This window comes from Crinia signifera, chromosome 6 (genome assembly GCF_055691185.1).
Source record: "Crinia signifera chromosome 6, ASM5569118v1, whole genome shotgun sequence".
NCBI classification, from domain to species: domain Eukaryota; kingdom Metazoa; phylum Chordata; class Amphibia; order Anura; family Myobatrachidae; genus Crinia; species Crinia signifera.
In genome coordinates this window covers 107,730,925-107,803,013 of record NC_139222.1, presented here as the reverse complement: position 1 = coordinate 107,803,013, position 72,089 = coordinate 107,730,925, and the positions used below count along the sequence as shown (strand labels likewise).

The 72,089-nt window shown below is 46.9% G+C and overlaps 1 protein-coding gene and 1 long non-coding RNA gene across 2 annotated transcripts; both read left to right on the top strand.

The window, feature by feature from the left end:
* The first annotated feature begins 40,847 nt into the window (after positions 1-40,847).
* LOC146007964 (uncharacterized) lies at positions 40,848-49,269 on the top strand. Its single transcript, XR_014444435.1, has 2 exons — positions 40,848-41,010; positions 44,459-49,269. It is a non-coding gene; the product is annotated as an uncharacterized LOC146007964 (long non-coding RNA).
* Positions 49,270-50,656: 1,387 nt separating this feature from the next.
* On the top strand, positions 50,657-64,010 carry LOC146007963 (uncharacterized). Its single transcript, XM_083146780.1, has 2 exons — positions 50,657-62,185; positions 63,098-64,010. The coding sequence occupies exons 1-2, from the start codon at positions 61,766-61,768 to the stop codon at positions 63,482-63,484; spliced, it is 807 nt and encodes a 268-aa protein (XP_083002906.1). The 5' UTR covers positions 50,657-61,765; the 3' UTR covers positions 63,485-64,010.
* The last annotated feature ends 8,079 nt before the right edge of the window (positions 64,011-72,089 follow it).

Sequence of the window (72,089 nt, the reverse complement as noted above, 5' to 3'; positions counted from 1 at the left end):
ATAATAGAAGGAGCACCTACTTGATTTTGGAGCCTCCTTTTTATGAGATTATTTTTTAGGCACCATGTAGGTTTCTAGGCACCATAAGATGCTAAAATTTAGGAACCCCCCCACAAGTGACCCCATTTTGCAAACTACACCCCTCAGGGAATTCATCTAGGGGTATAGTGTACATTTCAAACCCCCAGGGGTTTCACCAATTGTGGTACAACTGGGCAGTGAAAATGAAAAATTAAATTTTTTACACAAAAATGCAGTTCTGGCTCAAAATTGTTCATTTTCAGAAGGTATGAAGGAGAAAAAGCACCCCAAAATCTGTGCCCCAATTTCTCCCGAGTACGGCAATGCCTCACATGTGACCAAAAAATACCATTTGGGTGCATGGCAGGACTCAGAAGGGAAGGAGTTATTTTTGGATTTTGCAGCTCAGATTCTGGTGGAATGTTGGTGGGTGCTATGTTGCATTAGCAAGACCCCCCAAGCACCAATACAGTGGAACCCCCCCACAAGTGACCCCATTTTGCAAACTACACCCCTCAGGGAATTCATCTAGGGGTATAGTGTACATTTCAAACCCCCAGGGGTTTCACCAATTTTGATACAACTGGGCAGTGAAAATGAAAAATTACATTTTTTTACACAAAAATGCAGTTCTGGCTCAAAATTTTTCATTTTCAGAAGGTATGAAGGAGAAAAAGCACCCCAAAATCTGTGCCCCAATTTCTCCCGAATATGGCAATGCCTCATATGTGACCAAAAAATACCAGTTGGGTGCATGGCAGGACTCAGAAGGGAAGGAGTGATTTTTGGTGGTGGAATGTTGGTGGGTGCTATGTCGCATTAGCAAGACACCCAAAGCACCAATACAGTGGAACCCCCCCACAAGTGACCCCATTTTGCAAACTACACCCCTCAGGGAATTCATCTAGGGGTATAGTGTACATTTCAAACCCCCAGGGGTTTCACCAATTTTGATACAACTGGGCAGTGAAAATGAAAAATTACATTTTTTTACACAAAAATGCAGTTCTGGCTCAAAATTTTTCATTTTCAGAAGGTATGAAGGAGAAAAAGCACCCCAAAATCTGTGCCCCAATTTCTCCCGAGTACGGCAATGCCTCACGTGTGACCAAAAAATACCATTTGGGTGCATGGCAGGACTCAGAAGGGAAGGAGTGATTTTTGGATTTTGAAGCTCAGATTCTGGTGGAATTTTGGTGGGTGCTATGTCGCATTAGCAAGACCCCCCAAGCACCAATACAGTGGAACCCCCCCACAAGTGACCCCATTTTGCAAACTACACCCCTCAGGGAATTCATCTAGGGGTATAGTGTACATTTCAAACCCCCAGGGGTTTCACCAATTTTGATACAACTGGGCAGTGAAAATGAAAAATTACATTTTTTTACACAAAAATGCAGTTCTGGCTCAAAATTTTTCATTTTCAGAAGGTATGAAGGAGAAAAAGCACCCCAAAATCTGTGCCCCAATTTCTCCCGAGTACGGCAATGCCTCACATGTGACCAAAAAATACCATTTGGGTGCATGGCAGGACTCAGAAGGGAAGGAGTGATTTTTGGATTTTGCAGCTCAGATTCTGGTGGAATTTTGGTGGGTGCTATGTCGCATTAGCAAGACCCCCCAAGCACCAATACAGTGGAACCCCCCCACAAGTGACCCCATTTTGCAAACTACACCCCTCAGGGAATTCATCTAGGGGTATAGTGTACATTTCAAACCCCCAGGGGTTTCACCAATTTTGATACAACTGGGCTGTGCAAATGAAAAATTACATTTTTTACACAAAAATGCAGTTCTGGCTCAAAATTTTTCATTTTCACAAGGAATGAAGGAGACAAAGCACCCCAAAATCTGTGCCCCAATTTCTCCCGAGTACGGCAATGCCTCACATGTGACCAAAAAATACCATTTGGGTGCATGGCAGGACTCAGAAGGGAAGGAGTGATTTTTGGATTTTGCAGCTCAGATTCTGGTGGAATTTTGGTGGGTGCTATGTCGCATTAGCAAGACCCCCCAAGCACCAATACAGTGGAACCCCCCCACAAGTGACCCCATTTTGCAAACTACACCCCTCAGGGAATTCATCTAGGGGTATAGTGTACATTTCAAACCCCCAGGGGTTTCACCAATTTTGATACAACTGGGCAGTGAAAATGAAAAATTTCATTTTTTTACACAAAAATGCAGTTCTGGCTCAAAATTTTTCATTTTCATAAGGTATGAAGGAGAAAAAGCACCCCAAAATCTGTGCCCCAATTTCTCCCGAGTATGGCAATGCCTCATATGTGACCAAAAAATACCAGTTGGGTGCATGGCAGGACTCAGAAGGGAAGGAGTGATTTTTGGTGGTGGAATGTTGGTGGGTGCTATGTCGCATTAGCAAGACCCCCAAAGCACCAATACAGTGGAACCCCCCACAAGTGACCCCATTTTGCAAACTACACCCCTCAGGGAATTCATCTAGGGGTATAGTGTACATTTCAAACCCCCAGGGGTTTCACCAATTTTGATACAACTGGGCAGTGAAAATGAAAAATTACATTTTTTTACACAAAAATGCAGTTCTGGCTCAAAATTTTTCATTTTCATAAGGTATGAAGGAGAAAAAGCACCCCAAAATCTGTGCCCCAATTTCTCCCGAGTATGGCAATGCCTCATATGTGACCAAAAAATACCAGTTGGGTGCATGGCAGGACTCAGAAGGGAAGGAGTGATTTTTGGTGGTGTAATGTTGGTGGGTGCTATGTCGCATTAGCAAGACCCCCAAAGCACCAATACAGTGGAACCCCCCCACAAATGACCCCATTTTGCAAACTACACCCCTCAGGGAATTCATCTAGGGGTATAGTGTACATTTCAAACCCCCAGGGGTTTCACCAATTTTGATACAAGTGGGCAGTGAAAATGAAAAATTACATTTTTTTACACAAAAATGCAGTTCTGGCTCAAAATTTTTCATTTTCAGAAGGTATGAAGGAGACAAAGCACCCCAAAATCTGTGCCCCAATTTCTCCCGAGTACAGAAATGCCTCATGTGTGACCAAAAAGTGGCAGGACTCAGAAGGGAAGGAGTGATATTTGGATTTTGCAGCACAAATTCTGGTGGAATGATGGTGGGTGCTATGTCGCATTAGCAAGACCCCCAAAGCACCAATACAGTGGAACCCCCCACAAGTGACCCCATTTTGCAAACTACACCCCTCAGGGAATTCATCTAGGGGTATAGTGTACATTTCAAACCCCCAGGGGTTTCACCAATTTTGATACAAGTGGGCAGTGAAAATGAAAAATTACATTTTTTTACACAAAAATGCAGTTCTGGCTCAAAATTTTTCATTTTCAGAAGGTATGAAGGAGAAAAAGCACCCCAAAATCTGTGCCCCAATTTCTCCCGAGTACGGCAATGCCTCACATGTGACCAAAAAATACCAGTTGGGTGCATGGCAGGACTCAGAAGGGAAGGAGTGATTTTTGGATTTTGCGGCTCAGATTCTGGTGGAATGAATGGTGGGTGCTATGTGGCATTAGCAAGACCCCCGAAGCACGGTGAAATGATGAACCTAATAATCCATAGATGTGTGGTATATGTTAAAACACTCCTTTATACATAGGCCGGGTTTGTCGGGGCAAGTGTCACACTGGAAAATAGTTTGCTTTCTTATTCCCTTTTTATAGCAAACTTTGCACCTTTTTTGTGTCCTGCCCTTTTTTCCAGTGGAGGGGATTTCATCAGGAAAATGCTGCCCTGGTACAATACGGGGGCCAGTACTAGAAGTACTGGGGCCCTCTGCCTGCTGGTTCCCAAATATTAGGCCCTTTATGACTTCCTCTTGAAAGTGCATAAATGTCCCCCTCTGGCCGGTAGAACGGAATAGCACGTAAGCGTTATACAGTGCCATCTGGATGATATACACGGCCAGCTTCTTGTACCAGATTTTTGTTTTCCGCAGGGCACTGTACGGCTTCAGTACCTGATCTGAAAGATCCACTCCGCCCATGTACCTATTGTAATCCAGGATACAATTAGGTTTTGAGGTGTGGGTACTGGTACCTCGTACAGGGACGGAGGTGGTACTGTCTCCGTGAATTGTTGCCAGTATAAGGACATCCCTCTTGTCCTTATATTTGACCAACAACATATTTTCGGTGCATATTCCCCTGCTTTCACCCCTTCTCATTACTTGGGCAATGTGCGTTTTTGGGAGGCCTCTTTGGTTCTTGCGCACAGTACCGCAAGCTGCTGTACCTCTTGAACCAAGGGCCTTAAACAGGGGGATGCTAGTGTAAAAGTTATCCACATAGAGGTGATAACCTTTATCCAGGAAGGGGTGCACTAAATCCCAGACAATTTTCCCACTAACACCTACGAGGGAGGGGGGGCATTCTGGCGGTTCAATTCTTGAATCCTTCCCTTCATATACCCTAAACCTGTGAGTGTACCCTGAGGTGCTTTCACACAGCTTATACATTTTTATGCCATACCTTGCCCTCTTACTGGGAAGGTACTGGCGGAATTTAACCCTTCCTTTAAAATGTATAAGGGACTCGTCTATGCAAATGAATTTATCTGGGATGTACATGTCTTCAAATTTGGCACTGAAATGATCAATGACCGGCCTGACTTTGAATAGCCGGTCAAAGGTGGGATCATCTCTGGGTGGGCACTGTGCATTATCGTTGTAATGCAAAAATTTAAGGATCGTCTCAAATCGAGCCCGGGGCATGGCCATACGGTAAAATGGGGTGCTGTACAGAACATCTGTACTCCAATATTGCCTAATTTCTGGCTTTTTTACTATGCCCATATGAAACACCAGACCCCAAAACGTCATCATCTCTACTGCATCTACAGGGGTCCACCTAGCAAATGATGATGTGGGGTTTTGAGCAATAAACTGCTGGGCATATAAATTAGTTTGGTCCACCATTAAATTTATAAAATCATCAGAGAAAAATAATTTGAAAAAGTCAATTTCTCTGAGACCTGTGGAATCAAATTGGATTCCTGGCATGGCCAAAAACTCAGGAACCTGGGGCTCAAAATTGTCTGGTGGTGGGGTCCATACGAGATCAATTATTGGGGGGGGGTCTCAGCTGCTCTACGGGGGCGTCTTTGAGGGGGTCCCTCATCACCAGAGGAGGAAGAGGTGCTTAAGACGAATCCTTCAAATTCCCCGCTTGCCTCACTGGCTGTGTCAGAGTCAGAGGCAAGCATGGCATATGCCTCCTCCACTGAATACATTCTTCTGGATGACTGGGATGACATTTGGGATGACATATGGGATGACATTTGGGATGCCATTTTTATTTTTGTGTTACTGGTAGTGAAATGTTTCAACACGTGTATAGTGTAGGGGGGGGTACAAACTTTATTTCAACCCGGGGGGTATGTAGTGTGTAGTGTGTATGTAGTGCAGAAAAAAAAATACTTTATACAAAAAAAAAAAAATTGAAGGGGTTAAAAAAAAAAATTGAAGGGGTTAAATAAAAAAAAATTGAAGGGGTTAAAAAAAAAAAAAAAAAGGTCCTGCGCCAAAAATTTAGCACAGATGTTGGTCAGTAACGTCCGTCACTGAACAGCGCTCAAAGGCAACAGGAATTTGATCAAAAAAAAAAAAAAATAGATCAACCCTGTGCCGAAAAAGCTGATCAGTGATGTACGTCACTGATCAGCGCACAGTGGCCACAGGACACCCACAAAATCACAGTGTGTGTAAAAAAAAAATTAAAAAAAGACCCCACAGCACCCACAAAAAAAAAAAGGTGATCAGTGATGCGACACTGATTACCAGTGAGGGGCAGCAGGTGCACAACCTTTGGTGCAACTGACAGTGCAACTGGCAGCAACTGACAGGTATATATAAAAAAAAAAAACCTCTGCACCCCCAAAAAGTTGCTGATCACCTCAGATATAGTGATCAGCACAAAAGGCGGGGGCAGCAGACACAAAATTTAGCACTCTCTATCACTCTCTGTCACTATCTCTCTCTATCTCTCTATCTCTCACTATCTATCACTCTATGACACTGCAGCAGCAGCAGTGACAGGTATATATATATATAAAAAAAAACCTGCGCCCCCAAAAAGTTGCTGATCAGTTAATTTATACTGATCAGCACAAAAGGGGGGGCAGCAGTCAGTTATATAAAAAATATATAGCACAATCTGTCACTATCTCTATCTCTCTCTCTCTCTCTATCTTTCTCTATCTCTCTCTATCTCTCTATCTATAACTATCACACTGCAGCAGCACAAAATATAGCACTCTCTGTCACTAGGCCTCTCTATCTCTCTCTATCTCTCTCTCTCTATCTCTCTCTATCTCTCTCTCTCTATCTCTCTATCTATAACTATATCACACTGCAGCAGCACAAAATATAGCACTCTCTGACACTATCTCTCTCTATCTCTATCTCTCTATCTCTCTCTATCTAACGCTATTACACTGCAGCAGCACAAGTTCACAACACAGTAAGTCACAAGTAACAGGATCCAGGAAGCATCCAGCACACTACAAGCAGGATCCAGGAAGCATCCAGCACACTACAAGCAGTGATCAGGCAAGGTATTTGCAAGGATCAGGTAAGTATTTGGCAAGGTTCAGGTCAGTATACTGCGGCAGCTAGGCACGGTGACCGCACTGCACGCAATTCCAGACCGGAATGGCGTCTGCAGTGCAGTCACCGTTGGTTTAAATCCCCCTCCTTGGCTGTGATTGGTCCGTCGGTCCGACGGACCAATCACGGCCTTTGGGGGCGGGCGGGGTGAGGTGGGGTGACACCAGTGTCACCCTTACACCCCGCGGTGATTGGTGCTGTACTTTACAGCACCAATCACCTCCGATCCCGTGTCACCGGCGAACGTTATTCGCCGGTGACACAGGAAAACGCTGTGAATGGCTGTTCACACTGAACAGCCAATCACAGCGATCGCCGACGGGGGGGCGGCATCGCAGCCCCCCCTGGGCATGCACGGACATGTCTGCTGTCAGGGACAGCAGACATGTTGAAACTGTCACCGCGTCTATAGACGCGGTGACAGTTACAAGCCATGACGTACATTTACGCCATGTGTCGGGAAGCACTTCCCGACCATGACGTAAATGTACGTCAATTGTCGGGAAGGGGTTAAACTACTCCATGTCTATGCAGCCACTGCGTTGTTCTTCTTTAGGACATGAAAGTGGCCTTACTAGGTTATAAGATATAAAATAAAACACACATACACAGGAGGATTCGGTTTCTGATAAAACTAGTAACAGACAGTTTTAATAATTATTATGGATAGGCCTTTGTTAGGCTGAGAAAAATCATTTGTTGTTTTGCTAAAGATGATGCCGGATAAGCCTTGATAAAGATCAATCATTATACCAAAACATCTGATTTGGTCATAGAATGTGACACTATTATGGAATATATATCCTGTTTTAAGTTTAACTGCCTGAAGAATTCATGGATGCCCTGTTAAACAACATATATAGCTCCAGGGGCGGATTGGCCCACCGGGAAACCGGGCCGTTTCCCGCTGAGCCGGCACCTTTTATGTCAGAATGGGCCGCCTATCCTACCTAACTGGGCTGCCGCGGCGTCTCCGTGCTGGGCTGCGGCACTGTGCCCTAAATGAAGATGGCTGCATGTGCTTCCCTCCGGCTCCCTCCTCCCTGCTGCTGCGGCTGCGGCTGCAATGAGCTGCAGCCAGGGGGAGCACCTCTCAGACTGATGACGTCAGCCTGAGAGGGGAGAGAGACGAGGAGCAGCAGGCAGCAGTGCTGTGGCCGGGCTTCAGCTTCCAGAATTATGTGAGTCACACTGTGGGGACACTGGTTGGCAACCTTGTTAGGGAATGGGGTCGGGGGTAAGGGGAGAGAGAGACTCACTCCTGTCACTGTGTGAGGGACATGGGGAATAAATCTCCCTGCATGTGCCAGTTTTACAGTGTAGGATGTGCTGAAGGGGATTCTGTGTATGTGACATTCCTGCACATGAGGGGGAAGGGGGTCTGTGACTGACTGCTGTCTGCATTAGGGCAGACAGACTCACTCTCACAACTCAGATCCCCCTCCAACTCAGCTCCCCCATAGGCAGACATGTGACATTCAGGACCCCCCCCCATGTCTGTCTATAGGGGCTGTGCTGGAGGGGTATGTGACATGTCTGCCTAGGGGGGGAGGATGTGCTGGAGGGCCTGGGGCATGTGAATATGTGACAAGTCTGCCTATTTGTGGGAGGGACTGGGGGCTGTGCTGTCATTATGTGACATGTCTGCCTATGGGGGTGGGGGATGTACTCAGGCCTGGCAACAGGGAGGGTGAAAGGGTACAGCTGACCCGGGCCCCAGCGTTCTCAGGGGCCCCAAAGCATGGCTGCAGCGATGATGCACTCAGCCACCTACACAGCACCCTACTCAGCCGACCGCCCACTCAACCCTCCTGCCGCGCAAGTTCCTTCACCCACCACCCAACCACACTGTGGGCGTTACATGTATAGGTGTCATTACTACTGCGGGCATTATGTATATAAGTATTGTTACTACTGCGGGCATTATGTGTATAAGTATTGTTACTACTGTGGGCATTATGGGCATTATGGGCCTTATTCTAGTTCACTCTTTCTGACAAAATCCTTCTTAGATGGACAAAACCATGTGCACTGCAGGTGGGGCAGATGTAACTTGTGCGGTACTTGTGTATTTTGGCGGCGCCCATCGCATCGCATACCATAACGCATGCGATGGTATGCGATGCGACGCGATTTCGTTGGATAGTGTGCGATGGCATACAATTTTCAATTTGTATGCCATTGTACATGGCATACAATGCCATACGATGCGATGCGATGCAATGCGCTTAAACATTGTATAAGCACCCTAATGGGTGCTTATACAATGTTAAGCACCCTAATGGGTGCTTACAATGTTAAATGCACCCCCACGCCACCCCCCCACTATAAACGTGAACCCGAAACGTGGCGAGCGCAGCGAGCCCGCGAGGGGCGGCGGTACGCGTCCTACGAACTTTTCATACCCCCACTATCCACGTTGGCGTGGAGTTGAGAATAGAATAGTGTGGCGAGCGCAGCGAGGGGACGCGGATACCTGTGAAGCCCGCGAAGGGACGCGTTTACCTGTGAAGGTACCCGGTTCATGTTTATAGTGGGGGGGTGGCGTGGGGGTGCATTTAACATTGTAAGCACCCATTAGGGTGCTCAAAAGCACCCTTTAGGGTGCTTATACCATTTTTCATCGCATAGGGGGTCAAACTCGCGTCGCATCGCATGCCATCCGGTACATGGCATGCGATGCGACGCGTTCATCGTGCGATGCTGAAATCGGGCGCCGCCAAAATACACAAGTACCACTTGTGCAGAGAGAATTAGATTTGGGTGGGGTTTTACTTAAAAGTGAGATCTACAGTATATTGCAGTGTAAAAATAAAGCAGTCAGTATTTACCCTGCACAGAAACAAAATAACTCACCCAAATCTAATTATCATTGCACATTTTACATCTACCCCCCTGCAGTGCACATGGTTTTATCCATCTAAGAAGGATTTTGTCAGAAAGAGTGAACTAGAATAACCCCCTATGTGTATAAGTGTTGTTACTACTGTGGGCATTACGTGTGCAAGCGTTGTTACTACTGCTGCCGTTATGTGTATAAGTGTTGTTACTACTGTGGGCGTTACATGTATAAACGTCGATACTACTGTGGGCATTACATGTATAGGTGTCATTACTACTGCGGGCATTATGTGTATAAGTGTTGTTACTACCAGGGGCGTAACTATAGCACCGCAGCCCCCGCCACCGCGGGGGGGCGCTGTGCATGTGGGGGCGCCGGGGGCTGCGGTGCTATAGTTACCCCCCCCCCAATCCCCCGCAGACTTACGTATCTTGCTGGTCCCGGCGGCTCCGTTCTTCTGATGTGGACCACAACAAAATGGCCGCCCCCATATAGCAAACAGTTCTCTGAAACTGTCTGCTGTACGGGGGTGGCCATTTTGTGGTGGTCCTCAGCAGATGAACGGACGGAGCCGCCGGGACCAGCGCGATAGGTAAGACTGCGGGGGAGGGGGTTAGCATAGGCGACGGGGGGGTGCTCGACGGGGCGGCGGCGGGGGGTGGGTATGGGCGCCCCCCCCTAACGGCGGGGGGGCGCCCAAAATGTAGCTATGCCACTGGTTACTACTGTGGGGATTACGTGTACAAGCGTTGTTACTACTGCTGCCGTTATGTGTATAAGTATTGTTACTACTGTGGGCATTATGTGTATAAGTGTTGTTACTACTGCAGGCATGACGTTTACAAGCGTTTTTACTACTGCTGCCGTTATGTGTATAAGTATCGTTACTACTGCGGGCATTACGTGTACAAGCGTTGTTACTACTGCTGCCGTTATGTGTATAAGTATCGTTACTACAGTGGGCATTATGTGTATAAGCGTTGTCACCAATGTTCCCTCTACTTTTACGAAGGCTGTGTGCGGCAAAAGATTTTGGCTGTGCAACTTTGGAAGGAAATTTAAATTTTTGTGCGTCACTTATATATAACTGGAAAATGACGTTCAGCATTTGTGTTAACTTTACTTCAAAATGATATTAAACATTTAATCATTCAAAACACAGCACACAATGTAGTTAATGGGTGAAAAACACATTCATTGAGTCCACAACTGCAAAAAGGGACCACTGCTGCTTTGTGCGCTCTGTTGTAATGTCTGTGCGCATTCTCGTCGAGTTGTGTGCACGCGCACGTGCGCACGGCTTAGAGGGAACACTGGTTGTCACTACTGCTGGAGTTATGTGTATAAGTATCGTTACTACTGCGGGCATTACATGTATAAGCCACGTAATATAAGCGTTGGTTGCATTACCATGCAACCAACGCCACTCTGCGTCTCCCCTCCCTGCATCCTCCACCACTCTGCAACTCCCCTCCCTGCATCCTCTGTCACACTGCGTTCCCCCTTCTACACTGCATCCTGTGCCCCCCCCCCCCATTAGGGCTGCTTCAAGATATTTCCCGGGCTGGTTTTAATTCCCAATCCGCCCCTGATGGGGGCCTTAAAGTTAATGATGAGGGTACCATTATAGAGAGTGTGACTCGCTGCACCTTGCATATTCTATATCTTTACATATCAGAATCAGAACCACTTTATTGGCCATGTATACTCTTGTATACTAGGATTTTTTTTGTGGATACAGTGCAGCTTCTAGCATGGTACAAGAGGGATAACAGGACATACATACATTGCATCAGTTGCGCATACAAATGACAAGTCAAATGTTATGATTTGTAACCACAGGAGAGTCCGCAGCTAATAGCCAAACACCTTCTTTTGTGGCCTCCACACGGGGAGAGTAACGTTCTGAGCGATGCTAGATTGCTAAAAATGCTCAGATTGCTCAGCGCATATCGGTGCACAGGGATGTGCCACTGAGCAATCTGTCAGGGCCAGTGTTCTCCGTGTTCCTGTCCCTGGTGATAGCAAAGCGCAGGGCCACACATCGCTATTGCTACACCCCTACACATGGAGCAATTTAGGGGCATTTTCTAAGCGATCTATTGACATTGCTTAGAAAATGCCCTGGGATCTCTTTGTGTGTAGGCCGTATTACAAGATATGTACAGTGTTATAATTACCACTCAGGTTGACACTGCTGTAGTGTTGTGTACGGTTTGATGTAATATATAATAAGCTGTGTATTACAGGTTGAGTATCCCTTATCCAAATATCCGTTATCCAAATTATTCCGAAAACCAAAGTCTCCAAAATTTACTTATTTTTTGTTGCTAAAAACCTACTGGGGACATCTATAACTGGCACTACTGGGGACATGATATGTAACTAGCACTACTGGGGACATGATATGTAACTAGCACTACTGGGGACATGATATGTAACTGGCACTACTGGGGACATCTATAACTGGCACTACTGGGGACATGATATGTAACTGGCACTACTGGGGACATGATATGTAACTAGCACTACTGGGGACATGATATGTAACTGGCACTAATGGGGACATGATATGTAACTGGCACTACTGGGGACATGATATGTAACTGGCACTACCGGGGACATGATATGTAACTGGCACTACTGGGGACATCTATAACTGGCACTACTGGGGACATGATATGTAACTAGCACTACTGGGGACATGATATGTATCTGGCACTAATGGGGACATGATATTTAACTGGCACTACTGGGGACATGATATGTAACTGACACTACTGGGGACATGATATGTAACTGGCACTACTGGGGACATGATATGTAACTGGCACTAATGGGGACATGATATGTAACTGGCACTACTGGGGACATGATATGTAACTGGCACTACCGGGGACATGATATGTAACTGGCGCTACTGGGGACATCTATAACTGGCACTACTGGGGACATGATATGTAACTAGCACTACTGGGGACATGATATGTAACTGGCACTAATGGGGACATGATATGTAACTGGCACTACTGGGGACATGATATGTAACTGACACTACTGGGGACCATGGCCGCCGAGAGGCAGGGGGGGCGGGTACATTTTACCTGGGCCCGGGCCTGTCAGGGGGCCCGAGTCCGGGGACACACAGACACATTCCTTTTTTTTTAAAATATTTTTAAGGCAGCGGTGTTGCGGGAACGCGGGGGGTGGGTGTTGGGCGGCAGATTGCCGGGCGCCGGGGAGAGCGGGTTAGGAGCGGCAGCCTGTGTCACTCTCGTCTCACTTACTGCACTGTGACTGCTACTGCCAGTGTCAGTGGTAGAGGTCAGGACGGCGTCCAGCGCTGCGGAGCGTATGTAGCTACAATCTCGCGAGATAATGCTTTCATTATCTTGTGAGTCTGTGTGAGTGGAGTGCAGCAGCTTGCCTGCCTTGCACAGAGTGACAGTACACATGCCGTGAGAGGGGAAAGTCAGGATGGGGACGGTGCAGTGGGGAGGCTGGAACCTCTCCGAGTCCTGCCCTGTAAGTTCATTTTTTTTCTGCCCTGCTTGGCTTATTAGTTAATTCTTCTCCCTATATATATATATATATATATATGTATATATATATATATGTATATATATATATGTATATATATATATATATATGTATATATATATATATATATATGTGTATATATATAGACTTTTGTAGAGATTGACGCGGCACTCCAGGCTTTAGTGAACAGCAAATTTCTTTATTCGAGTGAACAAGTAACGTTTCAATGCAACAGCATTATCATCAGACTCAAAGCACACTACACTTCTAATCATTTAAATACCCCCAGGTGTGTATTACGCTGGAGGAGTACTCACTCAGACCACCCCCCACGTAACAGCGTGTTAACACACGCCCACTCCTGTGTTGATCTGTGTTACCAGGGCAACCCCAGGTGAGCATGTTTTAACCCCTAAATCGTGCTGCAAAGGTGCAACCTATAAATATTACATATGAGTATTGTTTAACCAAACAATTGTATCAACAATACATAAACAGTGTATCAAAAATGTATAAAAAACATATAAAAAACATATAAAAAAATATATATAAAAATTATACACAACCATCACATGTTAGAGCCTACCAATGCAAAAATAGCAAGTGCTAAAATAGCAGGTGTAGTAGCATATGCAATATATGTATATATGGGTAGTATAAGCAGTGATTGTGCGCTACTAAGTGGTCCAATAAATAACCTAATTGTGGCTTGCTAGATCATATCATGACCCGGTCATAAGTCACAATGTGTAAAATACATGTGAGCTATCTATACACATAATATTACAGTATGGGAACCCTCCCTCGGGGCCCCGTGGGCAGAGGTACCAGCGATTCAGCAAAGGTGTACCATCATTTTAAATTAAAACATTAATGCCAGAATGCTCGTTTAGACCACGGGGTGCTATGGTGTCTAGTTTTGCTAACCAACGAGCCTCACATTTCAGTAATTGTAGATTTCTATTCCCCCCTCGGATCGAGGCCGGAATGTGATCTATCATGCGATATTTCAATGTGGACAGGCTGTGTGGAATTTGAGCAAAATTACGCGACACAGGTTGGTCGCTAGTCCCCTTCAAGAGGGCTTTGCGGATGGATGACCTATGTGCTGTCATCCGTTACTTGAAGGGTCGTTCAGTTTTCCCGATATACGACAGCCCGCAAGGGCAAATTATCTGATATATCGTGTATGGGGTGTTACAGGTCAATAAGAACCTAATCGGGATCGATCTCCCCGTGTGTGTGGTTGAACGAGGCTCCAGGGATTAAGAAGCTGCATGTAGTACACACACATCTTATGCAACCAACTCTATTGGATGGTCTACTCACACTGTGTGGTGATGCGTCAGATTTTACAAGCATGTCCCTAATACTCTTAAATCGCTTGTAACTGGGTAAAAGAGTGGTATGAGCCAATCCCAGATGGGGATCTGATTGTACCAGAGGCCAATGTTGTCATACTACATTAGTGGTAACTGGACTCTGATGGTTGTATGTCGACACCCAAGGTAGTCGATCTCCTAATTCACTCCTGTCTATTTGAGTATTGAGCAGTTGTTGGCGATCTATTGCCAGTACTTTTTGTTTAGTGGCTTCCAGTAATTCTGCTGGATAACCCCATTGGAGGAATTTAAGAATCATTTCTTCCATTTGGGATGCCGCTATCAATGGGTCGGATACTATTCTCCGCACCCTCAGCAACTGTGAGTATGGGAGGCTCCTGACCATGGGTCTCGGGTGACAACTGTGATATTCAAGGAGATTATTTTTATCAGATGGTTTAGAGTATAGACAGGTGGATATTTGGCCATCTTTTAATTTTATGAGTACATCTAGGTAATGTATTTCCTGAGTACTGTGACTGTAGGTGTATTTTATGGGATGGTCACTCTGATTTTGCAACTCAATAAGAGCTATGAGGTCCTCTGGGGGTCCCTGCCACAGTATCAACAAATCGTCGATGTAACGATTGTAGTGGATAATTCTATCTGCAATCGATGGTGTGGAAAAAAATGTTGCTTGTTCGATTTCGAACATAAAAATATTAGCATATGAGGGGGCTACCTATATGTATGTGTATATATATATATGTGTCTATATGTATGTATATATATATGTGTATGTATGTATGTATGTGTATATATATATACACACACACACACATACATACATATAAACACATTTTTATATATACATATATATGTGTATTTATTTTTATATATATATATATATATATATATATATATACACACTATATATACACACATACATATATGTATATGTAGAGATGCTTGTCCATGTAAATAAGACCCTGCCATGATTCCTCCAGCGCACAGTAGGAAGTTAGGGCACACTCAAATTTGTTCCAGTGCTACTGCCAGTATTGTTATTTAGGGGGTTAAGGCTTGGCGGTCACACAGCCCATGTCATCACCACGGCCGCCGCCTTGGCCATCGGAAGCCCGGGGAATCTTGAAGCCACGCCACCGCGCCACCTGAGATTATTGAGTCTGACTGCAGTGGTTCAGCCCTGTGTGGGCCTCCGCCCTCTGGCTGAGCAGCCGCTGCCATAGCAGGCCCTAGACTGAGTGAGGCTGACTGCGTCGAGGAGTCCCCCCGGTATCGTGTCCTGCAGCTGATGCTCTGAGTGAGAGTCTTGACTGGTCCTGCCTGGGTCCTGAGCCCTACACTACAAGAATGTTATCCCCCATGGCATCGAGCAAGAATTCCCTAGCAATTAACATGTAGGTAAGTGGCACTTACCTACCACATAACACGTAATTCCATTGTGTGGTATAATATGTAAATGGCATCATGGTGTGTGACATAACGTGTAGTGGGCATCACAGTGTGTGACAACGTGTAGTGGGCGTCACGGTGTGTGGCGTAGCGTGTAGTGGGCGTCATAGTGTGTGACGTAGTGTATAATGAGCATCACGGTGTGTGGCGTAACGTGTAATGGGTATCACAGTGTGTGACGTAACATGTAATGGGCATCACAGTGTGTGGCGTAACGTTTAGTGGGCATCACAGTGTGTGATGTAACTTGTGATGGGCATCTTGGTGTGTCATGTAACATGTAATGGGCATCACGGTGTGTGGCCTAACGTGTAATGGGCAACACGGTGTGTGACATAACATGTAATGGGCATCACGGCGTGTGTGATGTACTGTGTTATGGGCATCATGGTGTGTGATGTAAAGTGTAATGGGCATCACAGTTTGTTAAGTAACTTGTAATGGGCATCACTGTGTGTGTGTGCGCACAATGTGTAATGGGCATTACGGAATGTGATGTAATATATAATAGGTATTATGGTGTGTGGCATGTGTAATGGGCATTACGGTGTGTGGCATAATGTGTAATTGGCATTATGGCATGTGGTATAATATGTAATGGGTTTGTCACATAATAGGCATTACAGTGGAAATATTTGGTGCGCCTTTGGTGAGCACTTTCCCTGGTTTTAGTTTGTCTGACATTACACTTTTATTTTGGCTCCTAGATTTAAAAAAAATTGTCGAGTCCTGGCATGTGTAATGGGCATCACGTTGTGTGGCGTAACGTGTAATGGGCATTGTGGTGTGGCTTAACGTGTAATGGGCATCACGGTGTGTGGTATAACATTTAAGGTGTGCAAAATCAATAATAGAATGGAAGGAAAGGTTAAAAAACATGATAAGACAGGTCAAGGGGCGGGGCTAGGTGGATCAAGGGGTGGGGCTGAGGGCGTGTCAAGGGGCGGACCACTGTCCGGGAATCTCTCAACAAAAAGGTGGTAACCCTACACAACCCCCATGGGGGCCCTGGAAAGTTAATGTACCGGGGCCCAGGATTTCTCTTGGCAGCCCTGCTGGGGACATGATATGTTACTGGCACTACCGGGGACATGATATGTAACTGGCACTAAATACTGTATGTGCAAGAAAATGATTTGCTTGGTCTTCAAATTTAGGGCCTTATTCTAGTTCACTCTTTATGACAAAATCCTTCTTAGATGGACAAAACCATGTGAACTGCAGGTGGGGCAGATGTAACAGGTGCAGGGAGAATTAGATTTGGGTGAGTTATTTTGTTTCTGTGCAGAGTAAATACTGGCTGCTTTATTTTTACACTGCAATATAGATCTCTGGTTGGATGGAATAAAAACCTGGTACTGGATAGGAGCAAATGTAATTTGTAATGAAGTAATTTGTTTCTGTAGTTGGACCTATTTGATTTAAACGATTTCACTGAATGATATTGTCCATTCTCATGAGTTTGTAAGATAATTGCTTATTGTCATTTGCCCCCATACAGTACCGGATTTTCAATCCAACCAACTAGTTGGATGGTTGGAGAAAAGTTGGTCTGATGTGTGGCCAGCATAAGATTGCACACAAACTTTGTTTGATGTTTTAAGCCTTGTTTCATGCACAAATAAAATATTTGTGTGTATTTCATGTTTGATGTGTTTATACAAAATAAATGCAAGATAACGCAAGATACCTTATTCAAATATAAAAAATGTCCAAAATATTGAATAATCCGTTATCCAAAATTCTTCTGGTCCTGAGCATTTCGGATAAGGAATACTGAACCAGTATCGGCTGATGCATAAATGCCTCTACTATGCTGTCACTATTAACCCCTTCCTGACAGAGCCAGTTTTTGCGTTCCTGACAGAGCCCTTTTTTTCAAATCTGACATGTATCACTTAAGTGGGGATAACTTTTTTTTGCTTTTACTTATCCCAGTGATTTTGAGATAGTTTTTTCGTGACACATTGTACTTCAAATTAGTGGTAAATTTGGGTCGATACAGTCTGTGTTTTTTTGTGAAAAATACCAAAATGTCGTAAAAAAATGGAAAATTTAGCAATTTGCAAAATGTTAAATTTTCTGCTTGTGAGACAAATAATCATACCACTCAAAATAGTTAATAACTAACATAGACCATATGTCTACTTTATGTTTCCATCATTATTTCAACTTCCTTTTAATTTTTTTGGACACTAGGAGGCTTACAATATGAATAGCAAATTCTAAAATTTTCAAGAAAATTTCAAACACTGATTTTTTTAGGGACCAGTTCAGTTCTGATGTGACTTTGAGGGACTTGTATGTGAGACACCCCCATAAATGATACCATTTCAAAAACTGCACCCCTCACAGTATTCAAAACAGCATTTTGGAAGTTTGTTAACCCTTTAGGTGTTTCACAGGAATTAAAACAAAGTGTAGGTGAAATTTCAAAATTTCATTTTTTTTGCAGATTTGCAATTTTAATACATATTTCTAAGGAACACAGTACATTTTACTAGAGAAATGTGACTAAAAATTGATTCCCCCAATTCTTTTGTTTTCATAAATATCCTATATGTGGCCCTAGTGTGCACGTTGACCAAACCACAGGCTTCATAATAGAAGGAGCACCTACTTGATTTTGGAGCCTCCTTTTTATGAGATTATTTTTTAGGCACCATGTAGGTTTCTAGGCACCATAAGATGCTAAAATTTAGGAACCCCCCCACAAGTGACCCCATTTTGCAAACTACACCCCTCAGGGAATTCATCTAGGGGTATAGTGTACATTTCAAACCCCCAGGGGTTTCACCAATTGTGGTACAACTGGGCAGTGAAAATGAAAAATTAAATTTTTTACACAAAAATGCAGTTCTGGCTCAAAATTGTTCATTTTCAGAAGGTATGAAGGAGAAAAAGCACCCCAAAATCTGTGCCCCAATTTCTCCCGAGTACGGCAATGCCTCACATGTGACCAAAAAATACAATTTGGGTGCATGGCAGGACTCAGAAAGGAAGGAGTGATTTTTGGATTTTGCAGCTCAGATTCTGGTGGAATTTTGGTGGGTGCTATGTCGCATTAGCAAGACCCCCCAAGCACCAATACAGTGGAACCCCCCCACAAGTGACCCCATTTTGCAAACTACACCCCTCAGGGAATTCATCTAGGGGTATAGTGTACATTTCAAACCCCCAGGGGTTTCACCAATTTTGATACAAGTGGGCAGTGAAAATGAAAAATTACATTTTTTTACACAAAAATGCAGTTCTGGCTCAAAATTTTTCATTTTCAGAAGGTATGAAGGAGAAAAAGCACCCCAATATCTGTGCCCCAATTTCTCCCGAGTACGGCAATGCCTCACATGTGACCAAAAAATACCATTTGGGTGCATGGCAGGACTCAGAAGGGAAGGAGTGATTTTTGGATTTTGCAGCTCAGATTCTGGTGGAATTTTGGTGGGTGCTATGTCGCATTAGCAAGACCCCCCAAGCACCAATACAGTGGAACCCCCCCACAAGTGACCCCATTTTGCAAACTACACCCCTCAGGGAATTCATCTAGGGGTATAGTGTACATTTCAAACCCCCAGGGGTTTCACCAATTTTGATACAACTGGGCAGTGAAAATGAAAAATTACATTTTTTTACACAAAAATGCAGTTCTGGCTCAAAATTTTTCATTTTCAGAAGGTATGAAGGAGAAAAAGCACCCCAAAATCTGTGCCCCAATTTCTCCCGAGTACGGCAATGCCTCACATGTGACCAAAAAATACCATTTGGGTGCATGGCAGGACTCAGAAGGGAAGGAGTGATTTTTGGATTTTGCAGCTCAGATTCTGGTGGAATTTTGGTGGGTGCTATGTCTTATTAGCAAGACCCCCCAAGCACCAATACAGTGGAACCCCCCCACAAGTGACCCCATTTTGCAAACTACACCCCTCAGGGAATTCATCTAGGGGTATAGTGTACATTTCAAACCCCCAGGGGTTTCACCAATTTTGATACAACTGGGCAGTGAAAATGAAAAATTACATTTTTTTACACAAAAATGCAGTTCTGGCTCAAAATTTTTCATTTTCAGAAGGTATGAAGGAGAAAAAGCACCCCAAAATCTGTGCCCCAATTTCTCCCGAGTACGGCAATGCCTCATGTGTGACCAAAAAGTGGCAGGACTCAGAAGGGAAGGAGTGATATTTGGATTTTGCAGCACAAATTCTGGTGGAATGTTGGTTGGTGCTATGTCGCATTAGCAAGACCCCCAAAGCACCAATACAGTGGAACCCCCCCACAAGTGACCCCATTTTGCAAACTACACCCCTCAGGGAATTCATCTAGGGGTATAGTGTACATTTCAAACCCCCAGGGGTTTCACCAATTTTGATACAACTGGGCAGTGAAAATGAAAAATTACATTTTTTTACACAAAAATGCAGTTCTGGCTCAAAATTTTTCATTTTCAGAAGGTATGAAGGAGAAAAAGCACCCCAAAATCTGTGCCCCAATTTCTCCCGAGTATGGCAATGCCTCATATGTGACCAAAAAATACCAGTTGGGTGCATGGCAGGACTCAGAAGGGAAGGAGTGATTTTTGGATTTTGCAGCTCAGATTCTGGTGGAATGTTGGTGGGTGCTATGTGGCATTAGCAAGACCCCCGAAGCACGGTGAAATGATGAACCTAATAATCCATAGATGTGTGGTATATTTTAAAACACTCCTATATACATAGGCCGGGTTTGTCGGGGCAAGTTTCACAGTGGAAAATAGTTTCCTTTCTTATTCCCTTTTTATAGCAAACTTTGCACCTTTTTTGTGTCCTGCCCTTTCTTGCAGTGGAGGGGATTTCGTTGGGAAAATGCTGCCCTGGTACAATACGGGGGCCAGTACTAGAAGTACTGGGGCCCTCTGCCTGCTGGTTCCCAAATATTAGGCCCTTTATGACTTCCTCTTGAAAGTGCATAAATGTCCCCCTCTGGCCGGTAGAACGGAATAGCACGTAAGCGTTATACAGTGCCATCTGGATGATATACACGGCCAGCTTCTTGTACCAGATTTTTGTTTTCCGCAGGGCACTGTACGGCTTCAGTACCTGATCTGAAAGATCCACTCCGCCCATGTACCTATTGTAATCCAGGATACAATTAGGTTTTGAGGTGTGGGTACTGGTACCTCGTACAGGGACGGAGGTGGTACTGTCTCCGTGAATTGTTGTCAGTATAAGGACATCCCTCTTGTCCTTATATTTGACCAACAACATATTTTCGGTGCATATTCCCCTGCTTTCACCCCTTCTCATTACTTGGGCAATGTGCGTTTTTGGGAGGCCTCTTTGGTTCTTGCGCACAGTACCGCAAGCTGCTGTACCTCTTGAACCAAGGGCCTTAAACAGGGGGATGCTGGTGTAAAAGTTATCCACATAGAGGTGATAACCTTTATCCAGGAAGGGGTGCACTAAATCCCAGACAATTTTTCCACTAACACCTACGAGGGAGGGGGGGCATTCTGGCGGTTCAATTCTTGAATCCTTCCCTTCATATACCCTAAACCTGTGAGTGTACCCTGAGGTGCTTTCACACAGCTTATACATTTTTATGCCATACCTTGCCCTCTTACTGGGAAGGTACTGGCGGAATTTAACCCTTCCTTTAAAATGTATAAGGGACTCGTCTATGCAAATGAATTTATCTGGGATGTACATCTCTTCAAATTTGGCACTGAAATGATCAATGACCGGCCTGACTTTGAATAGCCGGTCAAAGGTGGGATCATCTCTGGGTGGGCACTGTGCATTATCGTTGTAATGCAAAAATTTAAGGATCGTCTCAAATCGAGCCCGGGGCATGGCCATACGGTAAAATGGGGTGCTGTACAGAACATCTGTACTCCAATATTGCCTAATTTCTGGCTTTTTTACTATGCCCATATGAAACACCAGACCCCAAAACATCATCATCTCTACTGCATCTACAGGGGTCCACCTAGCAAATGATGACGTGGGGTTTTGAGCAATAAACTGCTGGGCATATAAATTAGTTTGGTCCACCATTAAATTTATAAAATCATCAGAGAAAAATAATTTGAAAAAGTCAATTTCTCTGAGACCTGTGGAATCAAATTGGATTCCTGGCATGGCCAAAAACTCAGGAACCTGGGGCTCAAAATTGTCTGGTGGTGGGGTCCATACAAGATCAATTATTGGGGGGGGGGATCTCAGCTGCTCTACGGGGGCGTCTTTGAGGGGGTCCCTCATCACCAGAGGAGGAAGAGGAGCTTAAGACGAATCCTTCAAATTCCCCGCTTGCATCACTGGCTGTGTCAGAGTCAGAGGCAAGCATGGCATATGCCTCCTCCACTGAATACATTCTTCTGGATGACTGGGATGACATTTGGGATGCCATTTTTATTTTTGTGTTACTGGTAGTGAAATGTTTCAACACGTGTATAGTGTAGGGGGGGGTACAAACTTTATTTCAACCTGGGGGGTATGTAGTGTGTAGTGTGTATGTAGTGCAGAAAAAAAAATACTTTATACAAAAAAAAAAAATTGAAGGGGTTAAAAAAAAAAAAAATTGAAGGGGTTAAAAAAAAAAAAATTGAAGGGGTTAAAAAAAAAAAAAAAAGGTCCTGCGCCAAAAATTGAGCACAGATGTTGGTCAGTAACGTCCGTCACTGAACAGCGCTCAAAGGCAACAGGAATTTGATCAAAAAAAAAAAAAAAATAGATCAACCCTGTGCCGAAAAAGCTGATCAGTGATGTACGTCACTGATCAGCGCACAGTGGCCACAGGACACCCACAAAATCACAGTGTGTGTAAAAAAAAAATTAAAAAAAGACCCCACAGCACCCACAAAAAAAAAAGGTGATCAGTGATGCGACACTGATTACCAGTGAGGGGCAGCAGGTGCACAACCTTTGGTGCAACTGACAGTGCAACTGGCAGCAACTGACAGGTATATATAAAAAAAAAAAACCTCTGCACCCCCAAAAAGTTGCTGATCACCTCAGATATAGTGATCAGCACAAAAGGCGGGGGCAGCAGACACAAAATTTAGCACTCTCTATCACTCTCTGTCACTATCTCTCTCTATCTCTCTATCTCTCACTATCTATCACTCTATGACACTGCAGCAGCAGCACTGACAGTTATATATATGAAAAATAACCCCTGCACCCCCAAAAAGTTGCTGGGGGTGCACAAAAGGGGGGCAGCAGACACAAAATATAGCAGTCTCTATCACTCTCTGTCACTATCTCTCTCTATCTCTCTATCTCTCACTATCTATCACTCTATGTCACTGCAGCAGCAGCACTGACAGGTATATATATATATAAAAAAAACCCTGCGCCCCCAAAAAGTTGCTGATCAGTTAATTTATACTGATCAGCACAAAAGGGGGGGGCAGCAGTCAGTTATATAAAAAATATATAGCACAATCTGTCACTATCTCTCTATCTCTCTCTCTCTATCTCTCTCTATCTCTCTCTATCTCTCTATCTATAACTCTATTACACTGCAGCAGCACAAAATATAGCACTCTCTTTCACTAGGCCTCTCTATCTCTCTCTATCTCTCTCTCTCTATCTCTCTATCTAATAACTCGCAGCAGCACAACACAGCACAACACAGCACAGGATGTCACAGGATGTCACAAGGAGAAGCAAGATCCAGGCAGTGATCAGGTAAGTATTTAGCAAGGTTCTGGTCAGTATATGGCGGCAGCTGGGCACGGTGACCACACTGCACGCAATTCCAGACCGGAATGGCGTCTGCAGTGCAGTCACCGTTAGTTTAAACCCCCCTCCATGGCTGTGATTGGTCCGTCGGTCCGACGAACCAATCACGGCCTTTGGGGGCGGGCGGGGTGAGGTGGGGTGACACCAGTGTCACCCTTACACCCCGCGGTGATTGGTGCTGTACTTTACAGCACCAATCACCTCCGATCCCGTGTCACCGGCGAACGTTATTCGCCGGTGACACAGAAAACGCTGTGAATGGCTGTTCACACTGAACAGCCAATCACAGCGATCGCCGACGGGGGGGCGGCATCGCAGCCCCCCCTGGGCATGCAGGGACATGTCTGCTGTCAGGGACAGCAGACATCGTCCCTCTGTCACTGCGTCTCTAGACGCAGTGACAGTTTAAAGTCATGACGTATATATACGTCATGTGTCGGGAAATACTTCCCGGCCATGACGTATATATACGTCAAATGTCGGGAAGGGGTTAAGCCAAATCAAAAAATTCTGCTTAGTGAATGCATTGGGAAGAAAATTTTGTAACCATGAACCAAAAAAAGCTTTTCTGCCAGAGATTGTTATTATAGGTATATACTGTAAGTATAGATCGGCATTATAATACACCCACCCAGCTTTTTGATCACTGTGAAGTTGCCCCTACAGAGAGACATCTCAGCGTAGGCACAACTTTCCAATTAAGCAATTGGTAGTTTCCAATCAACTTATTTAAGATGGAATGTACGACCTACCAACCAGCTCCTATCTGGTATTTTTTAAACACAGCCTGTTACATGGCAATTAGGAGCTGATGGGCTTGTGGTTTATTGCTCTACATTTTATCACTTTTCAAGCATAGTACATCTGGCCCTTAGTCTGTAATTATTCATCGTCCAAAGCTCAACCTTCTACAGCATTGGGATTAGGGTGGCCTCTCCTGGGATCGAGATCGGCAAGATCCTGGGATTTGGCCCAAAAATGTCTGGGATTTCAATCTGCGCGTGTGCAATATAATGCAGTGTAGTGTCTGAGCAACACTGTTTCCAACTGGTGTGTGGCCTGCGCCCCGCTCCCAACCACCTGCCCATGTAAGTAAATTGGCGGGGCTGGCAGTGTGAGGGGGGGCAGGGCATGCTTTTAGAGATGCCAATCCCAGGAATCCTGGGATCTGGAGAATCCCGGGATAGAATATTTTTCAATCCCGGAATTGAAAAAATGCCCAGGGATTGGCATCACTAATTCCAGTGCATTCCTCGATGCCAATAAAACGCTTTTTTCAGCAATAAAAGACGCCTGGCATTAGTAGAGTTGAATAGGATCTGCCGGCTCACTCGCTCCACACATTACAGTATCTACACAGTACAGTACATTGCGTATTGAGGCTAAATGTACGAGTTACATTTTGAAAATCATTTTCAGTTATTGCACAAAAAAAAACTTCAATGGTCAAAAAAAAGTTTGCAAAGATGCTCAATAAGTCAGCTTTTTAACTTATCAACTAAAACCAAAGTTTTGCTTTCTGTAACTTGCACCTGATTGGCAACACAATCGATCGATGGCACTGCCTAACAGAAGTCTATGGGTTTCTCTTTGCAATGTTTCCCTTGGAAGGATCCAATAGGATCTCTCCCAGTGTCCCCTGTTGCTCAGGCATGTACTGGCCTACAGTTGCACATGCTCAAAAGGACTTCTGGGCAGGGCCAGATTAAGGGGGGACTCAGGGGGTGGTTGGCATGTATTTTTTTTTTTACTTTTTTTTAGCTAAAGATTTTGTGCATAGGAGTGGGGTAGTGCTGCAGCTTCACCTACTGTATCTGCCAATGTGACAATGATTAATGGTGCTGAGCAGCGGGAGCCAAGGCACACTGATTGCACAAATGTGAGTCCCATGAGACTTTGTCCAAAAGGTCAGAGGCTAAGAGGCTTGTGCTGAGCACTGCTTGGTGGAGCTCATCATATGTTTCTCAGGCCCATGGAGGACAGTAGCAGCAGCAGTGGCGGCCTCATCGTAGGAGGGTTTATTCAGAGGCAGCGCTGAGACTGTCAGGGCACCTACAGAGTAAGGTACAGAAGGAGAGCTGTCCTTTGCTTAAACCTTCATGCATACAGAGTTACTAAATGCTGTGATCAGTGACAGGATGGATTACCAGTTCCATCGTAACATAAAAGCACACAGTTTGGTAACCACTGCTGTAATGCAACACAAATGGGCAGTAATACAGTGCACATCTCCAGCTACAGTGGGCATCATCCTGTTGCAAATATACTCATGACCTAGCCATTGCCAATTTCCCAGACACTATATTTCCCCCATCCAACAGGGGATCTTGTGAGCTAGGCTGCCCCCACACAAGTACCTCAATTTCCTGTGGCGCGATGCAAGGGCCTGAGCAGACCCCTGCGCTGCCGGCTCCGGCACCTGGGTCCGGCGCAGCATCACCACCCATGGGTGGGGACCTGCAGAGGCCCCCAGGCACTGGGGAGCCTTCAGTCGCCACCGGACGCCAGAGACCACAGCGCACTGTGAGTATTACGCTGCCCGCCGGGAGCGCGTGCGATAGCGCAGCGAGGTGCACAGAACGGCTGTTACAGCCAGCGAGATGTGACCGCCGGCTGTGCTGACAAGCGGTTGGCCGGCTCGCCGCCCATCCTGCTGTACCACCAGGGATCCTAGTCTGTGGACAGCAGTGCCGATATGCGGGGCCGCCCGGCGAGCACCGGATCCCCGCCATTTTACCGGCGGTGCAGGTGGATATTTTCCCTGGGGGTCATTTGTTAGCAGGGGGAGGTGGCTCCCCCACATCAGCCCCTCCCCAGGGGACAGTAGGCAGGGAACTGTGCTTGGCACACAGAGAGTTCCCGCCACTGAAATCCCTTCCTGTCTGCCTGGCTGCACGTGAGGAGGGACATGGAGAAGCTCCATTGCCACCCGGGGTTCCACTCCTTCACTGCCAGAATGCTTGGGCAAGTCCCCCCTGTACCTCTCCTGCAGGACACAGGTCACAGTTACTGAGTGCTCCAGCCAGCCATAGCTGTTGCAAGAGCCTAGTGCCATTTACCTTCATTGCATTGTATGCCTATTTATGCTTGCTGTATTCTGTGTACTTATTAACCCAATAACTGCTGCAGTGTATTTGGTGTCATATTGTACTTAGCCCTCCTGTATTTCCAGTAATTGTGCCCAACAAGGGCGGGTCAAAAGAGGGGGTAGGCCCCAGCATTGCTGTCATGCACGGCCTGTAATGCGGGCCTATCTCCCCTGGACTATGTACAGGATGGCTTATGTGCAAGCTGCTACAATGCGCAGGTGCTGCCCACGCCTACGGCCTCCTCTTAGGAACCTGCTTGGGCCTCATCCCTTGTGCAAATGATGGCGCAGCTAGTGCATAAGGTCTCAGCTGCACTGTCCCAGCAGCCCATCCCGTCCTCATCGGCAGTGGGTGTAGCCCCCCAAGCATTGGATGCTCAGGGGGATGGTTCATTGCCCGCAGATAGACACAGGTCTTTAGTTAAAAAACCTGCGCCACTACAGCCCCTCCTCATGCATGATTCGGATGATGAGGAGGAAGAGGATCAGGATGACGATTATTTGGAGGAGGCCGTCGATGACGCCATTGACGTCGCCATTGACGTCGCCATTGACGTAGGGGATGCCTGCGTTAGAGAGGACCCCCCGTCTCGTCTCGATGTGCCAGGCCTGATTACAGTGGTTAAGACGGTCCTTCTAATAGACGACCACGCTGATCCGCATGTAGAGTCGGGCCCTATATTTAAGCGCCCTAAACGCTCCTTGGATTTGTTTCCCAAGTCGGATAACCTTGACAAGGTCATTAGAGAGGATTGGGAGGTTCCCAATAGGCGGTTTGTTATTCACAAACGTTTCTCCTCCCTCTATCCTCTCCCCCAGGAGGATAGGACCCCCAGGGAGACGGCCTCCAGGGTAGACGCTCATGTGGCAAAACTGGTAAAAGCCTTTCTGTTGCCAATTCCTACAGCATCTCTTAAGGACCAAGCGGACCGGAAGTTGGAAAATTTCCTGAAGCTTATTTACACCACGGCTGGGGCAGCAGGCAGGCCTGCCCTGGCGTCAGCCTGGGTGGCTATGGGCTTAACTAAATAATCTGCTGTCTTAGCGGCAGGGGTGTCTGAGGGGGCCCCAGCAGAAACTCTACTGCCTACTATAGAGTAGATACATCAGGCTGCCCTCTACTTAGGCGAGGCAGCTCTTGATTCCGCTTCTCTCTCCTCTAGGGTGTCAGCTTCAGCAGTGGCCACCCACAGATCCATATGGTTGCGTTCCTGGAAGGCTGACACTGACTCTAAGAAGGCTTTGGAGGCTCTTCCCTTCGACGGTTCCCTCTTATTCGGTCCTGAACTGGATAAAATGGTTGCTACGGTGGCAGCTTCAAAAACTGCCTTCCTACCATCCACCCCGGCTACACGGCCCCGGACTGCTTTTCAATCCTTTCATTTCCAGGGCCGTAGTAGGGGACAGGCCTTCTCCTCCAGATCTTCCCAGGGGGGCAGATCCTCCCGTCCTAGAGGCAAGCGTCCCTGGGCCACCAGACACCCCGACCCCAAGCCTGCGGACAAGCCCTCCGCATGATGGTGGTTACTGTACATCAGTTCTGGCTGAGCTTTCTCCTGTCCAATGGGATCGCTCGCTTGCGCCAGAATCCCCGCATGGAATTGTAGCCATCATTGGTCAGGTTGTTATGAGGCGGCAGTAAGTTCCATCATTTTATGGGCAAGATCTCGGCAAGAAATTAATTACACCATAAAGTAGCACAATTTAATTTATTTCACACATGGTGCCTCTGATTCACAATACACCACATATTAGTGTCCCTTATACACAATGCCCACATAAGTAGTGTCCCTTAAACGTAATGCCATCAGCGCTGCCACTTAAAACACCCACAGTAGTATTGCCCATTATACATAACTCCCAGTAGTGTTAGTTAGTGCAGATGGGCATATAATGGGCAAAAAGAGGGGGACAGATCTGGAGAGAGGGGCAGATGCTAGGGAGAGAGAGAGAGGGGGTATAGATGTGGGGACATAGGTGTGCGCACATTGAGTGTTAGGGGTGCACAGGCACCCCCTAATGCTGTGCCCACATTAATGAACACCTCCCTGCCATTAGCGATACCTTAGCCCATCAATCAATTATGTGTTTTGCATTGTTAATTGTACTAGACCATTGTCATATCACTACATACCTGCATCATCCATATATGTTTGTGACTTTATTTGCATGTACTGCTACACAGAGCTGAACTAGGCAGGAGATTATGGTGTGGCAGAGAGACGTTTTATATTGTAGCGAGTGCCAATAGATGATGGTAGACACGCCAGTTTGGCAGTGTTCGATACACCCAATGAGCAGTGTTAGCTATGCCCAATAGGTGATGCTACGCACACCCCTTTGACGGTGCACCCCCTAAGAAAATGTTCTGCGCACGCCTATGTGTGGGGAGATGGGGTACAGATGCTGGGCAGGGAGAGGGGGGCAGATACTGCGCAGGAGGGGGGACAGATGCTGGGCAGGGAGAGGGGCAGATACTGGGCAGGGAGAGGGATGACAGATGCTGGGCAGGGAGAGGGGGCAGATACTGGGCAAGCAGAGGGATGACATGTTGGGCAGGGAGAGGGTGGCAGATACTGAGCGGGAGGGGGGGACAGATGTTGGGCAGGAAAAGGAGAGCAGATACTGGGAAGGGAGATATTTGACAGATGCTGGGCAGGGAGAGGGGGCAGGGAGAGGGGGCAGATACTGGGCAGGGAGAGGTGGGACAGATGCTGGGCAGGGAGAGGGGGACAGATGCTGAGCAGGGAGAGGGGGCAGATACTGGGCAGGGAGGGGGACAGATACTGGGCAGGGATAGGGGGGCAGATATTGGGCAGGGATAGGGGGGCAGATACTGGGCAGGAGGGGGGACAGGTGCTGAGCAGGGAGAGGAAGGCAGATACTGGGCAGGGATAGGGGGGCAGATACTGGGCAGGAGGGGGACAGGTGCTGAGCAGGGAGAGGAAGGCAGATACTGGGCAGGGATAGGGGGCAGATACTGTGCAGGAGGGGGGACAGGTGCTGATCAGGGAGAGAGGGAGATACTGGTCAGGGAGGGTGGAGAGATGCTGGGCAGGGAGATGGGGGGGACAGATACTGGGCAGGGATGGGGAGACAATGATGGGCATTGAGAGGGGGACAAATGCTGGGCAGGGAGAGGGCGGGGGTACTGGCTAGGGAGAGGGGGACAGATGCTGGGTAAGGAGGGGGTAGAACAGATGAGGAGAGAGAGAGAGTGAGGCTGCAGAGAGGCAGGAGCTACAGGGGCAGAGGAGGCAAGGTGCTGGGTGCAGTAACTTACAGAGGAAGCCATGTGCTCAGCTGTGGGATCCTCGGTGTTCCAGGGGTCAGTGGTGAATGGTAGGCTCGGTACTTCTGGACTTTCACGGCGCCAGCATGGCGCCGCGTGTCAGAGTCCCCTTGCGGGGCTTGCTTCGCTCGCCCACGCTGCGGGCTCGGTGGCTCGCTACGCTCGCCACGCTAATTAAAATCAACTCCATGCCAACATGGATAGTGGAGGTATGAACTATCCATGTTGGCATGGCGTTAACTCCGTTTATTTAACTTAATTAGTGGCGAGCGTAACCCGGAAGTACGCGCGGCGCCATGCTGGCGCCGTGAAAGTAAAGAAGTACCGTAGGCTCCACTAGGGATGGCCATCGATGATTCAAAATCATTGATGGTTCATGGCCGATATTGAATACTTTTGTCATCGATGGGAGAGAACTAGATGGTTTCCCTCCATCGATGGAACAGCAAAACGATGTTTTGATTTTTTTCAAAGTGCTGGGACACGGAACATAGCTCTGCTCCCGACACCCGCAAAGCTCTGCTTCCCGTGATTTGATTGGCCCACAGGCCAATCAATCAAACACAATGGATGACCATCGATATGTAAAAATATCGATGGTCATCCATTGCATAGTTTAGCACTATCGATGACCAGTTGCAGAATTGCCATCGATGGCAACCATTGATGGCAATGGCAACGATGGCCATCCCTAGGCTCCACCAATCAGGGGCTCTCTTCTAATCAGTATGTGTCGAGATCCTCCAATCACTGCTCGGCACATGCAGTTCTTGACCCTGATGCAGAGATCAGGGGGAGGGGCTCAGCACCACAGTGAGGAAGGAAGGTGCAGACCAGGACTGAGGTGTGCAATTGGTGATGCAGTCTGTGAGAAGCAAGACTGGGGTACTCAGAAACACTGCAAACAAAAGTATACAACTGATAAATAAGGAATTGCAAATTATGTTCCTACGTTTTCCCTGTAGCAAATACTAAACTCACTGCAGCAACACCACCTTTGGAGGAACGCCACCTCCTAACAGACCCAGTTTCATATTGGCAAAGGAGAGGAAGAGACCCCCCACTTCCCATTTACTGGATATTACAATTCTATAAACAAAAGGACTTCCCCAGTACTGGTGGACCACAAAGGAAGGGTGATTATCCATACACTCATGTCCAATGCACTGATTGATTAACGATTTGCAGTAATTATAATCATTTTATATCATTATCGCTTCATTGTTTATATTGGTTTTTGATTTTTTTATGCATTTCATATATTAAATTGTACATTTTTATGTCATACACTGTTTCTTTATATTTAGCGCAGTTTATACTTCCTGTACCTTTCTGCAGACCAGGACTTCCCCTGGTGGTGCTGCTGTCCTCCGGAGTGTCCCGACCCACTGCTGCACTTATCCCTCTCTCCCCTCTGCTGCCAGCGCTGCTGCCTGGCTGTCACACACTGTGACAGGCGCAGCAGCAGCGCACATCCCATTCTGTGCAGTGGCAGACTCAGTAGAGTCGCAGAGCAGGGAAGCGCCTATGGAACACAGCGCCTCCTTGCTTTGCAGGCTCTGGTGAGCGGGTAGCGCCGGCCCTGCGGGTATCTTCGACTCTACAGGGGTGAATATTACCCCATTTATCGGGTGTGGCCGCATTACACCCCACAGCAGGTCATATATGATGGGCCCATCCAGCACAGATTACACAGCCCAAATCTGCTTCAAAGGTGAAATACCTTTTACTCACTAAGCATAATGGGCGCGACCGCACGGGGGGGAACGATTTTCTGCGACTGCGCATGTGCATAGTAATTTATGCACATGTGCAGCGGCTGTGTGCGAGTGGCCACGGTGAATAGATTATTCACCTGGTGCTCGCACAAAACAGTGTGGGCAGGGGGCGGCGGGCCGGGGGATTCGCCCATGGGAACGCCCAGTGTTTCATGGGCATTTCCATGAAAATGCTGTGTGTTCCCATGGTAATTCCCCGATGGTGTGGGGGTCGGGCAGCGGATGTCAGGGCGCCCGTAGATCTAAAACACCACAGAGGTGCTTCAGATCTGCGCGCTGGCAAATTCATACGATGGTCATCAACCATGAAATTATTTTGTCCCTGCACGCAAGGCTGCGAATGGATGTTTATGCAAAACATCCATTCACATGCCTGCAGGGGATCGTGGCGTGCAATGGGGCGGTGTGCCAAAGACAGCGAGATTTGCAGCCTTTGCGAATCAACCAGAATAACCTCCAATATGTGAGCTGCAAGTAGCAATAGTAAGTGACCAGACCGTGTAATGATGACATCACTGTTTATTGGTTGTAATAAAAAGGCAATTCCAGCCAGATGTAAATCACAAATTTGTTTTTCCGTTGCAGAGACCGCAGTACCGGTGAGCAGCCGCGCCAGGAGCAGTGCAGCAATCAGCAGGCCGTGATGGTGGCGGCAGGTTCAGGATGATTTGGTGAGTCCTATATCTGAATGACCCCCACGGGGTGTGTGTGAGACTGTATGTATGTATATATACATATGCATACATATGCATACATATATATACATATGCATACATATATATACATATGCATACATATGCATACATATATATATACATATACATACATATGCATACATATACATACATATACATACATATGCATACATATACATATATATGCATACATATACATACATATATATACATATACATACATATGCATACATATACATACATATATATACATATACATACATATGCATACATATACATACATATGCATACATATATATACATATACATACATATGCATACATATATATATACATATACATACATATGCATACATATATATACATATGCATACATATATATACATATGCATACATATGCATACATATATATACACACATATCTGCTGGCTGTATCTGCTGGCTGTATCTGCAATTCTAAAGAATGAAGATTTACTGTATTTAACATCACATGCCAAGATACAGTCACTATAATGCATTTACACAATGGGGGGGGGGGGGTAACAGGATGAGGGTAGCAGAGTAACAGGATGAGAGGGTTGCCACGTCTCCAGGATTTCATGGATTCTTCCTAAATCGCTGGCAACCCTCCTGGATGTTTTTGCAGTCTCCCGGATTCTAGGATTCTGGGATTCTCCCGGAATCCGGGTGACTTTGAAAGCCTCCACAGTGCCAGAAAAGTCACAGGGCATGTGACTTGTGAGTTGCTGTCCGCTGCACAACTCCCTCTACCTCCAGAAATATTTAAACTGGGTCGCAGGAGAGGAGATGATGGAGGAGCACTGTGCAGCCAACAGCTTAGGATGCTGCAGCAGTGCTTCCTCCCAAACTGAGCCTCGGAGGAGAGATAAGCCGGCTGCTACTGTGTATCAGACACAGGGCAGTGCCGTCTGTGCTGTCAGCTGAGGAAATGGTGAGGCCAGTGTGAAGGGGGGGATTTGTGTGTGTGGACGGTCAGTGTTTGGGGCAGATTTGCATGTTAGAGAAGTGAGGGGGTGTGGGAGGTTGCTGTGAAGTTGTTGTCACTGGTGTCAGGGTGAGGGGAGGATGTATGAGGTATCTGTATAGGAGTTGTCAGTAGGGGAAATGTGTTATTAAATGTAACAATAGAGACTTTAATACATGTCTGTATTAGAGGCCACACCCACTTTTCTGAAGAGGTCATGCCCGTTTTACAAAGCCACGCCCACTTTCCCGGGAGCGCACGCGCACATGAAGGTGTGTGTGGGAGAGAGAAGGTGAAAGATTTTAGAAAGATTTAGCCATGATAGAGAGACAGTATAAGATACAGCTTGTGCCTTACCAGCTTTTCCAGACAGAGGAGGAACTTCCTGTAAGCATATTCCTTTTCTTCCCTATCTGTACCCTCCCACTGCTCTGATAGGCCTTGTGCCCATCCTATTTGCATGTCAGCTGACCTTCCAGTGTAACCTGGGGAACCCATCAGGGGTTTATGCTCTCTCATTGCTTACTCAGCATTCGTGGTTCTAACTGGAGATAAAGCGGAGAAAAGGTAAAAGGAGATAAAGCACCAGCCAATCGACTCCCAACTGTCTTTTTCAAACACAGTTGATTGGCTGTGCTTTATCTCCTTTTACCTTTTCTCCGCTTTATCTCCAGTTTATCTCTTCTCCAAGCTTAATAAATCTGCCCCGACTGTTATCTATAAACAAGAGCAATCCCCCGACCTTTGTGTAGAGGCTCATGGCACTAGCGCCCAGGGGCCTTAAATTACAGAACATATACAGCTGTTTTTTGTCATTTTTTGTCTGTATGTATGTGTGTCATTGTCTGATAAGTGTCTGTCTAGTCAATATTTTAAACTTACAAATTAAAAGTTAAATCTTAATTTCTACTTATTTACCCGGGGATTTCTTAAAACTCCATTGTGTGGGTTTGCTTTCCCCCAAAATTTGTGTACTAGTTATCTACTACCAGTATTTGCATAGTTACTGCCATTGTATAGCAAATACTAATACAATATCCACTCATCTACTAGGGGACCATTAAAACTCAAGCCTGTGGTTTTTTCCCCCCTAACCTTGTGTACTAGTTACTTGCTACCAGTATTTGCATAGTTATTGCCGTTGTATAGCAAATACTTATAATTTGGATTTCTAGTACATGAGCCTCTCACATGGAGAGGCCCCAATACTTGAAAATACGCCTTAAGATTGGCAAACTTGACTGTGGGTACCTCACCACATATTCCTACCATACCATAACATAATATTTTTGATAACTATAGATTACTATATGTAATCTTAAGCTAAAAAGTGCCCAAAAAAAGAGAGTCTTTTTTCTTTCCTTTGCTAACTATAATTACTCTCCTGGGTGCACCTCCACTTCCAAAATGTACAGAGGGAGCATGCCCTCTCTCGAAAGATTTAGCCATTGTGGATTACATATACACAGTGGCGTAACTGTAGGCCCGCAGCCCCCGCGGTGGTGGGGAGGCGCTGAGGGGGTGTGGGCGCCGGGGGGGCTGCGGGACTATTATTAGTTATTTACTGCCAAGTTCTGCTGCCAGCGCCTGTGCCGGGTCCCAGCTCTCCCGGCTACTGCTGCAGCCGCAGCGCTGCTAATACAAAAAGAGACACTCGGAAAATGGCTGCCCCCATACTGCAGACAGTTTTTATGGGGGCAGCCATTTTCCAAGTGTCACTTCTCAGTACTAGCAGCAGCAGCCGGGAGAACCGGGACCAGGCGCACACGGTCGGATGCGGCAGGAGGTAACCCCCCCTGCCGCTGCACAGCACCCCCGGCTCCCCTACACACTGACTGGCAGCATAGGTAACGGCTGAGGTAACGGCCGCACGGGGGTGGCGGGGGGGCGCCCCCTTCATTTTCAGCGGGGGGGGGGGGGGGGGCGCGCAGAATTATTAGTTACGCCACTGCATATACACCATCGTTGTTACCGTCTTTTTGATACCAACTTGTGCACTGGTCGACACCCCACTCCCCCTTTCCCTACAACAGTAACATTGGAAGGATCTGGTGTAGTTCTGGTTATTATCCATAAGGGGACTGGGAAGTAATCTGACACTACAGAACGCGGCTCTCGCTGTGTAATTATCATTCTGACTACATGACATTAATGTAAAGTTCCCAACAGGCCAGACCACCGTAACTATCCTAGAGACAATGTGGGGATGTCCCTGACATTACTGTGGTGCTGTGGTGATGAGAGCCAGGAACCCGCTTGCCTGTACTGCAGCCAGTAGCCCTGTGACGCTCCTGTGTACTTACCTTATAAGGTACGCGCTCTGCAGCAGAAACAGGTGAAGAATCTGCAATGGGATAAAATTAGCATTTCTATACATCACCTGCCAACATACAATCACTACGAGGCAGTATCAGGGATCACTGACCCCCATTTATACCACCTGGTATAGGTTACATTAATCATGGTGCCATATCTGGTAATGTCCCCGTCTCCACCGCCCCCATGTAATATAGCCCTTACTATAGGGTAATGCTGGAATGAGAAGGGATTACCGTCCCGATTCAGACCTGGGCCACCCTGCCAACTGCAAACACCCCCTTCCCGCACCAATGTACACATGATCGCTGCCAGTCACGGGAGGAGAAGACCCTTCACAATCACTCACCATGGAATGGTTTTCCCAACTGTTCGCAGCGCTGAGTAAGCAAGGCGTTACTTGGCGCTGCAATGGTGATGGGGACAATGAGGCCGCTGCTGACATCAGCGGCCCTCACTACCGCCAGAAACACGCCAGCGTTACTCCCCTCGCCTGTCAATCAACTTTCGTATAAATAACAATAGCTAGCCAATCACTCACTGGCTGTAATCAAAAGGACGGCTGTTTGCATGCGCAGTCATACGATAATTGCCCAATCAGGTCTTACTTAAGGCCAATATCCGGTTACTACTCACTTGGTGACTTGCTTCCTCCACCATTTGTGGCTGAACCTCGCTGGTTTACTAACAAAGAACAGAGATTATATTATAGGACTGTGCAATGGAAGAGACTGTATATGCCATGGGCTGTATATACAGGGTACACGTGACTAATACCTGGTGCGGGTGTTACTGGGTGTAAGCCGGGCACATACTGATGTGTATGACGGTCCCCCCTCTATGTCATTATACTACCATGGGCTGTATATACAGGGTACACGTGACTAATACCTGGTGCGGGTGTTACTGGGTGTAAGCCGGGCACATACTGATGTGTATGACGGTCCCCCCTCTATGTCCCTATACTACCATGGGCTGTATATACAGGGGTAGACGTGACTAATATCTGGTGCGGGTGTTACTGGGTGTAAGCCGGGCACATACTGATGTGTATGACGGTCCCCCTCTATGTCCTTATACTACCATGGGCTGTATATACAGGGTACACGTGACTAATACCTGATGCGGGTGTTACTGGGTGTAAGCCGGGCACATACTGATGTGTATGATGGTCCCCCCTCTATGTCATTATACTACCATGGGCTGTATATACAGGGGTACACGTGACTAATACCTGGTGCGGGTGTTACTGGGTGTAAGCTGGCACATACTGATGTGTATGACGGCCCCCCCTCTATGTCCTTATACTACCATGGGCTGTATATACAGGGGTACCATGATTAATACCTGGTGCGGGTGTTACTGGGTGTAAGCCGGGCACATACTGATGTGTATGACGGTCCCCCCTCTATGTCATTATACTACCATGGGCTGTATATACAGGGTTACACGTGACTAATACCTGGTGTGGGTGTTACTGGGTGTAAGCCGGGCACATACTGATGTGTATGACGGCCCCCCTCTATGTCTTTATACTACCATGGGCGGTATGTACAGGGGTACACGTGACTAATACCTGGTGCGGGTGTTTCCGGGTGTAAGCCGTGCACATACTGATGTGTATGACGGTCCCCCCTCTATGTCCTTATACTACCATGGGCTGTATATACAGGGGTACCATGATTAATACCTGGTGCGGGTGTTACTGGGTGTAAGCCGGGCACATACTGATGTGTATGACGGTCTCTATGTCCTTATACTACCATGGGCTGTATACACAGGGGTACACGTGACTAATACCTGGTGCGGTTGTTACTGGGTGTAAGCCGGGCACATACTGATGTGTATGACGGTCCCCCCTCTATGTCATTATACTACCATGGGCTGTATATACAGGGGTACACGTGACTAATACCTGGTGCAGGTGTTACTGGGTGTAAGCCGGGCACATACTGTTGTGCATGACGGTCCCCCCTCTATGTCCTTATACTACCATGGGCTGTATATACAGGGGTACACGTGACTGATACCTGGTGCGGGTGTTACTGGGTGTAAGCCGGACACATACTGATGTGTATGACGGTCCCCCCTCTATGTCATTATACTACCATGGGCGGTATGTACAGGGGTACACGTGACTGATACCTGGTGTGGATGTTACTGGGTGTAAGCCGGGCACATACTGATGTGTATGACGGTCTCTATGTCCTTATACTACCATGGGCTGTATATACAGGGTACACGTGACTAATACCTGGTGCGGGTGTTACTGGGTGTAAGCCGGGCACATACTGATGTGTATGACGGTCCCCCCTCTATGTCCTTATACTACCATGGGCTGTATATACAGGGGTACACGTGACTGATACCTGGTGCGGGTGTTACTGGGTGTAAGCCGGGCACATACTGATGTGTATGACGGTCCCCCTCTATGTCCTTATACTACCATGGGCTGTATATACAGGGGTACACGTGACTGATACCTGGTGCGGGTGTTACTGGGTGTAAGCCGGGCACATACTGATGTGTATGACGGTCCCCCTCTATGTCCTTATACTACCATGGCATACCCTCCAACATGACCCATTCCATTAGGTACAAAATGCTCTGTTTCTGGATTTCCTTACCAGTGGCAGTTACAGAGGTGGGACTGCAGCACAGTACAATATTCAAAAAGGGGAGCCACACCTAATGCCACCCCAAACATCACTGTACTGGACTCACTGGCAGTTGATGTGACTCCCCCTCTTTGAATTTTGGACTGTGCTGGAGTCCAACCTCTACTACTGCCACTGGCAGGGAAGTCCAGGAACAGAACATTTTGTACCTAATGGAATGGGTCATGTTGGAGGGTATGCCATGGGCTGTATATACAGGGGTACACGTGACTAATGCCTGGTGCGGGTGTTACTGGGTGTAAGCTGGGCACATACTGTTGTGTATGACGGTCCCCCCTCTATGTCCTTATACTACCATGGGCTGTATATACAGGGGTACACGTGACTAATACCTGGTGCGGGTGTTACTGGGTGTAAGTCGGGCACATACTGATGTGTATGACGGTCCCCCCTCTATGTCATTATACTACAATGGGCTGTATATACAGGGGTACACGTGACTAATGCCTGGTGCGGGTGTTACTGGGTGTAAGCCGGGCACATACTGATGTGTATGACGGTCCCCCTCTATGTCCTTATACTACCATGGGCTGTATATACAGGGGTACACGTGACTAATGCCTGGTGCGGGTGTTACTGGGTGTAAGCCGGGCACATACTGATGTGTATGACGGTCCCCCTCTATGTCCTTATACTACCATGGGCTGTATATACAGGGTACACATGACTAATACCTGGTGTGGGTGTTACTGGGTGTAAGCCGGGCACATGCTGATGTGTATGACGGTCCCCCTCTATGTCCCTATACTACCATGGGCTGTATATACAGGGTACACGTGACTAATACCTGGTGCGGGTGTTACTGGGTGTAAGCTGGGCACATACTGATGTGTATGATGGTCCCCCCTCTATGTCATTATACTACCATGGGCTGTATATACAGGGTACACGTGACTAATACCTGGTGCGGGTGTTACTGGGTGTAAGCCGGGCACATACTGATGTGTATGACGGTCTCTATGTCCTTATACTACCATGGGCTGTATATACAGGGTACACATGACTAATACCTGGTGCGGGTGTTACTGGGTGTAAGCCGGGCACATACTGATGTGTATGACGGTCCCCCCTCTATGTCATTATACTACCATGGGCTGTATATACAGGGTACACGTGACTAATACCTGGTGCGGGTGTTACTGGGTGTAAGCCGGGCACATACTGATGTGTATGACGGCCCCCCCTCTATGTCCTTATACTACCATGGGCTGTATATACAGGGTACACATGACTAATACCTGGTGTGGGTGTTACTGGGTGTAAGCTGGGCACATACTGATGTGTATGACGGCCCCCTCTATGTCCTTATACTACCATGGGCTGTATATACAGGGGTACACATGACTAATACCTGGTGCGGGTGTTACTGGGTGTAAGCTGGGCACATACTGATGTGTATGACGGCCCCCTCTATGTCCTTATACTACCATGGGCTGTATATACAGGGGTACACGTGACTAATACCTGGTGCGGGTGTTACTGGGTGTAAGCCGGGCACATACTGATGTGTATGACGGCCCCCCCTCTATGTCCTTATACTACCATGGGCTGTATATACAGGGTACACATGACTAATACCTGGTGTGGGTGTTACTGGGTGTAAGCTGGGCACATACTGATGTGTATGACGGTCTCTATGTCCTTATACTACCATGGGCTGTATATACAGGGTACACATGACTAATACCTGGTGTGGGTGTTACTGGGTGTAAGCTGGGCACATACTGATGTGTATGACGGCCCCCTCTATGTCCTTATACTACCATGGGCTGTATATACAGGGGTACACATGACTAATACCTGGTGCGGGTGTTACTGGGTGTAAGCTGGGCACATACTGATGTGTATGACGGCCCCCCCTATGTCCTTATACTACCATGGGATGTATGTACAGGGTACACGTGACTAATACCTGGTGCGGGTGTTACTGGGTGTAAGCCGGGCACATACTGATGTGAATGACGGCCCCCTCTATGTCCTTATACTACCATGGGCTGTATATACAGGGGTACACATGACTAATACCTGGTGCGGGTGTTACTGGGCACATGTTAGAGAAAGATAACAGCTACTTACGCAGATGACATGTTGGGACTGCTGTTGGGGTAGAATAATAATAATTAGAGGTGATACACAAAGCTCAGCAGCACATTAATGTGATCCACACAACGTGACACTACCGCACTATACACAATATACACATGAGAGTTTCTCTACAGGTCTGACCCTGAAATGTACAGTAAAACCAGTTGTGTTTCTGTTACATGATCAGAACCAAGATCAGCAGAGAATCAGCAGCTGGTAAATACTGCTGCTTAGTAATTCTATCCCATGGTCTGACCTCTGCCTGTGTGCTAGATCTAGGCACCGATTCAGAAGGTCCGAATTCGCACCCTTGGCCAATGTTTGAGTCTGCGCATTGTCATGCAGGCCCTGGCTGCAAGCAGCTTCAGATAACTTTTTATTTTTTGACAGGCAGGGGGCGTCCCTGGGTGGACCCACAAAAACCCACGTCGATGGGTGGACCTACAAAAACGGTGGGCGCACCCATAGAAATGCTGGGCGGAGCCCATGCCGCTGCCTACTCGGGGCAGGTGGATGACATCACCGCCTTCAAATCAGCCATCACCGTTCTACTAAAAAGTAAGTCCTGGCTACTTCTTATAGTCAACAGAGCGGAAATAATTTGATGGTGAGAAACCATCGAATAGTTTTACCTCTGTGCGAGCAGATGTGTAAGCGTAGATCCGACGCCTCATATCTGCAGCTACACAGTAAGACTGAGCATTACACTAGGGGCCCCGATTGTGGTTCACTTGCAAAAGCAAATTCTCTCTCTAAATCATGCTGCACTGCAGGTGGGGCTGATGTAACATGTGCAGAGAGAGTTCGATATGGGTGAGGTTTGTACTTCAAACTGACATCTATATCGCAGTATTGCAGTAAAAATAAAGCAGGCAGTATTTACCCTGCACAGAAACAAAATAACTCTGTATACTGCCATGGAATGTCAGTATATACTGCTGTACACCTGGGATTGTAGTGACACGTCCAATGGGATGCATGTATCTTATCTGCGCTCCATAATACAGCCAATCAGATACCTACTCATCATAGGTCCAGTTATTGATCATCACCGTCCTATAACAGATCCAGAACAGAAAAGAAGTGACAGTTAGCAGCTGATCCCTGCAATACTTATAATTATTATTGTATATTATGTAAGTACGTTTCTGTATATTATGTAAGTACGGCTAGGAATGGATTATGTGATGATTGGATTATCGGAGAACCGCGCATGCACAAGCCCTCCATGCGGCCACAGCTGGTGATGGCCCGCAATCGCAGGCTGTACGCTGGTTGATTAAAAGCCATTCTGCGTGTGTGTGTGCGTTACCCTAACATTATTTGGGAGTGACACACATAAAAGCAGACGGGCCCGGCCGCTGGGAGGAATGGCTGCTGGCGCCATCAGCCCCCGATATTCCTACGGCCATCGCAGCGCCGGGTTACTATTGGCTTACACCGCACTGCACACGGAGGGGGGAAATACATTTGATGGTGTGGGGCTGACTCTTCCCACAGGTATGAATCAGCCCCACACGATGACAAGTGATGCAAAGTCACCTAACAACGTCATGTGGAGGCCCTGTTCTACCAGACTAATATTGTGCAAGTAATAAAATGATATAATTACCTCACTTCTGTTTCCTTCCCTGGTGAAACCTCTGAGGAGTAAAATGAGGATATTACATGGTTTATTGTCTAAAACTACAACAATTTGTATATAATAAAAGGTAATTAGTAACATCTCAGGACGTACCTGGTATGGGCACCAGCATCTGCTGCAGAGGGGAAAAAGAAGATTATTAGACAATATAACCCATTAAATGTGTGTCATACATGTCACCATTCCTGGTTGTGTATATAGGGGAGCATTTGGGGGAGTGACAGGACAGCAGAGAATGCAGAAGGGATCGGAGATTCCTGCTGGGGTCCCTCCTACATACATTTAGGGGATACGTAATATATTGCATAATAAATGGCCACATAGAGAGAGACATAGATATAAGAAATGTAAATAACTTACAAAAGGCTTCGGGCATCTATAGCCAATCACCCAGTTGAGTTTGGGGACTTTTTGAGGAAATTCCCTAGAAACAGAATATACAGAGTATTATAGGGACTGGAATTGATGGGCCATCTGACAGCACTCAGTTATACAGATGAGGAGTAATAACAACACTCACACTTTGTGCTTCATAACACTCCACATAAAGTATCTATACTCCATATCCTGCAGAGGGAATGAGAAATAGTTTACCATTGATTTTAACCTTAAACCTGCCCAGAGATCTACCGTAACCCAAGGGGGTCATTCTAATAGACTGGGTAACCTGCGAAGCTCACAGGTTACCGAGTCCCTGTGACACCGACCCACGTATCCCTGTGACACCGTCGCCACCATATCCCCTCGCATGTGCCCGCAGCAGTACAAATCATTAGATGGTCAGGTTTTACCCGCCTTTGCAAATATAAGTCAGTTGATACTGACTTATATTTGCGAGCGCCTGGACGAAGAGAGGGCAGGCGGCTGATTTAGCATTTAGGCCTAAATAAGAATGACAATGTTTGGAGACAACAGAAAAAAGTTTGGGCCAGGAAAAGAGCCACAAATACAAGAAATTAGGGAGCTCAAGGAAAACATACCTCCATTTTGCAACTCGTACTGAGAAGTGAGGGTTCCAAGGCAATCTCTCAGAACTCTGCGTGTGTGATGTCATGATGTGTCTGTGACATCATCCCCAGCTGTGATCACCTGCTGCAGGAGCTTTCTTACAGTGTGATCCTTATATGCAGTGGAGGGAAGGGGGGGGGGGGGGGGTAATATAAAAGATCAGTTGGTAGAAAAAGTAATAAAATAGCTCTCATGGTTTTTTCAGGTTTGTTGTCATATCTTTGTATTTGTTTGGAATCTAGGGAGAAAAATCCCAGTTTCCCAGACATCTCTATGTGGTCTCCCCACGTGTCTGGTGATCCCTGGTGACTCGCCACAGATTATATCACATGTATGTTATATGTAAGTTCCCGTGTGACACACATAAGCTGGCCAAACAGCTACAGATTTATTGTCTGATCTGGCTGGCTGGAACAAAAGCCTGGTAGTGGATAACAGCAGATGACAGTTGACCATTTGCTGTGAGATGCTGGAAAACTGACAAACTGTCACTCAGATATTACCAGGTGTTTGTTCCAACCAGACAGATATGACAATCAATCTGTAGGTGTATGGCCATCTTAAGCCAGTCAGCTCCTAACTGTCATGTTACAGGCTGGGTTGGAAAATTGACAGCAGCTGAATGGCTGCTGCATTATCACTTCTCCAGACTTATGTCCTATTGGCTTGTCCCACTGCTTACACTCCTACCAGCGCTCCCTCGCTTTTGTTATTAGCATTATACCACCTTCCTATAAGCTCTTTTCACATGTGTCCCTTGTGCATTGTTTATATAGGCATGCAGGCATACCTCCAACTGTTTCGCTTTCTGTGGGACCGTCCTGTTTTTTTTAGATGTTCCCGCCTCCTGCCCGTGGCAAGTATAGGCCACACCCCCAAAATGCTGGCTGCACACAACGTCCCACTTGCCTTAGGTCTAATGTTGGGAGGTATGATGTATGTATGTATGTATGTATTCATGTATGTATGTATGCATGTATGTCTGTATGTATGTAATAGTGGACAAACAGCTTTATACAATGGGAGAGAGATTGTTTGACATTCCCGAATAAGTTTTGCACATAGCTTGTATCACACATAGGGAGGAACATGAAAGAATCTGGGGTACAATGTGGGGGTGCATTGATTCCCATCCCACGGATCCTCAGATACTAATTACACTAACATGAATATTACATAGGTAACAGATGTGGTGTTGATGATCCAGTAAAAGCATTTTGCGTTATATGAATGATGCTGGAACATAGGGGCCCCCAGTACTATTGGGGAGCAGGCTAATGATAGAGAAATCTGGGGGATTCTGTGTATTATATTCTGCTGGAAAGTCACATTATTCTGTGCTCTGTATTTTAGGTTTCCCGGATGCGTCTGGATGGAGAAGATCCCTCGCAGAACCTGGGAGGTGTATACAGCTTCTGGCTGCTTGGTCCCGGCCTCACTCTGCCGTATACAGGATCCTAATGGGAGAAAGGGTTACTGCGTTACTGAGCCAGGTCACATGTGATCATTCTTTACTGATTTATGTATTGTTACCGGTAACTGTCCGTGGTGTATCCGAGCCTTTATATACATACACAGTGCTGTGTACACTGATATGCATACACAGCACTGTGTACACTGATATACATACACAGTGCTGTGTACACTGATATACATACACAGCGCTGTGTACACCTATTATATACACTGACATACATACACAGCGCTGTGTGCACTGACATACATACTGTACACAGGGCTGTGTACACCTATTATATACTGACACACAGCACTGTGTACATCTATTATATACACTGACATACATACATATATACATACATAGCGCTGTGTACACCTATTATATACACTGACATACATACACAGCGCTGTGTACACCTATTACATACACTGCCATACATACACAGCGCTGTGTACACCTATTATATACACTGACATACATACATAGCGCTGTGTACACCTATTGTATACTGACATACATACACAGCGCTTTGTGCACCTATTATATACTGATACACAGCACTGTGTACACCTATTATGTACACTGACATACATACAGTAAACAGCGCTGTGTACTGTATGTATGTCAGTGTATATAATAGGTGTACACAGCACTGTGTACATCTGTTATATACACTGACATACATACAGTACACTGCGCTGTGTACACCTATTTTATACACTAACATACATACAGCGCATACAGTACACCTATTATATATACTGACATACATACACAGCGCTGTGTACACCTATTATACACTGACTTACATACACAGAGCTGTGTACACCTATTATATTCACTTACAAAAATACACAGCGCTGTGTACACCTATTATATACTGACATACATACACAGCTCTGTGTACATGTATTATATACTGACATACATAGCTGTGTAAACCTATTATATACACTTACAAAAATAGACAGCGCTGTGTACACCTATTATATACTGACATACATACACAGTGCTGTGTACACTGACATATGCACACAGCGCTGTGTACACCTATTATAAACTGACATATATACACAAAGCTGTGTACACCGATTATACACTGACCTACATACACAGCGCTGTGTACATCTACTATATACACTGACATACATACACAGCGCTGTGTACACCTATTATATGCTGACATACATACACAGCACTGTGTACACTTATTATATACACGGACTACACACACAGCGCTGTGTACACCTTTTATATACTGACCAGGGGTGCCGAGAGGGGGGGAAAGCAGGTACACTTTACCCGGGCCCGGGCCTGTCAGTGGGGCCCTGGTCTGGACACACAGTTCTTTTTTTATTTGGTGGGTCTGAGTGTGCCGGAGTCAGCTGTTCAGCGGCGGCATTGGGATTGCGGATGTGGGCAGACGTGGGCCTGCATGGGGGCAGCAGCATCACAGAGGTCCTTTTGAGGCACTCCAGGGCCTGCTGAGAGCCAGCCATGTGACAGGAGTTTACCGTGGCTCCGCGACAGGAGGATACTTAGGGTAGGTAGTCCCTGGGTGCTGGGAGGAACTGGGTCAGAGACAGGCCACCTTCCATGGTAGTACCACCCACTCCGCAGAATCGCAGCCCACCCTACTCCCCACATTCCTATCCCAGCCGCCACCAGCAGCAGCAGGTGCCACCGATGTCCAGGTCACTGTGTTTCAAGATGGAAGGTGGGTGGCTGGTTGCTCTGTGTCTGCTGCCTCCCTGCATGCTGCTGGGGCTGAGATCCAACTCTGGAAGTCAGCATGTAACCCCTGGCAGAGAATGTACTGTAACTCCATGACAACGAGCATGTTAACCCCTGGCAAAGCATGTAGCCCATGGCAGAGCATGTTAATCCATGGCAACGAGCATGTTAACCCCTGGCAGAGCATGTACCTCCTGGCAGAGCAGGTTAATCCCATGCCAAAGAGCATGTTAACCCCTGGCAGAGAATGTGATCCCCTTGCAGAGCAGGTTAATCCCATGGCAACGAGAATGCTAACCCCCTAATATGCAAGGAGCATTACGGTGTGTGGAATAACATGTAATGGGCATAATAGCATGTGGTAAAATATGTAATAGGTATTACGGTGTATGGCATAATGTGTACTTCCCACTACGGTGTGTGGCATAACGTGTAATGAGCATTATGGCATGTGGTATAATATGTAATGGGTGTGTGATATGTGTAATAGGCATTATGGTGTAAATCTTTGTCCCTGTATCCACCTTGTAAGCAGTGGTGTAACAATGGGTCCGCAGGGAGTTTAGTCCGTGGGGCCCCAGGAAGTTGTTGTACCGGGGCCCAGGATTTCTCTTGGCGGCCCTGATACTGACATGCATACACAGCGCTGTTTACACCTATTATATATACTAACATACATACACAGTGCTGTGTACACCTATTATATACTGACATACATACACAGCGCTGTGTACATCTATTATATACTGACATACATACACAGAGCTGTGTACACCTATTATATACACTGACATACATACACAGCGCTGTGTACACCTATTATATGCCAGGGTTGCCGACTTTAAGATTCTCCTCTCCGGGAGAAGCCTGGAGAGGAGAGATTCAGCAGCCGCTCAGGGGGCGGGACTTACGAGTGACATCACTAAGCCCCGCCCCCATGCTGCTAAAGCAGGGAATTCACAGATCTCCGTGGAGGGGACGTGGCTAAAATTACGCGATTGTGCCGTTTTAGCTCCGCCCCCTCCTCTGAGACCCGAGGATTGCGGCATTTTAATGCCGCGATCCGGGGGTCAGCGGGGGTCCCCCCTGAATCCGGGAGGGTTGCCCACCCTTCCGGGGGGGCCGGGAGGGGATCCCGATTTTCGGGAGACTCCCGGAAATTCCGGGAGGGTCGGTAACCCTGTTATATGCTGACATACATACACAGCGCTGTGTACTCCTTTTATATACTGACATACATACACAGCACTGTCTACACCTTTTATATACTGACATACATACACAGCGCTGTGTACTCCTTTTATATACTGACATACATACATAGCACTGTGTACACCTATTATATACACTGACATACATACAGAGCGCTGTGTACACCTATTATAAACTGACATACATACAAAGAGCTGTGTACACCTATTATATACTGACATACATACAGACCGCTGTGTACACCTATTATATACTGACATACATACACACAGCGCTTTGTACACCTATAAGGCGCCTATTGAATTATGTTGTTGCTATTCATACCATTACTTAACACTTATGCCTAAAAATAATTGACACAGACACCTTATCTACAAATAACGACACTGACACCAACTGCGTAAGGTTAAAAGGTTATAGTTGTTTATTTAATTGGTATGACCCCTATTTGTATAAGGGATGGCAAAGAAAGCGCTTGAGACCAGCCCACTCCCGGGTGTTGCCATGGTAGCGACCTTAGCGCCCCCAATGGCCACACCCCTTCTTGTGGGTACAGCCTGCGCTGTGACGGACATACCACCCCCTTCTATTGCATGACGTGGCCTTCCATGAAGGACCAACGCCCCCAGCCGGAGCTGGGGACTCGCCCGCCTTCTTGGCAAAGGGGGGGCAATACCGCACAGAGACCACCTGACACCCCACCTGTTTGCTGGTCGAGAGCGCCTTCTCGACGATTGTTAACTATAGCTATGGAAATAGAGTACCAAATTTGGTGAAACGGCTTGATGCCAGGTAGCATAGAGAAAAAGGGTAGGGAGGGTGGGGATCCAGCTTCAAAGAGGCTCACTTCCTGTCTCTTGCCTACTGATATAACCTCACTGGCTGCCGCCCCCCCTGCTACCTGATTGGCCAGAACTAACTGCCACTCACTGCTATTTCCATAGGGCTACACACAGCTGCTATATCTGCTCTTGCTTATGGACATCAAATTCACAGGCTCTTATATTCCCTCCAGCCTATGCGGCCCTCGCTCTGTCTTATATATACTGACATATATACACAAAGCTGTGTACACCGATTATACACTACAGCTCACACATATTCTGCAGCACTTTACAGAGAATATTTGAACATTCACATCAGTCCCTGCCCCAGTGGAGCTTACATTCTATATTCCCTACCACATTAGCCTACGCGTATATTTTTGGATTGTGGGAGGAAACCGGAGTACCTGCAGGTAACCCACGCAAGTACGGGGAGAATATACAAACTCCGCACAGTTAGAGCCATGGTAGGAATCGAACCCATGACCTCAGTGCTGTTAGGCAGTAATGCTAACCATTATACCATCCGTACTGACATACACACACAGCGCTGTGTACACCTATTATATACTGACATACATACACAGCGCTGTGTACACCTATTATATACACTGACATACACGGACTGAAATGCCATGGGACTAGAGATGGGGGCAGTCTGCAGCCCCACACTGTGAACATAATGCCAGCTTCATATGGGGAATTACAGGGCTCAAATCTCCTACCAAGGCAAAGCAGTGCGGGGCCCAGCCAGTGTGACCAGCTATGTGGCTCTTATGGATACACACTAGGGATATGCATCGGCCACTTTTTGTCACAATAGCGAGTACTTCACTGACCACACATGTGGCGGCCATTCTGTGGTAACTTGCTGGGGTCCTGTAATAACTTTTTTATTGTCTGATGGGGTCCTAGAATAAACATTTTTGAGAACCGCTGGTGTTTTGGATCTGTATTTAAAATCAAACAACATAAAAAGCACTAAAATTGCATAATTTTTTTTTTGTTTTGTTTTGTTTTGTTCCTACGCTATTATTAACCTCAATAACATTAATTGTCACTCATTTCCAGCCTATCCTGAATACCTCACACCTCCCAATTGTTTTTAGGCCAGTAGGTTGCACCGAGGTGGCACTGCAGCGGCAGACAGGATGGCAGTTTGAAAAACTAGGCCCCAAAAAACACATAATGCCAAATAAAAGAGGTGACAAATAGGTGTTATACCAGGACTAGCGCAGATAATCAGACAGTTTTGCAGCTTATGGTGCACACCAAGTGTCCTGTCAATGAGAACACTAAAAACATCACATGACAAGAGGGAAAAAGATCAGTGACACCATTTAGCGCTAAGGGGAGCTGAAGGCTGTTTAAGCATGAGGCAAGATAAGAGCCCTGACTTAGGGTCAGTAAAAGTTCAGGCAGTGAAAAAACTCTGTTCAGGTTTTTCTGCCTAGTGATAAGGTTGGCAGAAGTAGTTAGCCTATCAGGAGTTAAGGGGGAGGGTACATTTTAGCACTACTTAAGCTCTAGTGACCATGTGACCTCCACCTTCTTACCTTTGGAAGTGCTGGTATCCTGTGGGCTCCTGCGCAGATCTGGTAAGTGTAACTTTCTCTCTCTCTCTTTTAGCATCAAAGTGCCTAGGCCTAGATGCTCTGCTCCCCCTCCCCGCCGACTGGTGGACGCAGCCAGGCCCCTTGCGGGGTACTGGCGTCCCAGGGTGAGAGTGGTGGGCGGAGGGGACAGGGCAGAGGCTTTGCCTGCCCCCTCAGAGAGCCTGGTTAATAGTGGGGTGGATATGGTAGCTCCCCTTCCCCCCTCTTGTCCCCCAGCGCCGACCTGGGTGTCAGAGCAGGGTATTGTACAGGCTGGGAGCTTGGGGAGCTCCCAGCCAGAGTCATTGGTTGCGGGGGTGCGGGCAGCGGCGGATCCCCCGGCGTGTGATGTGTGGCTGGCGGAGGCGCAGGACGCGGCGCTAGCTAGCGCGCGCCCTGAGCTGGGAGTCAGTGACGCGGCGGAGTCGGCGCCGGCGCGCGCTGACGGAGACGCCGGGCAGGACGCGCAGGCCTCGGCTCTGGTGAGCGCGAGGCCTGCCGCGGTGATACAGGTGGCGGGGACTTCCACTGGGCCGGCTGAGGCGCGGGAGTCCCCGGCGCCTCAAGTGAACAGACCGGTGACGGAGCAGGGGGCTGAAAATGTTGCGTTGTCTCTCCCTGCGGGGAGCAACGTGGGGGCACAAGCAGGAGGCAATACTATGAATGAGCCTGCAGTGGGGGCCGATAGGTTTGAAAGGGGGGGGGCGGGTGGTGGCCGGGCAATCAGTCCCCTGTGTGCCCGGAGCAAATATAAGCTCTGGGGGGGGGGAGAGTTTATGTGGGGACCCCGAATGAGGGTCCTGAAGTAGGGGGTTTGAGTAGCCTCAGACCCCAATACATGCTGGGAATGGGGAGGAATGGTGTGGCTCCCCCAAACCCCGGAGTTAGTCAAGGGGGTTTTGTTGGGGCAGGGCCCAGGTTTGTGGGGCATGATACATTGCTGGGACAAGGGGGTGGTGCACCAGCGCCACCTGCAGGGGTAGGTTTGTCAGGGAATGTTTATGCCGGGAGTTCAGTGGCTACCTCAGTACAAATGCAGGGGCCTGCAGTTAGTGGTTACCCGGGGTTTCCTGCGGGGGGAGGGATTGTGGCTGCAGCAGCATGGCAGGGGGCTCATTCCCTCTCTATGTCTCAGGGATCCCCTATGATGGGTTGGCAGGGGCAGTGGACGCCCCATAGCTCCCCGTATTTCCAGTCCCCCATGGGGGGGGTGGTCATGGGGTGTTTTCCCAGGGGGCTCCCTGGAGACCTTTTCTGGCCACGGGTCACGGGTTTCAGCATGCAGGTGGGTATCAGTCGGGCCCCCTGGGTCAACCTCTGTGGGGGCCTATGGTCTCGCATGGTTACAGCTCACCTAGTTCAGCGGGTAGTGTTTGGGAACAGGGGTCAAGTTTTTCAGGGTATTGGCAGCCCCATATGGGTCAAGGTTTTGGTTTTTACCCTGGGGCGGGGGTGGTTGGTTACCCCCAGGGATCACAGGGAAATGGGAACCAGGCCAGGCTTACACACCAGCAGAGGTTTCCGCCGTCAGGTCCTTTCGAGGCGGTTCCTCCTTCCCCGGCGACAGCTTCGGCCTCAGCGGTGGCCGAAAGGGGGAGTGTTGTTTCTTCTCCCCCCCCCCCCCCCCTCTCTGGTTGTGTCTTCACAGGCGAGTTCGGCAGCAGTGACAACAGTGGCATCCAGGAGGAGAAGTCGGGAGGCCGGAGTGGAGTCGAGAACAGCCCCTGAAACGTCTGCAGCTGTTTCCGGGTCGGCCGTTGCGGCTGACGAAGCTCCAGGAACATCAGGCATGGGTGAGTGTGCTGTTCATACTTCCTGTGATTCTACAGACAGTGACACAAGTAGCGTGGGGTCGGATTCCCCTCGGCGCCCGCGTAAGTTAGCCAGGTTGATTGCGCGTCAGGTTGCTAAGGTTACCACAAAGGATAAGCCTTTGGGTGCAAGTGCTGCTCCTCCTCCTGCGGAGCCACCCCTGTTCACCGAAATGGTTCATTGTGCGAACACAGCGGTCACCAGGGGTATCCGTAAGAGGATGAGGGAAAAGATTAGAAAGGGGAATATGTGGATATTTTTACACTGACTGATGATATGAAGCAGGCTTTTGAGAAGGCGAAAAAGGCCGATGGAATAGGGGAAAATGCTTTTAGAAATTTTCACCAGTGGCTGAAAGGGTTTTTAGTTTTTGCAGCCTGTTATGCTGAGACGAGGGTGGGGGAATACCCCAATCTTATAAAATATTTGTTTTTGGTACATGAGATGTAATTGAAGACAAAGGGGTATTCCTGGCGGGAGTATGATGAAAAGTTTCGTCGCAAGCAGGACGGGAACGGGGTTGCCCATGGGGTTTAAGGATGTTGAGGTCTGGTTGTAGGTCACCCAGCAGACCAGGCTTTTGGGTGAAGGTTCGGGGTAAAAGGTGGCAGTGACGCCAGCTCAATCCCCCAAGGTAGCGGGCAAGGGCAAGTGTTTTGCGTATAATGAGGGGAAATGCAACAGGGGGGCGAATTGTCGTTTTCGCCACTCCTGCAGAGTGTGCGGGTACAGTCACCCGGCAAAGGATTGCACCGCAGCCCCATCTTCCAAGACAGGTGATGCCAGTGATGCCGCTGGAAGTCACAAGTAAGGCCCCTTCGCCTATAGTGGTGGCTGAGTTAGGCAGGTGGCTTAGGAGCTACCCAGATCGTGAGGCTGCCAGTTTTTTGTTTAATGGTTTTCGCTCGGGTTTTCAGTTGCCGATCGAAGGTTCTGTGCATGTTGTTTCGGTTAGGAACTTAAAATCGGTCAGGGAATTTCCTCTCATTGTTCGCCAGAAAGTGGACGCGGAAATAGCGCTAGGGCGTATGTGCGGTCCATATGCGGTACCGCCAATACAGGGTTTATGCATTTCTCCGGTAGGTGTTGTACCCAAGAGTACCCCGGGTAAGTTCAGGTTGATCCAACACCTATCTCACCCCCACGGTGGGTCAGTTAATGATGCCATACCGGAAGAGCTGTGCAGGGTTAGGTACCAGCTGTTTGAGGAGGCCTTGCAGTTAGTGAGGGGCTGTGGCCGTAATGCATTGTTAGCAAAGGTGGATGTCGAAGCTGCGTTTAGGTTGTTACCAATACACCCGGATTCCTTGCGGTTCCTGGGTTTCAAGTTAGGTAGCGAGTTTTTTGTGGATAGATGTCTACCTATGGGGTGCTCGGTTTCTTGTGCGTATTTTGAGAGGTTTAGTTGTTTTTTGCATTGGTGCATTCAGTCGGCTTCAGGGCATCAGGGTGTTGCTCACTACCTTGATGATTTCCTTTTTGTGGGTCAGGGCGGGAGCAAAGTTTGCGAGAAGTTATTGGAGGTTACTGAGAGGGTTTTTGGAGCTTTAGGGGTTCCCATAGCGGAAGGGAAAACAGAGGGTCCAACCCATTGCCTCAGTTATCTGGGAATCGAAATTGATTCCCAGGCGGGTTGCTGCCGTCTCCCGGCGGACAAGGTTCAGAAGCTGTTGGGTCTCATTGAAGACTGCCTGGGTAAGCGGAAAGTGCGGTTAAAACAGGTACAGTCCTTGTTGGGATCTTTCAACTTTGCGTGCAGGATCATACCCATGGGTCGTGTTTTTTGTCGCAAATTGGAACGGGCAACAGCTGGTGTTGCACGGCTCCATCATTCGGTTTACCTTTCCAGAGAAATCAGGGAGGATTTAAAGGTTTGGTCCTCGTTTTTGGTTTCTTTCAACAGGGTAGTGTTGTGGCCTGCACCTCCTTGCTACAACAGTGCGTTGCAGTTATTTACGGATGCGTCAGGCAGTTGTGGGTTTGGGGCCTTTTTCAGGTTGGAATGGTGTGTTTCGGGCTGGCCAAAGTCCTGGGTGGATAGGGGTTTTACTAGGAACCTGCTGTTGTTGGAGTTGTTTCCCATTGTCGTGTCCCTGGTGTTGTGGGCCCGTGATTTGGCTGATAGGCAGGTGGTTTTTCGGTGCGACAACATGGGGGTGGTGCACGCAATAAACAATCAGAGGAGTTCATGCCCGTTCACCTTGCGGCTGCTCAGGCATCTAGTATTGCAGTGTTTGCGTTTTAATATTAATTTCTCTGCCAGTCATGTGCCTGGCATAGATAATAACATTGCGGATGCATTGTCCCGTTTCCAATGGGAGAGGTTCCGGGAATTGGTACCCGGGGGCGTCTCCAGTGGGTTTGACATGCCCGCCTTATGTCTGGCAGATCATCGAACCGGGTTAGTAGGGCTGGCCAGAAACGCTCTGGCTCCTTCCACACAAAGGGCATATGATGCAGCATGGAGGGATTGGCAGGCTTTCCTGGGTAGGTATGGTCGGGAAGGTGAGTCCATGGAAGACAGGTTGGGTGTTTTTGTGTGGGAACACTACGAGGCGGGTAGGGCTAAAGGTGCCATGTCGATTGCCCTTGCGGGCATAGCCTTTCATTCTAGGCTGCGAGGTCAGGAGGACCCCACTCGGTCCTTTGTGTTGGCTAAGGCCATGAAAGGGTGGGCCAGGGCCTACCCGGCACCAAAGGACACAAGGCGTCCCATTGATTTGGCGCTGCTGAAGGATCTGGTTAAGGTATTAGCGGATGTTGGGGAATCTACATTTGAGGTGCTGCTGTTCAGGACCGCTTTTGTGTTTGCATTTTTCGGGGCGTTTAGAGTAAGCGAATTAGTGGCTAAGAACAAAGCGGGCAAAGAGGCAGGTTTGCTGGTGGGCAACGTCCAAATAGGTAGTGGCAGCGTGTTATGCAGGTTGGTCAAGTCCAAAACAGATCAACTGGGAAAGGGGCGCTGGGTCACATTGCAGGCACAAAGCATTAAGGATATCTGCCCGCTCAGCTTGGCGCAAGCTTATTTAGGAATCCGCCCTGCGGGGATTCAAGGGCAGTTTTTGTTGCATGCAGATGGGAGCTCACTGTCAAAGTTTCAATTTGCTGCAGTTTTAAAACAGTGTTTAGAGGTGCTGGGACTAAGGCCCCAGGAGTATGGGACCCATTCCTTTCGGATTGGGTCGGCTACACAGGCGGCGGCGTCCGGATCGTCGGTAAGTGAGATCCGGGCTCTAGGCCGGTGGAAGTCGAATGCATACAAGTCTTATGTTCGTTTAGATAAGTTGTAGATGCGCCTGTTGCGCCAACCCTAAAACGAAGTTTACTGTCGGTTTTGGAACGGCAGCGTTCCGGAATCGATGGTGTGAAGGTTGCTTTTACTTTTTCCTCCACGGGGGCCTTAATTCAATTGGCAAAACTGGTCCACGGGAGGTTTTTTAAGTTTTCTCCTTCACATGGGTTGATTATGTATCAAAGTTGTGTTTTAAGAATAAGATACGGATGTTAGCGAATCTCCTTATTTTTTCAGTTTCAACGGATTCGTCAGGACAAATATGGCTCATCGGCCATTCTTTTATTTATTGGGCCGGTAGGCATCCAATGGCGAGAAGGTCACATGATTATCTTAGTGATAGGCAGGTCAGGTGGATAGGAGTCCGGGGTCTGCGTTGGGTCGAGTTCCTGAAAGTGCTCATGAGGCATGAGAGGAACTGGGGCAGGCCTGAGTGGCTGGTCATTCATCTCGGTGGTGATGATCTGGGTATTACCAAAGGGATTGACTTGATTCTAAGTATCAAGTCGGATCTGGTAGCGTTGAGGGCACACTGGCCTAATGTTAAGGTGGTGTGGTCGGAGATAATTCCCAGGTTTCATTGGCGGGGTGCAGTTAGGATATCCGCCATTGAAAAGGCTCGCAAGAAGGTGAACTCCGCAATAGGAGTTTTTGTGAGAGCCATGGGGGGAATTGTCGTCAAACATCCTTCACTGGTTTTGGACAGTGTGAGGTTTTATCGTGAGGATGGGGTGCATCTTTCCCCTGCGGGAAATTGCATCTTCTTGGAGGATATTTTTAGAGTTTGGGCATGAGCATTCGGGTTAATGGTTTTTCGGGTTCTTTCCTGGGGATGGCGGTGGAGGTTGCCTTGAGGCAGCCTTGTTGTGGCGGAAAGTCGCTACCAGCCAGCGGTCAAAGGGGGGCATAAGCGGTCATCGTGGGACACCACCCCTTTCGTAGGACGGCGAGTGGTCCTCGCCATGCGGGTGGACAAGGGGCGTTCCCTTGCGGGACCGCCCATTTTGTGCTCTGCCAGGTTAAGGGGTGGTGGGATCCTCACGATGCAGGTTGTGCCAGTTAGGAGGCGGTGGTGAACCCCTCCTTAAGTTTAAGTCACGTGTTTCAAGTTGACTGGGCTGGCGTGTGGTAGCGACTAAGAATTTTTGCCATCCTCCATCTTTAGTTTAACGTTAGGGACTTGATCTTTATGATCCCAAAAATTCCAAATTTAAAATTCTAGTTTAGCTTAACAAGGTCTTCAATAAATAATTCCTTTGACCTTTTTAAACGTAATTCTGGTGTCTGAGTCTTTATTTTGTCTGCGTGATTTATTTGAGTCAGTCTCAATTATTTTAAGTTAGAGGTTTTGCACTTATGGTTAAGTAAAGGTTAATTAAGTCATGGGCTACTTAGGGGAGCTGAAGGCTGTTTAAGCATGAGGCAAGATAAGAGCCCTGACTTAGGGTCAGTAAAAGTTCAGGCAGTGAAAAAACTCTGTTCAGGTTTTTCTGCCTAGTGATAAGGTTGGCAGAAGTAGTTAGCCTATCAGGAGTTAAGGGGGAGGGTACATTTTAGCACTACTTAAGCTCTAGTGACCATGTGACCTCCACCTTCTTACCTTTGGAAGCCCTCCCGCCCTCCCTATTTTAGCATTCAACGGTGGGATGGTTATCCCTCAGAGTGCTGGTACGCTTGGTCTTTTTAAGCAATTTTTTGTGGTGGCTTTTCAGCCAAAATGGCGGAAAGTCGCTACCAGCCAGCGGTCAAAGGGGGGCATAAGCGGTCATCGTGGGACACCACCCCTTTCGTAGGACGGCGAGTGGTCCTCGCCATGCGGGTGGACAAGGGGCGTTCCCTTGCGGGACCGCCCATTTTGTGCTCTGCCAGGTTAAGGGGTGGTGGGATCCTCACGATGCAGGTTGTGCCAGTTAGGAGGCGGTGGTGAACCCCTCCTTAAGTTTAAGTCACGTGTTTCAAGTTGACTGGGCTGGCGTGTGGTAGCGACTAAGAATTTTTGCCATCCTCCATCTTTAGTTTAACGTTAGGGACTTGATCTTTATGATCCCAAAAATTCCAAATTTAAAATTCTAGTTTAGCTTAACAAGGTCTTCAATAAATAATTCCTTTGACCTTTTTAAACGTAATTCTGGTGTCTGAGTCTTTATTTTGTCTGCGTGATTTATTTGAGTCAGTCTCAATTATTTTAAGTTAGAGGTTTTGCACTTATGGTTAAGTAAAGGTTAATTAAGTCATGGGCTACTTACTGAATATTCATATGAAAGTATCCAAGTATAACAAAGAATTTTATTCTATACAGGGAACTCACAATATCGGTAGATAAAATAGCATATGATCACAATTTCCTTAGGCAAAGCTGCTGCAAGAAAACTTCTCCCATCCGTCCTTGGCTCTAGATGTTGTATTCAGGGAACTCCGGGCACCGGTATCCTCAGTCTCCCAATAGTCCAGGCAGGGGGGGGTAGCAGTCCAGCAAACAAGTCAAATAATATGCGCCTCACTTAATGCATTTCAGACGAGTCGTCCTTCTTCAGAAGTGTGGGGCATACTGAATCTAGATGTCCATTTGTACCCTAAACAATTAAACATACTGAAACCCGATTGTTTACTTCAGGTCAGGGGCGGAAATACCAGCGGTGCAGCCAGTGCATTGCACCGAGGCCCGTGGCAATGAAAGGGCCCACACCCCTGGACATTACTTAGGAATCCCATCCTGGGATTCTTAACAATGTCAACCGTTGTGGGCCCCGCAGGATCCGGGGACCCCAGCTAGCCCCAGAGATCAGCGACAGCAGTCAGGTGCCAGGTCAGCTCTCAGAACTGAGCTCCAGCAGCAGCAGCCAGAGCCGGATTGCTGTAAGTAGAGAGAGAGAGAGAGCTAATGATGGTGATTGATGTGCTCGGCACTCGACTGGTATGCCTGGGCTGGGGACTTTACACTCTCCCTGCCCAGGCTCCTGCACGTTGTCCTTCCTGTGAAGCTCCAGTCCAGCGTTATATAGGTTTCAGTTAAGGGCATGACAGGTAATCCACTGGTTCCTGGAAATGTACAGTGTGTTCTATTTGTCACTGTGTGTGTGTGTGTGTGTGCGCACACTTGTTTGCCCTCCCCTGCCCACTGAAATGACAGCAGCTGTGATGGGAGTAGTCCAGCAAGTACCCTGGCACTGCATATCTCCCAACATGACCTTCTCCAGGAGGGACACAATGCTCTGTTCCTGGACGTCACTTTAAATGTATGATCACCATCATCTGTGTTTAACAGGTTAATTGATAAGGAAGGTGCTTCAACACAGGTGATGGTCAGTGTTCCCTCTAAGCTCGACGAGCGTGCGCACATACATTACAACAGAGCGCACAAAGCAGCAGTGGTCCCTTTTTGCAGTTGTGGACTCAATTTATGTGTTTCATGTGTTTCACCCATTAACTACATTGTGTGCTGTGTTTTGAATGTTTAAATGTTCAATATCATTTTGAAGTTAAGTTAACACAAAGGCTGAACGTCATTTTCCAGTTATATATAAGTGACGCACAAAAATTTAAATTTTCTTCCAAAGTTGCACAGCCAAAATATTTTGCCGCACACAGCCTTCGTAAAATTAGAGGGAACATTGGTGATGGTAATCATAAATAAGAGCAACAGAGCATCGTGTCCCTCCTGGAGAGGGTCATGTTGGGAGATATGGCACTGCAAGATGTCACCTAGATGCCCAGAGATCACCATCCCTGCCCCAATGTACACCAGAAAAGATGCCTGTCACATTTGTGTCTGTGTAATTATTACTATTATGCGGGGACATAGTGAGTCAATTTTATGGGGGGGTGCTTAATTGCCTGTGGCCCCCACAAAATTGCATCTGGTCCTGGCAGCAGCCAGTCTGTGCAGCCCCTTTTTCCATGCTATAATAGGGAGCCTGCATGTGGCAATCACCTGCAGAGGGTGCAGCATCGGAGACAGTGGCCTTGGCACCACAGGATGCTCAGCAGTGTATTTAGATTATAGTGCTGATATGGTTATCAGCTGGCGCTGTCCGCAATTTTTCACTGGGCAACAGCAAGCCATAGGGACAGCAATAGTGGTGACTGAGGGTGCTGGCAAACCATGTGTCCTACAGCCCATATACCTATTCCTCCTCTCCTGTCTCCCACCTCTCTCCTGTCTCCCGTCTCTCTCCCACTATTTCTCCAGTCTCCCACTATTCCTCCTTTCCTATCTCTCACTATTCCTCCTCTCCCGTCTCCCACTATTCTACCTCTCTCCCACTATTTCTCCAGTCTCCCACTATTCCACCAGTCTCCCACTATTTCTCCTTTCATATCTCTCACTATTCCTCCTCTCCCGTCTCCCACTATTCCACCTCTCTCCCACTATTTCTCCAGTCTCCCACTATTCCTCCTCTCCCATCTCCCACTATTCCACCTCTCTCCCACTATTTCTCCAGTCTACCACTATTCCTCCTCTCCCATCTCCCACTATTCCTCCTCTATCCCACTATTCCTCCTTTCCTATCTCTCACTATTCCTCCTCTCTCCTATCTCTCACTATTCCTCCTCTCTCCTATCTCTCACTATTCCTCCTCTTTCCAGTCTCCCACTATTCCTCCTTTCCATAGCTGGCACCGAGCTATGCTAATCTGTTCATGGCAAGGTGGGAGGACGAGCAGATTTGGTCCAACCACCCTTGGAATGCCAGCCTGGTGCTATGGGTCAGATACATCGATGACCTCCTGTTCGTCTGGAGGGGAGGTCCAGACACCCTAAATGACTTCTGTGTGTACCTAAATAACAATGATCAAAATATAGAATTGACATACACCATCAGTCCCATCTTCTGTTAATTTTCTTGATTTAACCATCTTTATTGATGACCTCAAAATATGTACTAAAAACTACACTAAGCCGACTGACTGCTGCTCCTATATAAGCAGCAAGAGTAATCATCACGCCAATTGGATAAAGAGCATTCCATCAAGTCAATTTTATAGGCTCAGACGAAATTGCACTAACACTAGCGATTATGAGGTACAAGCAGGTGAAATGAGAGAAAATTTTAACCAAAAAGGATATAATCCAGTTTGGGTGGACGAAGCTTACAATAAAAATCTGGTAGCTGTGTCTAACACTAGAACTATTAAACCGGCTAATTGTGAAGTACGTTTTATTACTAAGTACACCTCTCAGCATAAACAACTGGAGAAGCTCATAACTAAACATTGGGGAGTCCTCACAGAGGATCCCCTCCTTAAAGAATATGTGGGACACCGCCCCAAATTTGTATACCGCAGGGCGGACAATTTGAGTAACATTCTGGTTAGGAGTGCTCAAACCATTCCTAAAAGAACAACCAGAGTGCTATCCAAAGGGTTCTACCGCTGCGGTATTTGCCCAATGTGTAAAGCATGTAAATTCGCTCCTAAAACCACAGAGTACAAGTCTAATACAAATAGTGAAAACTTCACTATTAATGACTTTATTACATGCAATTCAAAGAACGTTGTGTATTTGTTGGAGTGCAACTGCGGTAAACAGTATGTTGGACGTACAAGCAGACAGCTAAAAGACCGTTTGGCTGAACATGCTCGGAATATTAAAAAAGGCTACGAATTGCATAATGTGTCTTTACACTTTAAGGAGAAACATGACTGTGATATGAGAGGTCTAAAGTCATTTTGTGGAATTAAAATCTGTAAGTCCAATTGGAGGAAAAATGATGTTGAGGAACATTTAGCAAAATTAGAAATGAAATGTATATTCAACCTCAACACCATGGTCCCCAAAGGACTTAATGTAGATTACGAATATAAATGGCTTATATGAATTATAAGGGGGGTGGTATGGTACCAACAATATACCACTAACTATGTGTTTTCTGCTTTTTCCCCTTTTCTTCCCTTCTCATGTATATCCGGCTCATAATGAGTTAATAGTCAGTGTAGTTATAAATAACGTTTTTTATGCCGCTAAATCAAATCAATGTATTTACCCTGTTAAATGTGCAAATTTTGTAAAAATTTTGGTGTATGTCGGCTTTTTCTCTATGTCGACTTTTGTGTCCACTTGCATGTAAAAAAACTTTTTTAAAAACTTTTTTTATGCGAAGTTTTATGATAATTTTATTGTATGTTTAAATATGTGTTTTCATTAACAATGCATTTTAAATTGGGTATTTTAGACATATTTTATTATGTGTGTAGTATACCCAGATGTAGCTAATAGATTAAAGCCGGATACAGGTTGATTTCCATTGGCCAACAAACATCATGTGACGGAACAGGCCGGTGTTAAAAGCATCTCCCTGCAGCCAAGGTGGCACATCTTGAAAAAGGATATACCCTATATCCGAAACGCGTTGATTGAGCCGCAATACTATTCAGCAAGAGCAGGAACAGCGGGACGGACTCCGGCAGCGTCACCATCATCTTCCCCCGGCGTTGTCTGCAGCACTCCCAGCACGGAAGGAGAAGCCGCCGGCACCCGCTATCAGCTACTGCCTTCATCTGGACTCTCGTTTTTACCGTTGTTTGTCGTGTGGATACGTGGATCTTTTATGTAATAAATCCTGCAAAGAAAAACATGTGGTGCAGATGCACACTCCATATTATTAATCAATCAATTAATAACAGAGGTTCTTGGTATATCAATTGTCCAAGAAATATTTGCCCACCAACCAGCTTCACGGCAACCTCATTTCTGGTGGGTCCCTAATACTAAGTATGTACATTTTTTACAGAAATGGCCCAGGCGATTGCCAAGGAACACGAATTTATAGAGGCGTTCATAGAGAAATATATGGAGCTGGACTGCCTTTGGAAAACTAAATCAAAGGAGTACAGCAATAAAATTAAAAGAGCTCAAGCGCTTCAGGAGCTGGCCCAATTCAGCAAGAGCTACAATCCCGAGTCTGATGCGGACTGGGTCCGTAAAAAAATACAGAACTTGAGGACCGTGTTCCTTAAAGAACACAAAAAAATGCAATCGTCCAAAAGGTCTGGTGCAGGAACTGCAGATGTATACGAGACGTCGTTATGGTACTACAACCTGCTGACCTTCACGTTGAGCCAGGAGGTGCCAAGGTCGGGACTCTACCTAATGGTGGAGAGTGAGGCAGACAATGTGTTTGTGGGCCTGGATGAAAGTTCCCAGCCGTTGTCGGTAAGTACTGGTCCAATGTGTATACACCCCTTCCTCCTTTGTTTGTTTTAGGCTCCTATAGAGCATTCCTTTGCAGTCCCATCATTTTTTAAATGTGGTCTTCCTGCCAGGGGACAGCACCAATGCCATTAAAGTACTCCTTATATTGGTCCCTGACCTGTTTGGCTCTTGCTGTCCCCCGGTACTGCTGGGCCGGCGTCTCCAGGGACACGATTGGGCTAACCTCCCTAGGCTCGTCTGGGTCCTCCTGTGGTGCTGGTCCTGCCGGCCGATGGGCCCTTTCTTTGCGCCGAAGTAGATTGTGCAGGACACAGCACGCCATGACGGCCCAGTCGATTTTATCCAGCCGCAGGTTGATGGCTGTGTGGAAAATGCGGAATCTACTAGCCATACTAATTCCAAATGCACTTTCCACAAGCCGCCGTGCCCTGGAGAGCCTGTAATTGAAGACCCGTTTGTCGTGGTCAAGACCACGTTTGGCATAGGGCTTCATGATGTGTTCATGAAGCCCAAATGCCTCGTCCGCCACGAAAACAAAGTTCAGTCCATGCTTCGTTTCTTTGACTGTGGGCAAGTGCAGGGTGTTGGAGGCGAGCCTCTGGTAGAACTTTGTGTCCTTCAAAGTTCCACCATCTGAAGCCCGCCCATTCCTGCCGACATCCACAAAGATGAATTCATAGTTCGCATTAACCACAGCCATCAGCACAATACTGAAGTACCCCTTGTAGTTGAAGTAGTAGGAACCACTGTGGGGTGGCTGATTGATGCGGACGTGTTTCCCATCAATGGCTCCTCCACAATTAGGGAAGTTCCACGCCTCGTGGAATTCAGCAGCGATGTTTTGCAACTCCTGCACTGGAACAAAAAAGAAAAGGAGATGTTAACTAATTGTTGTTATTTTCTTTTCAACAGATAACAAGCACAGAGATAGAGGTTGGCCACCCCTCAACCCCAACCCCATCGCCAACCCCTGAGCCACCTGCAATTGACTCATCTGGAACAATCTGTGGAGTGCCAGAAACCCCCACCCCGCCACAACTATTCACAAAAAAGAAAAAACGCAGGACCAAGACAGTCCCTGACCCAGACCCGGATGATGATATACTTATACGAGCAGAGCAGGTGCTGCGTAGGCCCCCTGACCAGTATGACACCTTCGGCAAATACGTGGCTGAGGGCTTGCGGAAGTTGAATCCGGAACAACAGATGGCGTTCGAACGTCTCACTAGCGAACTCTTTTTTAGGGGCCGTCTTGGCCTTCTGACAATTCAAACCAAATTAGTTGGACTTCTCCCATGACAGGAGACGCCATCTACTAGTAGTGCCGTACCCTCACCAGCACTTGCCTCATTGCCTGAAACCACCCCACCGAGTGCGCAATCCTGTACCCAACCGGCTACACCTCCTCGCTACAGTCACCTGTATACATCATTGTTGAGTGACAGCACGGACCAAGACGAAACACCGGTTTTACAAGATTTATAAGCACATTCCATACAATTATTTCAAAGTTGGCATGGAGTAGTATGGCACACGGTGCTTGTCGTGGAGATAATGGCTATGGTGAAATGTTGCATACCGCAGAACAATGGGGCCGGGACCATTGCATCTGCGGTATGCAACAGGTAATCGTGATGGCCCTTTCATTATCTGCGCTACAAGCACCATCTGTCATACTGCTCCATACCACAAGGCAATGAGGCATTGGTTTGGTTTTATGTTAATACTTGTTAGGGCACTTTGCCTAGGTTTTATATATTATGTGTGTTTTTGCTATAGGTCCATGCATGGAGCAGTATGGCACATGGTGCATGTTGCGCAGACAAAGAAAGGACCTTCATGCTACTGTGGCGCACAGTGCAGAGCAATGGGGCCGGGACCAATGCTTCTGTACTATGTGCCATGCATGCATGAGGGTGCTTTCATTGTCTGCGCTACATGTGCCGTCTGCCATACTGCCCCTTAACGCACGGCAATTAGGCATTTCTGTGGTTTTATGTTAATTCTTTTACTTGTTAGGGCACTTTGCCTAGGTTTTATATATTATGTGTGTTTTTGCTATAGGTCCATGCATGGAGCAGTATGGCACATGGTGCATGTTGCGCAGACAAAGAAAGGACCTTCATGATACTGTGGCGCACAGTGCAGAGCAATGGGGCCGGAACCAATGCTTCTGTACTATGTGCCATGCATGCATGAGGGTGCTTTCATTGTCTGCGCTACATGTGCCGTCTGCCATACTGCCCCTTACCGCATTGCAAACTTCATTAACATTTTATAGCAATATTTAAAAAAAACACAAAGCACTTTTTAAAATTATGTGTACTCAATGTGCAGTATGGCACATGGTACATGTGGTGCAGACAAAGGACAGGGCCACGTGGCGCATAGTGCATATCAATGGGGCCGGGACTATTGCATCTGCACTATGCGCCACGTGAGGTGGAGGGGACATGCATTATCTGCGCTACAAGCACCATGTGGCATACTGATCTCTACCTCATGGCAGACCAGAGCCATGACAGGGTATTGTCTAATCGCTGTGCCCATATATCCACCCAAAAATGACACAACTTCTCTTGTTGGATAAAATTGGCCACAGCGGCCATCTTTATTGAAACAATACAAGTTTAACAATAACCAAAAACATTCCCCACGGAAGGTGGTCCCCGAGGCCCTCAATAAATCTATCCACACGTCTAAGCACTTCCAGGAGTTCTTACCCCCAGCCGATAGCGATTGGCTCGAGGGCACCAATTGTCAACACCCAGTGCTCATTAATTAACCTCACCCAGGGGAGTCCAGCCCCCTCATGGGGCCCTCCCCGCTGCATAATTAAGCCTCAATGCCACTAACCTCGAGGACCCCCCTCCGCACAGGCCACTGTGACAAAAAGACATCCTATCAATTATTCTACCTAAAACCTTACAAAAAACAGGGAGGGTGGGTGGGAGCTGTTGGAAAATTCTCCCAGTGACCCCTATTTCCCGCCTGAACCCTGCTTATAAACCCCTTCAACACCCCGTTAAGCCCCTCCCCCTATGACCCTCTCCTTAGACACCCCTTCTATGACTTTCCTGCTAATCAGCTCCCTACAAACCCTGTCAGGGGAGCCTACCCCTAGGCTTTGCTTTCAGTCCGGCTCCTACATGACAGGGTATTGTCTAATCGCTGTGCCCATATATCCACCCAAAAATGACACAACTTCTCTTGTTGGATAAAATTGGCCACAGCGGCCATCTTTATTGAAACAATACAAGTTTAACAATAACCAAAAACGATTCCTTACTTATGTAAATCTCTTAACTTGGTGGATGCATGGAGGATCCATAATCCGATAGAACGCAATTACACCTGCCTATCTCTTACTCACAATTCATGGTCACGTATTGACTACATATTAATAGCTGAACCATTATTCACTAAAGTGACCTCCTCAGAGATAGCACCTCCCATATTATCGGATCATGGCATGGTGTCACTTGTGGTGGAGCTTCATGCATCCACCAAGGCAAACCCCTTGTGGAGATTTCCTTCTCATCTGGCACACTCGAAGGAGCTTCAGGCACATATCAGGGGAGTTTGGGAACAATTTAAGTCTGATAATGAAGAATACCAGATAAGCGATCCTATGACTTTTTGGCAGACCGCTAAGGTGGTTTTAAGAGGAGAAATAATATCATACGTATCTAACTTAAAGAAAAAATTAAACAAAAAATATGTAGAACTCCAGCAAGAGTTATCGGATGCTTTTCAAAAATTTAAGCAATCTCCCAGCCCGCAAACTAAAACTAAATTTTTAATGGCCCAGACACAGAGTAAGGACTATCTGGAGAGTATAGGTGATAAATATTTTTTTAATGTAAGTTCAAAATATTATAAGTTTGGAAATAAAATTGGGAAGATGCTAACTAATCTTCTACAGGGCTCTAGAACTAAGACATCAGTCCAACCTCTCTTGCAGGGAGATGGTACTTTAACTACTTCAGACATACAAATTACCGACCTGTTAAAAGTTTATTATGAATCCTTATACTCTGTCCCATGCCAACCGTTAAATAGTATTGAACCTATCCCAGTGAATCGTCCGCTAATTATTTCACCTCCTGCCCTACCTAGGGCCGACTATTGGGACTCACTGCCATTCCCCCAAATTCCTGAAAATTTGAAAAAAGGCTTGGTTGAATATATCTCAGAAGATGAAGTGTTGTGGGCAATTGGCAAATTGAAGCCTTCAAAAGCGCCCGGCCCTGACGGGTACTCCAACGAATTCTTTAAGCTAATGGCCCCCCAAATAGTGAAGCCACTGATGGCGGGCTTCAATTCTATCATAGAAAAGGGTGTATTGCCACCATATTTTTCGGATGCTGTCATCAAGGTACTACCCAAAAAAGGCCGCAACCTGAATTTGCCTGGATCTTACAGGCCAATATCCCTCCTAAACACAGAATATAAACTGTTCACTAAAATTCTGGCCGAGAGAATGAAAGGGATACTCCCAGTCATTATTCACAGAGACCAGACTGGATTTATTGCCGGTAGGCACTCTGTTACAAATGTCAGAAAGTTACTGGCAGCAATACAGAGTTCGGGCGCTTCCTCGGCGTCTGGCGGAGTTGATAATTTAGTCCTCACGCTGGACGCCGAGAAAGCGTTCGATATGGTACTCTGGCCCCATTTATTCCAAAGCATGAAAAATTTTGGTTTCCCATCTAAATTTGTAGACATAATCCGTACGCTCTACTCTTCCCCCAAATCGGTCATTGCCTGCAATGGCCTCTTATCGAATTTGTTCCAATTGAAAAGAGGTACCCGTCAGGGTTGTCCACTGTCTCCCCTCTTATTTGCGGTGGCAGTGGAACCATTTGCTATAGCTATTAGAACCTCCCCCCTGATTCAAGGGATAAAAATCCATCATGAAGAGGTAAAAATTGCAATGTTTGCAGATGATACTCTTATTTTCATCTCCAAACCCACGCACACTCTACCAGCTATTCTTCACCTTATTGAATCCTTCGGTGAGAGAGCTGGGTATAAGGTCAATATAGCTAAATCTGAAATTCTCCCCTTAGGTTCTATCACTCCTCAAGTACTACAATCGCTCAACTCACCGTTCCCGATTTGTCAATCACAGTTTAAATATTTGGGAGTGCAGGTGGGCAATGATCTTGCAAAATTGTATTCCGCTAACTTTGGACCAATAATCTCACAGATAGCAACCAAATTGGAAGGCTGGAGGGATCTGCCAATATCTCTGATGGGTAGACTAGCTGTGATAAGATCAATTATTCTACCAAAAATCCTCTATTGTGCCCAAATGTTGCCTATCGTCCCTAAAAAATCAGACATCATAAGGTTAGAATCACTTTTCTCTAAATTTATTTGGATGGGTAAACGCCCCCGAATAGCCAAAGCCAAACTTAAAACACCTGCCTCAGAAGGAGGACTGGGTTATCCTGATATACAGAATTATGCTCTGTCTATTCATTTTAGATACATAGGAGATTGGCTTTTGAATAAGTCCACATATACAGATATGGCTCTGGAGAGAGGTGCTTTTTATCCATACTCCCCGGGAGCATTGTTGCAGTTGAAGCGTAGAGAGGTACCACCAGAGGTCAGAGAGCACGTTCTATTCAGGGATACATATTCGGCGTGGATGCAGATTAATAAAACTCTGAATGAAAATCCACAAGTCACTTATTATATACCATTATGGGGTAACCCTGCCTTCCCACCCAGCATTATGGATCAAAGATATAACATTTGGAGAGATAAGGGCTTAGATTTAGCCAGCAAGGTATTTGACCCTGGGGGCAACCTATTTTCTTTTCAGGATCTGGTCCGGAGATATGACCTCCCTAAGACGCATTTATTCATGTATTATCAGGCAAGACATTTTTCGGCCAGCATTAAGACTTCTAAACTAAAACTATCAACGATTACACTTCGTTCACAAATTATTAATATTGAATCATTGCTGGTATATATAGCCACTAAAGTGTATAAGCTAAATTTATTGTACAACTTATTGGCAACCAAATTGTATACCAATAATGAACAATGGGGGCTGCTGGCCGAGAGATGGAAGGCCGATATACCACAGGTTTCGAATACTCAACAACTAGTCTATTCACATTCCAAAGTGTTAAAATCGCTTAGATCAGTCTATTTGCAGGAAGTACACATCCGTACGCTTCATAGAGCTTACATCACACCCTACAGAAGGAGACATATGGTGCCCGACGAAAAGGGATTTTGTATTAAATGCGGTGTCACTAAGGCAGATTATGCCCACTGTATGTGGGACTGTTATAAGTTACGGAGGTTTTGGTACAAAGTAACATCCTTTATCAACTCTATGCTTTCTGTACATTGGGTTATGGATCCGTCAGCATGCATGGGAATATCTTTTGATAAATGGTTCAACGACTCAAATAGGACAGAACACTTCCATATTATAATAGCTACGATTACAGTAGCACGGAAATGTATTTTGTTAAAATGGACCAAGAAAACAGCACCAACCTTGGATAGTGTGAAACAAAAATTATTACAAATACTGTTTTTTTAAAAGAAATATGCGCGACTAGATCATCAGTCAGGAATACAAAAGTTTTGTCACAAATGGATGCCCTTTATTAATTCAGTAGATGAAACAACAAAAACACATATTATGTTTGATATAGAAAACTTTTAAATTAAAAATATTATAAAAAAAAAAAAAAAATAAAAAAAAATAAATAATAATTTCAACTGCTGATGTAGATTTATGGGCTGGAGGCCTCATCTGGACGGATCCGGGAAACCCTTAGATATAGCTTTATTCTTTATGCTATCTAAATGGTTCCTGAACTTAATCATAGGCTATATAAATCAAACGGACACCGGAAATTCATGAATAATGGACTAGATGAACATTGGGAAAACTGAAAACTCCCCTCCTTTGGCCCCCCCTTTCCTTCCTACCCCAGTTTCCCTCCCCCCCCCCCCTTCTGTCTATGTGTATATGTACATGTATAGGTGTGATATTAATATTAGAATTGTTAGTAATGTATAGAAATTATTCACAGTAATTATGTCACAGTACAGGTACTGAGACATACCACCATTAGTACCATTAAGACTACCCATGTCAGCAACAGAAGTATTAAGCAAATGTAAATGTATTTTATCATATAAGTTGAAGTACCATGAACATAATGGTCTAGATGGATGTATATTACACTACAATGTCTTTGTGAAAATTGCAAATATTTTGTTAATCTGAAAATGTACAATAAAGAGAATTTAAAAAAAAAAAAACAATAACCAAAAACATTCCCCACGGAAGGTGGTCCCCGAGGCCCTCAATAAATCTATCCACACGTCTAAGCACTTCCAGGAGTTCTTACCCCCAGCCGATAGCGATTGGCTCGAGGGCACCAATTGTCAACACCCAGTGCTCATTAATTAACCTCACCCAGGGGAGTCCAGACCCTCATGGGGCCCTCCCCGCCGCATAATTAAGCCTCAATGCCACTAACCTCGAGGACCCCCCTCCGCCACCAAGCACGGGGTTAAACCCTTAACCCCGTGCGCCCCCCCCCCCACATCCGGAACGCTGTTTCTATTCCTTCTTGTAGTCCCAAAGACCAAACATCTATCCCTACAGCATTCAGGTGCACACCGTCCCCTCTCCAAAATGCCCCGGCACCAGACTCAAGTTCCCTGTGCCTCACCACCACAGCCCCGTTCCTGGCCATAAAACGCCCAATCGCCCTGTTAACCTTAATCCGCGCCTTATTGAGCTTGTCAGCCGACCTTGCATCCCTCCAATAATGGCGTGGCACAATATCCGACCAAACCGTGATCACTTCCGGAAACGTTGCCCATAAACGCAGGAGATCAAACTTGATATCCCGTATCAACTCCCTAAATGGTCTGCCCCCAAGGTCATTCCCACCCACATGCAACACTAATATGTCGGGAGCCCTATCGAGCCGAACAAAACGGTGAAATTCCTGCAACACTCCACTCCATACCATACCGCGCTTCCCCAGCCAGCGAACCAATGCCTCCTCTCTATCCAAACCTAGCTGGCGGCTGTTCGGTCTGACATCAGCCCGTAAAGCTCCCCAAAAGACATATGAATGTCCTAAAATCCAAATCAGGCACGGAGGCTGCCCTAAAACAGAAAAGAACACAGTCAACCTCAACAATCCCCTAAACGAACATAAGAGCGAAAACGAGACGATTCCCACCGCCCAATCCGCTTAATTAACTCATCCCCAAATCCCATTCTAGCAGCCTCAGTTGCGGCCCCAATGCGGAAAGAGTGACCCGCGTATTCCTCCCCCTTGAGGCCCAACGTCCGCAGGACTGCTCTAAACACACTTGTGAACTGGAACCGTGATAAAAAGGATCCATTTGCATGCATCAACAAAGGATCCCTTTCCCTGCCCACCCTGACTTCCTTAAATATCCTTAGCCGTGCCACCGGGCACATATCTGACCCTGGTACGGAGAAGAGAACTACCTTCTTCCCCCTCCCTAACTGATCCGTCTTTGACCTCCTCACCACTAGCTCCACCCTATCCGAGTACAAATCCACATCCTCCTCTAACAAGCCCCCGGGCCTGGACACGCTTGGACTCACTAGCTCACCTATCCGCAGTGCACCGAAGAAGGCAAGCGAAAAGGCTACCCCGAACAACCTTTCCTCGAAATTGGAACTACAAACCGCCCCTAACTTCATGCCCATCTTCTGCAACAACTGAAAGGAAACCGGCCTTCTCTGATCATGTACCACGTGTCCTCTCCTCCAACCTTTCAAGGCTTGCGCAATCAGGAAATTCTTAGTGACATCAGGCCTACCACCGGCACGAAACCCAAAAGCCAAACCCGCCATGCAGCGCGTGATTTTTGCCACTGACCAACCAATCTCCTTACAATGGCCTATATATAGCAGAACAGCCAACTCGTCATCCTCCTCTTTCAAACCTGCTACCTCACGCCATTCCAACCAGCTCCGCCATTCCTGATTATAGGCCGACCATGTATTCGGGGCCAAAGATTCCCTGATGAGCTGGTCGACTACCCGTCCAGCAGAGCCCAGAGCCGACTCGGAAACCCGGTCCCCTCCCTGTCCGCATCTGGTGCCAACTCCCGGAAACGCTCCCACTGTGAACGAGATAAAGAATCCGCAATGCCGTTAGAGACACCGGGAACGTGCCTCGCCACCACCCACACATTCAAAGCCAGACATTCCAATACTAACTGCTGCAAAATAGTAACCACTGGCGGTGAAGATGCCGACAATTGGTTAATGGCCATGACAACCCCTAAATTATCGCAGTAAAAACAAATCTTCCTATTGCGGAACAACTCCCCCCAAACAACTACTGCAACCAAAATAGGAAACAACTCCAACAATGCCAAGTTTTTAACCATGCCCTTCTGCACCCAAGACTCAGGCCACCGGCCTACACACCAATGTCCCTGGCAATATGCCCCAAAACCGCCACTACCGGCCGCGTCTGTGAAGAGGTCTAGCTCCGTGGCCACACATGTGTCTGACATCCACAAACCTCTGCCGTTAAAAGCCTCTAGAAAAGTTGCCCACACCCGCAAATCACCTTTCAACTCACTACCTAATCTGACAAAATGATGAGGAAGAACCACCCCCGCTGTCGCTGCTGCCAGCCTCCTGCTGATTATGCGGCCCATTGGCATAATGCGACACGCGAAATTCAATTTACCCAGCAAGGACTGCAATTCCCGCAACCTAATTATCTTCAACAGCAATGCCCTCCCTACCTCAGCCTTCAAACCCAGCAATTTCTCCTCGGGCAAGCGGCACTCCATATTCTCTGTATCAATGACAATACCCAAAAAACTGATCACAGTCGCAGGGCCCTCCGTC

Excerpts from the sequence above, each read along its gene's own strand:
- LOC146007963 (XM_083146780.1), top strand. The coding sequence starts at position 61,766 with ATGGCCCAGGCGATTGCCAAGGAACACGAATTTATAGAGGCGTTCATA. Across the intron at positions 62,186-63,097 it reads AAAGTTCCCAGCCGTTGTCG|ATAACAAGCACAGAGATAGA; the intron begins GTAAGTACTGGT and ends TCTTTTCAACAG.